Raw genomic sequence first — 72,089 nt, 5'->3', positions numbered from 1 at the left:
GACTATAAGGACTTGGCCGGCGCCGTTATTGATCAAAAATATGCATGAGCTGCTAAAATTGCACTTTGAGAATAAGTGGAATGTCCCAGCCCCTTATTCAGTTGGATCTCAGTGCAATTGGTACCAGTTCAGATCAATCACGGAGGAGCAACCATTGACATGTATAGTCAGAATTGGGTTTTTAAATTAAGAAAAATGTGTTGATTTTTTTATTTCAAACGAAAGAGCAACTTTTTCTAAACCACTATGATTTTTTTCAAATTTTTAGTACTTTATTTTGGATTCTAAAATCGATTTCGAAGAGATTTTTCGAAATCACCTTTTGACAGCTGGGCAACTGCTTGACAGCTCCGTCCAGTACAAAATGCGATGAGGGGTGATTCGACAAATCGCTCCCATACAAACTTCAAATTGATTTTTAAATTGGTTCCCGGGCACCAAAACTCATGAAAATTTGGATTTCGGCTCAGTTTTGCATGCAGATTTAGAATATGGAATTATCTCAACATCGCTAAAGAAGCCAATTGATCATGGATCGTTAAGTAAGTATAGTTTTAAGTTTTTCACAGTTTATCGCTTCGTTTTTGTCCTTTTACATTTCACCGCACTTTTTATCTTGTGACTAATAGGAGCTTTTAGACGTAAACCAAAAATAATATTTGCGTTGGCCTAAATCACTTCTATTGCATACAATAGAACTTCAAATCTTTTATTCGATCATTGCAATCGTCAATGCATTGAGGAGGTTCTACTCGATAGATTTTAATTCATCCATCTCACCAAATAAGAACAAAGCACACACCGAACCGTTACGCAAGCATGTTTGATTTGCTCTGCAAACATTTGCCAATCATGAGCAAATTTTACAGTAATCAGATTTCCCTTCACGTCCTTATCGTGTTGTTGGAAACGAATGTTCATGATGGGGGTTAGTGGACGGGAGGGGCCATGCGCCAGATTGCCAAACTGCATCATCGCCGGGGTACGAGTGGATCCTCTCCTCGATTCACAGGATGCTGGCGGTGCTTTGAAGTGCAATCACATTCCCATTTGGGGAGTCCCCTTCGCTGTTGTCTCCGGAATTGCTCCGGGCAGGACCACGACGTCCTCGTCCTCGCCGACGACGATGACGTTGACTAGCGTTATGTTTGTACACCAGTTAGCATGTCCTGGCAGTTAAATCGCGAAGCAGTTTCCCATTATTCTGCCACACTCAAAATCACAGACCGGTGTTACCAGAAGAGGAAATCTCGGAGGAGGGCGATGGTTACTCATGATGGTGGATGGAGTGTGTTTACAAAACCGCACAGCCACGTCCTCGGATCAGCGACACTGCGAACGTGCTTGTCCCGGTTGGTTGGTGTACTTCGCAGTGGAGTGGTTGTTATTTGTTTGAATATGATAAACGCGGTCTATTGGGGTCTCACCGCCGCGTGGCGTGATGGTGTTTCAGCGCGAGCAAGTTCTGCCAGAAGAATGAATAAATGGACCATTTGGCTTCGTCAAATAATGGTTTGTTTACGTAGGAGCAGATCAGCTTTTGCTGGATGAACACTGATTCTCGGTAAATGTTTGATGACTGTTGATGAGGTTAAATAGAGCGTGCATACTTGATAGAGGTACCTACTAGGGATTTATGGGACACAATAAAAAGACATTTTATGGGAAATCACCTCTAACACAATGAAAGTTAAGGTACACCGGGGCAAGCTGAAACGGGTGGGGCAAGATGAAACACGAAGTTTTGAAAAAGATTTCAATACAATCTGGAAATTTATCCTTCGCTAAAAGATTAATTTATCCTTCGCTAAAAGATTGTTTGAATCAAAAACTATGTGTTATGGCGATCGAACTGTTTATCATCATTGAAAAACATCATGTTAATCCGCTGTTTCATCTTGCCCCATCCGTTTCAACTTGCCCCGGTGTACCTTATACTAACAGATTGTCAATACAAAAGCAAAATAAACGCAGTTATTTCAGTTTTCAGTAGGTACTAATTTCACACAAAAGGGGTGATCTGCCCCATTCACAAGAAAGGCGACCATTTGGAATATGAGCACTTCGGAGCGATCACCATTTTGAATACTGCCTACAAAGTTCTATCCCAGACATCTTCCGTCGTCTGTCACCGAAAACGAATGAGTTCGTGGAAACTTATCAAGACGGCTTCCTCAACGGCCGGTCGACAATGGACCACATCTTCATCGTACCGTAATCCGGGGTCAAATTGATCACTATAAAACAACTTTTGCGGATAACATTCGTGACAATTTAAATATTGCTAAAAGAATTTATGTCAAATCAGTACCCAGTGGATCTCCATGAAACCATGTGACAGAATTTTGTTCGACAAATTTAAAATCTGAGTTAAATTACTTCAAAAATCAAAAATTTGAAGAAGCCACTTTGGGGCGAAATTGATCAGTATGTAATTAAGCATCGGTTAAAAGAAAAATTTCCTTATCCACTTAACTTTGCTCTTCTAAACCCGAATATCGTGTCAAAATTCTTACAACTAGTGAATTTGACACTTGAAATGTAAAATTAAATATTGAAATTTTCCCCTTAACGCCTAAAGGTAAGCAAATTCCTTTGAAATAAGTGATTTCTGCTACAATAAATGACTTTTTCGTAAATTTTTTTTTTTTTTAAACTTATTCATATTCAGAATAGCTTCATAACTTTCCAACCTCCACAAAAATGTAAAAACAAAAAAAAATACGCGAAGTCCTAGTGACAATCGATTGTTTAGAAGCAATGGTTTCAGCTAAGTGAGAAATACATTGCAAATACCTAAAAAAAAAATAGGAAAACTAACTTTTTTCTAAACAAATAAAAGTCTAAACTCATCTCTAGACACCTATGAACTAAATGAGGTAAGATGTTTAAGATCATAGCGACCCTTAGAAGCTCCTGATATGCAATTACAATGTAGTACCCAAATGATCAATTTCACCCCGCTGATCAATTTGACCCCGGTTTACGGTACGGCAAATCCCTCAGAAATGCCGTGAATACCACGTCCCAACGCATCACCTGCTCATCGACTTCAAAGCGGCATACGACAGTATCGACCACACATTGTAATGAGATATCATTGACGAAAACGGCTTTCCCGGGAAGTTGATTAGAAAGATTAAAGCAGTGGTGCTCATCCTGCGGCCCGCGGGCCGCATGCGGACCTCCAGGACTTGAGATGCGGCCCGCGGAGTACTTTTTGGCGTACAGAAATTTTTGAACGATTTTTTGGAATAATTCGTTTAGATTCTTTAGAAATCGAACAAAAAAGTTTAGATGATCAATTTTCTGTAGCTGAAATATCTCCAACAACTTCAGAAGAAATTCCTGAAGCAACAAAATATATTCTGAAAACTACAAACAAGATTCCAGGATCAATTGCAGCAATGCCTGAGGAAAATCTGAACATTAATCTTGAAGCAACTTTAAAAGTTAATTTTTAAGAAACTGTCAGAAATAATTGTAAAGAATCTCAAGCAGAAAAAATCCGGAGCATCTTTAGGATAAATTTCGATAGCAGCATAGGAGCATTCCTGGAGGCACTTTGGGAAATATTCATGAAACATTCTGGTTTATGTTGAAGTTCATAGAAAACTTCAAGATGTTTTTAAAAGACTTTAATAAAAATCTTTTAGCTGCAACTCCAGAAGAGACTTATGGAACTACTTCACTACAATCTTCGAGAAACTCCAGGAAAATTTCTAGAGAAGCTTCAGGAAAAATCCGGAAGCTATTCTAGAAGAAATACTTGGAAAAGGTTCATGAAAAAACTAGGAGTGGGTAATGTCTGAGACATAACCGCAATGTTGACGTAGGACAAAGGCTGGAACGAGATTCCGACTTTTATATTTCCATAATACAATGTTTGTTGTTATGATAATACAAATGGTGGACTGATGTGTTGAGTAAAGTTGTTGTATGATCGCTTTCGCTGAACGCATTCACAACCCAGCACACATTTTTGCTGTATAAGAGTAAAACAAATCACTCTTAAGCTAACTTTAGCTCAAGAAGCTGTTATTCAGCTGGTTCGGTTACTTGGAAAGATGTTAACTAGTTCAAGAGTTATATCGTTTCGAAGAGAAATGATTAAATTACTGTTCTACGAGAGAATTTTCATCGAGCGGATAAAATTATTAGATAATTGAACGGCGTTAGATAGATCTTTTCAACGAAAGTTTAACGTGAAACTCTTTCGACAATACTTTGTTTTCATCCAGGAAGAACATATTAGTAGCCACTTCACTATTGCTAAACTATCAAGCTTTCAGTGTGTCGCTTTTAATTATCCGAATCATAAGTCTTGAGGAATCATTTTCGCTGATCCTGGAAAAGACCGTGTATAAAACGGAAGATTTTGGCAAGATAATTGCATGAATTCATCACGCAATGCGATTTTACCCATACTGAATGCGGCCGTTTGCTGTCATGGATGAGACTCCTGGTGCTGCCACCACGATAGCCGAGAGTCATCGCTGAGTTTGTGTGCAGCTCCTTAGCTGAGAGGTGACATCTCCACTCTCCTTGACTGATCCATGGAAAATGACGAAAGATAACTGAGGAAACAGCTTTTATGCCCCTAGATTAGCAGATGAAGCTCCTCCCATTCGGCGGGCTTCCCAGTTTATTCCGTTTGCATGACCCGCCCACATTGTGTCAGACGCTTCAAACGACTGCAACCGTTCTTCGAGACAATTTCTAATCGAACGGATAAACTAATTGAAGTATTGAATAGTTAAGATCATTTTAGTTCGATAAATATTAGAATGAAACATTGTTTCAGGTACAATTGTCCGAATAAGATAACGCGTTGCTAAATTTCGGGTAGAAAGATTAGTGACCGATTTTGGTGTTACTGAGCCACCAAGCATTCAACCATTCACTTTTCGAATGCACTACACTTTTACCGATCGTTGAAATATATCCGAAAATTATCCGATTAATAACTCTTAAGGAATAATTTTCTCTGGTTCTGAAAAGGTCCGTTCAAATAACGGTTGATATTAGAAAGACAATTGAAAATTATCCGCACTGAATGCGGGAAGCCATCGAAAACTGCCGCCGCCGCCTGCTGCCGTGAATGAGATTCCTGGTTCTATCAGATAGATAGCCGAGAGCCGTCGTTGGGTTGGTGCACAGCTACCCAGCTGCGGAGGTAACTTCCATTGCCGGGCCCACCGCAGCCGTGATCAGTGGATGAGATTCCTGGTGCTATCACTCATCGAAGTTGACGTGCTGCTGCGCAGCCTTCGACGTGATATCCACCTCCACCCTCCCTGACTGATCCAATGAAAATGACGAAAGAAATCAGAAGGAACAGCTTTTATGCCCCAAGATTAGCAGATGAAGCTCCTCCTATTCGACTGGCTCTCCAGTTTATTTCGATTGCATGACCCGCCCCTCATGCTTCGGACGCTTCAAACGATTTTCAATCAAGAAATGAGAGAAATTTTCATTTTGTATTTGTATTTGTTTATTGTTACATTCAACGGATCTTAGTGATCTAATTGAACAATATACTTAATTCTAAATATTTAAATCTGGAAACAGTTCTTTTGACAATTCAAACATTCAACATTTAACAAATAAAGTAACCAAAATATAAAAAGATTTAGATCATTTTAATTCGAAAAATGCTAGAATTAAACAAGGGATCGTCCTTAAATTACGGCACACAAAAATTAGTCATTTTCAACCAATTTTCAACCCCTTCTCATCCCTATGTCACACTTTTTGTATTTGACCTCTGAAATTTTTGTATGGGTCGTCACGCTTTGCTGACTCCCCCCCCCCCCTTTAAACGTGACGTAATTTCTGGACGCTACCCAATGTTTCACGAAAAATGGTTCTGATAGGACAATGCGTTGCTAAATTCTGGGAGGAACGATTAGTGGCCGGAATTCAATTTTTCATTTTTCGATTGAACCACACTTTTCTCGATCCATGGAATGAAATTATCTGATTTACAACTCTTGAGGAATTATTTCCGGTGGTCCTGAAAAGGACCGTTGGATAATTGACGATTTTAGGAACGAAATGGCATGAAAATATCATGTCACGCAATGCGTGTTGGTTTTCTCCTTGCTAAATACAGGATGCAACCGAAAACTGGTACGCCGCTTTCTGTCATTCATGAGATTCCTGGTGCTATCCGCACGATAGCCGAGAGTTGCGGCTGGGTTGATGTGCCACTGCTCAGCTGTGGAGGTGACATCCACCCTGCCTGACTGATTCAACGAAAATGACGAAAGAAATTTCATTTAAATCAATTTTATTTTCATTTCTCTTAACAATCACTGTTCTTTTTACATTTTAATTGATTCGCTTACGCTTACAGCTTTAGTCTTCTTCTTTTTCTTAGTTTGTTTTCCCTTGATTTATGGTTTCATTTTACATTTTGAATGCTTTTGCATTACCGTTTCTTGTTTGATTACTTAACCTAAAACTAACTACCTCTTAACCTAGTGTGGAAACAATCCACGAATTATTTCATGTTCTGAAATTTGCGACTTTTCTATAAATTTTCCTTTAATTTCTACAAGTTTTTCTTCTATTGTTTTGATTTCTGCTATTTCGTGAATCGTAGTTACTCTCGTATATCTCGACAAATTGTATATCATTCTTAAGAATTTGTTTTGAATTATTTGTAACTTTTTCTTGTGTATTCTAGCACAACTGTCCCAGATTGGAGAGCCATATAATATTACCGGTAATACTATTTGTTTGTACACCGCAGATTTGTTAACAAGTGATAATCTCGAGTTTCTACTTATCATTGGATACAATTTTTTCAGGAGTATTTGACATTTTGTTCTTGTTTTGTCAATTTGTGTTCTAAAGATTAGTTTTCTGTCAAAAGTGAGTCCTAAGTAAACTACTTCTTCTGACCAGTCAACTGAGTTTTCTGCTATCTGTATTTTACAATTTTGTGGTGGATTTAGTCTTTCTGAGTTATTGTATGGAAACAAAATGGATTGTGTTTTACTGTTATTGATTTTGATTTTCCAGACTTGCATGTAACTTGTAATTGTGTTTAGGTAATTCTGTAGCTTCCTGACAGTTCCCTTAGTGTTTCTACCTTTGGCCATGATAGAGGTATCATCAGCGTAGAGAGATAAGTGACATCCCTCAGGAGCCTGAGGAATGTCGGATGTATAGATGTTGTATAATACTGGTCCAAGCAGGCTTCCTTGCGGAACACCTGCTGGAATATCGAATGTTTGGGAGGCTGTGCTACTCAAAACCACTCTGAAGCTCCTATTTGATAGGTAGTTTTGAATTAGTTTAATTAGGTATATTGGAAAATTATACCTGTACAGTTTATAGAGAAGGCCTTCGTGCCAGACATTGTCGAAGGCCTTCTCTATATCTAACAGTACCATTACAGTCGATTTGGCTACTGATTTGTTTGTTTTTATGAACTTGGTAACACGGTGAAGCTGGTGTGAGGTAGAATGGTTCTTTTTGAAGCCGAATTGTTCTTCTGGGATTATTCTATTATTACTTAAATGTTCCAACAGACGGTCAAGTATCAGTTTCTCAAAAATCTTACTCATAGAGGATAGTAAGCTAATCGGTCTATAACTAGATGGCGACATTGGATCTTTTCCCGGTTTTTGTATGGGAACTACCTTAGCACACTTCCAGTTTGATGGAAAATACTGTATATCCATACATTTGTTAAGGATGTTTGTCAGGTGGGTTAGGGTTCGATTACTCAAGTGTTTTAAGGCGATGTTAAAAATGGAATCAAATCCTGGCGCTTTCATATTTTTGGAGTTTTTAAGAGCTGTTTTAACTTCTTCCAGGGTAATCTTTTTGTTGTTAGGGACATAACAAGGTGTGTTGTTGATTGTTGTCATGGTTTCCTGGACCACAGGTTCCATAGGGCTAGCAAGAGTACTACCTAAGTTGTGTGAAGCTACAAAGTGCTGTGCAATGGCATTTGACTTTTCACTTGGAGAGATTAGCAGATCATCGTTAATTTTTAACGGAGGAACTTGCTGGGGCTTTGATTTAAGGATTTTCGCCAGTTTCCAGAAGGGAGAGGATCGAGAGTCTAGCTTGTACAAATCACATTGAAACTTTTTGTTTTTCAAATTACTAATTCTGTCATGGATCAGTTTTGTCAATTTCGCTGCAAGATTTCTATCCCTAAGATTTCCAGCCCTTTGGAATCTTCGTCTGATGGTGTTTCTCTTGGTGATCAATATTTTGGTTACTGGGTCGATTTGTATAAGGATACTTACGGATGTTGATGGAACACGTCGGACACATTCTTCCTCGGCCGCCCTGATGGCCGATTGGATACTCTCCAGTTCCCTGTCGATGTCCTCGGCGGTTGCCAACGGACCGCTGGTGTCGATGCGATGGTCCACCCTTCGTTGAAACTCGATCCAGTTTACTTGATGGTAGTCTTTACGATGCCCTCTCGGTCGGCTTGATGGTGTCTTGTGGATCTTGAGCTCGACAGGGTAGTGATCGGAACTCAACTCACCTATCGTCTCCGGGATGTTGATGTAGCGTTCAGCATTCGTCAGGAAAATGTCTAGGGTTGATGGAATCCCGGCTGGCGAAATGTACGTTGGGTCCATAGGGGCGTTGACAGTGTAGTATCCTAGCTGCGAGTCTTCAAAAAGCAGCTCTCCGTTTCTGTTCCGTCGGTGATTCCTCCACGCCTCGTGACGAGCGTTAAGGTCGCCGGCGATAATAAACTTCTTCCTGGTTCGCGTCAGTTTCGCTAGATCGTCCTTGAACTTTCTGCTTAGCCCGTTGCTGCTGAAGCATTGCTTGGGACAGTAGGCAGCAATCAGCAGTATCCCGCCGCTGTCCGTCGCAACTTCTACTCCAAGTGCTTCGATGATCGTGGTTTTGTAGTGAGGTTGGATGGTACACTTGATGTTGTTCCTTACCGCTATCAGCACGCCGCCCCCGCTAGAGTGCGTGCGGTCCAGTCTGGTGATAACGTATCCCGGCAGATGGAAATTCGTGCCAGGTTTCAGGTGTGTTTCCGTTGCCACTAGAATGTCAATGTTCTGACGAATTAACAAATCTAGTAGTTCGATACTTTTCCGCGCAATTGCACGGGCGTTCCAAAGTAACAGCTTGAGGTCATCAGTAGCCATAGGTGAGAACCAGGTTACCAATTACCCGGACCTGCTCCAGCCGGGTGTTGCACTGTTGGAGTTTGTCGCACATCTCATTTAGGATATGCTGGAGATCAGCAGCCGTGTACAAGCGGGGGGACCCCTCAGCTGAGTAATGCTCGCGAGAGGTTTGATCACAGGGCTGCGACGGGCGCCGGAATCCCGGAGGGCATTCAGGCGAGGTTGTTCGTTGGGCTTGAGGACGATGATCTTGTTGGCGATTCGGTGGCAGAAACCTTCGTTGGGCCGCCTGACTATGCGTTGGTGGTGGGAGCCATCGGTTTTGGTGTGCCGTCGCGTCGGGTTGGATGCGATTTCCTGGACAGAGGTCTGGGAAATCTTCTGGATCGAAAAGTGGTTCTCGATCACGCTTTCTTCCGGGTTGGTTGGTGGTGGAGGCTTGCTTACGGATTTGTTTGTACTCATCGCGTTTTGGGCAGTTGCGATCCGACGAGCGATGGGCGCCGCCGCAATTGACGCATTTGTACGCCACAGCGCCTTCGACAGGGCAGGAATCCGTGGGATGACCTTGCGCACAAATGTTGCACCTCGACTTCAGCCGGCAGTTCCGTGTGCCATGCCCGTAATTCAGGCACCGCATGCATTGGGTGACGTCCTTGTTTGCACCACGATATCCCTTCCAGTAGACGATCAGATCCTGGATCATGGTTGCAGCGTTCAGTGCACCTAGCGTCACCGATCCTTTCGGGAAGTGCACTAGGTACAGGCAGTCACGGAATTCCGTGTCCCTGTTGTGGCGCGTCATCGGGTAGACCGCCAGCGGCTTGAGTTTGTATCGAAACACCAGTTCCGATTTGATGTCTTCCACATCCATGACGGGGAGGCCGTGGATAACAGCCTTGAATGGTTTCTCCGACGGCATGTCGAAGGTGAAGAATTCGACCTTGCTCCGGTCGAGATGCTTCTTGGCTGTTTCGTAGTCCTGCTTGGTTGAGAGAACTACCTTGATCCCGATGCGGCACATTTTGTACGCCGCCTTGACATTGACAGCAGCCATCGCTTGCTTCAGTTGGTCCAGATTGAGGGATTTCACCATCAGTGGCGGCAGTTTGCACGCTTTCGTTTGCTGCTCCTGCGGCGGTGCTGGCGGAAGATCCTGGTCGTCGCCAAAACCATCCAGGTCGCTGTCATTGATTGCTGTACCGCCCGTGCTGAAGCGGTTTTTGGACACGATTGTGCGGAGCGAAATTTCGTCTTCCTGCCGCTTGTGGTTGTTGTCAGTGAAAGCACTGGGAGCGCTGTTGTTTTCCCGCTGGATACCGGCGGATTTTGGGGTTCCGTTTTTCTGCTTCTTGGAAGCGAGTGGCGAGGTGTTAGGCTTTGAGCCATTACTCGAACGGCGTCGTCCTCGCTTACCCATACTGGGTTTCACGCGATCACAGTTCTTACTTGTTCACAAACTAGAAACACGTCTAATCACGTCGGAACTAAAACGCGGAATGACGAAAGAAATCAGAGGGAACAGGTTTTATGCCCCTAGATTTGCAGATGAAGCTCCTCCCATTCGGCTGGCTTTCCAGATTATTTCGTTTGCGTGACCCGCCCGCTTGCACCAGACGCTTGAAACGGTCAATCAACCGAGAAATGAGAAAATTTTCATTTAACGAATAAAGTTACCAAAATAATGGAAGATTTAGATTATTTTAATTCGAAAAATGATTAAATTAAACAATGTTTCACGAAAAATGGTCTGGATAGGATAAAACGTATAAATTCCTGGTGGAATCATTAGTGGCCGGCATCATTATTGTTGCGGGGCCACAAAGAATACAATTTTTCACTTTTCGGTTGCACCACACTTCTACCGAGCGATGGAATGAAATAATTATCTGATTCACAACTCTTGAGGAATAATTAGCTAGGGTCCTGAAAAGAACCGTTTGAATATTGAACGATTTCAGACAGAAAATTGACATGAATTAATCATGCCACGCAATGCGTGTTAGATTTTCCCGTGTTGAATGCTGAACGCCGTCGAAAATTGGCCCGCCGCTTGCTGCCGTGGATGAGATTAGTGATCGCCTTCCCTGTTGCTGAACCACCACCAAGAATTCAATCTTTCACTATTTGTTTTCACTACACTTTCTCGGTCTATGGAGGAAATTTATCCAATTAACTCTCTAAGAAGCATTTTCGATGGTCCTGCAAAGAACCGTTTGAATTATGGACGGTTTTAGGAAGAAATTGAAATCAATTCATCATGCCACGCAATGCGTGTTGGATTTCTCCGTGCTGTTTGCTGGAAGCCGTCGAAAATTGGCCCGCCGCTTGCTGCCGTGGGTGCGATTCCGGATTTTGCTGCTGCCTCTGCCACCACCGTCGATCAATCCGATGTTCAAACACTTCCTTGGTCTGCCGCGTTAGACGGTTAGAAGGTGAAAGTGCAACAGCACCCTTGCCGAAAACCACCGCCACCACCGAGCCGACACGGCCGTCAAAGAAGAATGAGCGAAAACGCAAACGAAAAAAGTGGGCAGCTCTCGTTCGATGCGTTCACCTCGAGACGACAAAGACAAATGAGGGAAGATGCGAAGAAGCAGTAGCTTTTATATTCGACGGGAGCATCCAAAATGTGCTCGATCGTGATTGGCTGGAATAAACATGGGTTCACTTTTCCCAATGTTTCAATAGTTTGTTATTGAAAATCAGCAAATGTTAATATTGGACATAATTGGTGTAAAGATTTCCAATCGATTAGAGCCAAAATTTTGAAAATTCAACTAGAAATGACGGAGTTATTAACGCTCAAAATCTCCACTTCAAACGTAACGCGGCCGATTTCTGAAAATTTAGAATGACACCCGGTATAGAAAAGAGAGACGTAGTCCTACGTCAAAACCGTTACCGAAACCGAAAATGAAAGATTACGAACTGATTCAACGGCAACGACTTTTATCGCGAAACAACGGACAAGAGTGGAGCGATACAGACAGAAGCGGAAGCAGCAGACCCGTCTCTTCCGGGAGAAAAAGCGCCGCCTGGAAGAAGCGGAGTGCGAGGAAATTGAAATGCTGTACCGTTCACAGGAAACACGTAAGTTCTACCAGAAGCTCAACGCATCCCGCAAAGGCTACGTGCCGCAAGCCGAAATCTGCAGGGATAAGGACGGGAGCCTCTTGACGGACAAACGTGAGGTGATCGAAAGGTGGAAGCACGGAGGACCAAGGCAGCAGAGGAAATGGCTATGTTGGTGCAACAGAGGACGGTTACGAGCCAACTCCCACGCTGAGGGAAGTTATGCCATCCACCAGCTCAAAAACAACAAAGCGGCTGGTCAGGACGGTATCGCAGCAGAACTCATCAAGATGGGCCCGGAAAAGTTGGCCACTTGTCTGCACCAGTTAGTAGTTAAGATCTGAGAAACCGAACAGCTACCGGAGGAGTAGAAGGAAGGGATAATCTGTTCCATCCATAAGAAAGGCGACAAGTTAATGTGTGAGAACTTTCGAGCGATCACCATTTTGAATACCGCCTACAAAGTGCTATCCCAGATCATCTTCCGTCGTCTCTCACCTAAAGTAAATGAGTTCGTGGCCGGTTTCATCGACGGCCGGTCGACAACGGACCAGATCATCACCGTATGGCAAATCCTCCAGAAATGCCGTGAATACCAGGTTCCAACGCATCACCTGTTCATCGACTTCAAAGCGGCATACGACAGTATCGACCGCACAGAGCTATGGAAAGTTATGAACGAGAACAGCTTTCCAGGGAAGCTGACTAGACTATTATAAGAGCAACGATGGACGGGGTGCAGAACAGCGTAAGGATTTCGGGTGAGCTATCCAGTTCATTCGAATCTCGACGGGGTCTACGATAAGGTGATTGACTTTCCTGTCTACTATTCAACATCGCCCTGGAAGGTGTTATGCGACGAGCCGGGCTCAACAGCCGGGGTACGATCTTCACGAAATCCAGCCAATTTGTCTGTTTTGCGGATGACATGGATGTTACTGCTAGAACATTTGGAACGGTGGCAGAACTGTACACCCGCCTGAAACGTGAAGCAGCAAAGGTCGGACTGGTAGTGAATGTGGCTAAGACAAAGTACATGCTGGTAGGTGGGACTGAGCGAGACAGGACAAGCCTTGGCAGCAATGTTACGATAGACGGGGATATTTTCGAGGTGGTAGAAGAATTCGTCTACCTCGGTTCCATGCTAACGGCTGACAATAACGTGAGCCGTGAAATACGAAGGCGCATCATCAGTGGAAGTCGTGCTTACTATGGGCTCCAGAAGAAACTGGGGTCAAGAAAGATTCACCCCCGCACCAAATGTACCATGTACAAGACGTTAATAAGATCGGTGGTTCTCTACGGACACGAGACATGGACGATGCTCGAGGAGGACCTGCAAGCACTCGGAGTTTTTGGGAGACGGGTGCTAAGGACGATCTTCGGCGGCGTGCAGGAGAACGGTGTGTGGCGGAGAAGGATGAACCACGAGCTCGCTGCACTTTACGGCGAACCCAGCATCCAGAAAGTGGCCAAAGCCGGAAGGATACGGTGGGCAGGGCATGTTGCAAGAATGCCGGACAACAATCCTGCAAAGTTGGTGTTTGCTAACCATCCGGGTTGGTACAAGAAGGCGTGGAGCGCAGAGAGCACGATGGGCGGACCAGGTGGAGCGTGATCTGGCGAGTGTTGGGCGTGGCCGATGTTAGAGAGCTGCAGCTGCAAATCGAGTATTATGGCGGCAAATTGTTGATTCAGTATTATCATGAATTTGATGTTAACTAAATAAATGAAAATGAACGGATAAGAAATTGGTCTTGGAATGCATTAAACCTAGCCCAACAGGGTAAACTGGCACAACTAGCCAATGAAGCTTGCATGCCATATGAAGCTTGAGATCCTAGGACTGAGCGGAGTCCGTTGGCCGGACTTTGGAGAACACAGATTGGAAACGGATCAAATTCTGCTATACTCTGGCCTACGAGGTGACCACGCTCCTCGCCAACGTGGACTTGGTTTCCTGCTCAGCGCACACGCCCACGCTGCGCTCATGAAGTGGAAACCTTTTAACAAGAGGTTGATTGTAGCCAGATTCAGAACACGGGTTCGAAACCTTACCATGATCCAATGTTACGCGCCAACCGATGCTGCCGAATTGCAAGTTAAAGAGAATTTCTACAGTCAACTGAATGCTGTCGTGGACAAGATTCCGCAAGGCGACTTCAACGCGAAGGTTAGTTCCGACAATTCGGACTATGAGCACGTCGTTGAACGCCATGGTCTCGGAGAAATGAGCGAAAACGGAGAGCTGTTTGCCGAGTTTTGTGGCAACAATTGGGGGATCGCTCTTTCCTCATCCACCATGGCACCAGTGCACAAAATTACATGGGTTTACCGTGATGGCTTCATCGGAAAATCGACCACATCTGCATCAGCCGAAAATGGAGACGGAGCCTTCTTGATGTGCGGAACAAACGTAGCGCCGACATTGCATCCAACCATCATTTCTCAATCGTCGAGATCCGACTGCGCATTGCTAGGATCCATCGACAGGAGGAGAAAATCGGGCGCCGGTTCAACACACGGCGACTGGAAGACGCTACAGTGAAAAGGTTCTTCGTCGAGGAGCTAGAGAACCGTGCTGCGAATATTCCAAAAGGTGTAAGCGTAGAAGATCAATGGAGTGCCATCAAGAACGCCTTCATCGCCACCGGCGAGAATAATTTGGATGAGCTACGCACCCGAAGCAAGCAGTGGATCACAGATGATACCTGGAGGAAGATAGAGAAGCGAAGGAGCGCCAAAGTCGCGATAAAGCGAGCGAAAACGCGAGGAGCCAAAGCCGTAGCCCGCCAGCGCTGTTTTGATACACATGCAAGAATAATAATATTAAAGTTTGAAAAAATACTACATGTATTTTATGTAGATGTTACCCTGCCAAAATACAAATCGCGAAAACAAAATGCACTCACGATCATGGCAGGAAGAATAATGATTCTTTCAGAAGTAGACATTTTAGTTTCCGCAAGAGATCAAACAAACCTCGTAAAAAAAGAGAACTACATTCGACAACGAACAACACATATAATAACCCAGTGGCCCAGAGGAGAATTTTCCGGTTGACGAAAAATTTCCCCGACTGGAGCGGGAATCGCACCCACTCTCCGAGGCTTACGAGAGACCTAAACGACAGACGCCGCTCACCGCTCGGCCACGAAGCCCACATTCAAGTAATGGTAGTAAAGTATGGTTTGAGTGGATCAGGTGACTTCACAGAATACAAACAAAAATATTCGACACCTGGAAGCTCTGATTCCAACATCTTCCTGTCGTCTCTCGTTTCCGTGTGCCTGATGAAGAAGGCAAGAATGAATATGAAGGCCAGACATTCTTCATTGAGTATAAAATAAATTTGACTATGGTGGACGGTAAAGTGGTTAATTCAATCACCCAAACAAAATCGACCCAAAGATGCTAATTTCGGATTTGCGGAGTAGGAGTACGTTCTCACATTTCAATCGTTTGAAAGATCTACCGATAAATAAAGAGTTTTTTTAAGTTCAGTGTCGGGTCATTGCGCTGCCTTATAAGGTCATTTGAATGTATTGTCCACACAGCTTATTGCCTCGAATTCCAAAAATGACAGAAAACGAGACACGATGAACTGTGCGAGGAATAAAAAACGATTCCTAAACTATTTGACAAACATGGCCTTTATTTTGGCAAACCGAGATGAGACTTTGTAAATTCCAATGATGGTAAAACATCCAGAAGCTTTTTTATGTACAAGTAGGATGCGGAAATAACTGGAGTGGAGTGGATATTAAATTGATATATTCACTGCGAATTGTTCTTGAAATATCCTGCCTACAATTGATTGATCCGGAAGAGCATAAAAATTATGCACATGAAACTGCCGCACTCTATGTCAAGTTATATTCATGGTATAACATGCCAACTACAATGCATAAATTGTTAAGCCATGGTCATCAAATAATAGCCACATCTTTACTTCCGCTTGGAACTATGTGCGAAGAAGCACAGGAAGCCTTGAACAAAGATGGATTCGCCAATACCATTCACGGAAAACATCGCGAACTGCAACTATGCAAGATGTTTCAACGGTCTGCTGGTGGCATCGGATCGGATCCCACAATTTCTTCTTATCGAAATGCAGAGAAAGGAAACGGATTGTCTTACCCGAAACGGTTGAAGCACTGCAGCTACAGCCGTTAGATCAAGAAGAAGACGAAAGCTCAGAGTCTACGCTCAGTGATAGAAATAGTTCGAGTAAATATTGTGTATTGTTCAATTCAGGTTTTTCGTAATCCGGGGTAACATTGGTCATATTTTTCGATCTTTCTTTGATAGTTACTTTGCACAAGCAAATGTCAGAAGATTTATATTTTTAAATCAAGTACAGCCTGCCACCTACTTTACGCCCACCGCGTTTTCCAGGCTGTCTTCTAACCAATTTAGTTCATTTTTTGTATGTGATGAGTCTATAGTAAGCACTTACAGCACTGAAAATAAATCAGCTGAATTGGACAAGTTATGTAGGTACTTTTTGAATTATTTTAGGATTTAAATCTTCTAAACAAATCATTAAAAACGCCTTAAGATAGGCAACATTGATTTAAAGAAAAATAACACTTTCACGAAACATGCGCTTACGAAATTCGATTCTGGGATGTTATATTGGGTTATTAGGGGGATTAGGGGCATAATGGACACCCTAAGCAAATGAGTAGGTTAGGCCTGGATAACTGAGAAAAACTTAACATAGGGTCTGGGACCATTTGGGCACTTGCTGCTATAACACATTAAATTTTGAACCGATTGACTTGATTTTTGAGACACGATCAGATAGGGGGATTAGGGGCATAATGGATACCCGGGGCGAACTGGACACCCCTGTTTTTGCCGAAACCGTTGACTTTAATGGTAAATTTTTAATGCATAAGTGTAAAGGAACAAGTCATTGTTCTATTTTGCAAAAGTTCCATTTATATTCCTCCAAAATAACCAAAATATCATTGAAATTGAAATATGTTTTTCATATGGTGAAATTCTTATAATTTTGAAGGAGCAGCAAATAAGGTATTACGAGTGTTTAAGTGAGTCCACCATAAAAACAAGTAAATTCTTACCTTATCTACATATATACGCAGATTTAGCAATGAATGAAATATTTTATTTTTGATCAGAATTTACTCAAAACAGCAATTTTAATGTTGTAGTCGATTCGGGGCGAAATGAACACTGGCAATTACGAATGGATGTACGTGCATTGCATACTGTTAGGCGTTTAAGAGAGTTTGAAAAAAAAAATCAATCTGATTATTTTAGTCTAAAGTTTATTTAAATAACTTTGATATTATGTAAACTAGTCTAAGATGAAGTATTATACCTATGGTATTGATCTCCGTAGGCAAATTACTTAACTGGTCGATGTTATCAAATATACAGCATAAAATATGCAGGGGTGTCCATTATGCCCCGATGGGTGTCCATTTCGCCCCGTACCTTTCCTGCCAGGCCTTAAAAACACACGGTTTTAAATTCATTATTTCTCCACAATAAAGACATTTTACATTCTGTAAATGATTGAAATACGTAGGAAACAAGTTAAAGTTGTAAGCCAACTGATAATATGTAAAGTTTTTCTCTGTTATATAGGCCTAACGTACTGATTTGCTTAGGGTGTCCATTATGCCCCTAATCCCCCTAATAAGTACCTTATTTGCTGCCGCTTCGAAATTATAAGAATTTCTCCACATGAAAAACATATTTCAATTTCAATGATATTTTGGTTATTTTGGACTACTACTGTAACAGGAAACAGAGTTTTACATCACTTCTAGATCAAACCAAATCTAATCGGATCCAAGTTGGTTCCGTCGAATGTTGGGTGTCCTCTACATACGTGCTCTTCCCAGCTCATGCAAAAGTCGGTTCCATTTCAGTTGCGTTCCCTTCGATTCCCATTCGGCACCCAATAGATGACCTACCAAATGGTAGGACACTTCAGCCGAACCGTGCAACGAGTATTCGGTGAATTCAATTGTGAAAGGTGTGGGACACAATCGAAGCGCCATCCGACTGGATGCGTGTTCTGTCTGATTCGATTTCGGTATCGGTTTCGAATTACATGCTTGGCAAAAATATCGCATCCAATCGTACCGACCGAACCCGACGGCCCACCTGCCAAAAATACTGAGCTCTAGTGAAGTCATTCACCGCAAGATGAAAGGGAACGTATTTCCTTCTTCCGCTGAATGGTGCCTCCTACGCAGAGAGTACACAGCGGGTAGCCAATTTGATTTAGATTAGGTTTCCTTTGTACACCGAGAAGCATGCCACAGGCCCTGGGTTTGTTCATTGATGGGGAAAAGTGTAATGCCACGCGATGATGTACTCACTGACTGCTGATTAATTCCGTGGACGTGGAATGAGTATTGATTGATTGCTTACATTGAATATTTGAATATTCTTATAGTCTCCATAGTTGTTATCGAACTATTACATAGTTATAGCCTTGAACTTACACGATTCGTTGAAGTTGTTTACAGTAAAATAACGCATTTCCTACGAGTAAACCGAAAGATTACACTGCTCGATAGAATTTTACAAAAGTTCTTGTTACGGGATGTAAAAACAAGAACAAGGGTTTGGGACCCTACAAGTGTCATAGTGAAAGATTTTTTGAGAAATATTGGAATAGGACTTTAAAGTTTATGACCGAAGTTTGTATGGAGAACTTGGGATGATCAATAAGTACGTGCCGTCCATATATTTAGGCGTTTTCGGTATATAGGTTTGCTTCATTAGTTTCTATCGCCTAAATATATGTATGGCACATTCTAACGCGCATACACTGAGAAAAAAATCTACTCAGTATTCTTGTATTCTTCCTCAGTTTCCGTTAGAAGTGGGACAACTCATTGGTAATGGATTGTCCCACTTTTAGCAAAAACTGAGTAAACAAACAAAGGATTTTTTTCGATTCTGAGTAAGACTAATAAAGTCACTGAGGAAATTTTTTTGCTCGGTGTATCGTTTGTATGTTTTCCATACAAACTTCAGTCATAAACTGTGTTGGAGTCATCTTTTTCGTACTGGAGTCATCTTTGACCCTGTAGGGAGCTGCCGCCTGCCGTCATTACTATGCTCAGATCGCTCGTAAGGTTTGTCGGTGCCGTCGTTGAAACTAGTTCCCCTTCGAAATGAATGTTGTAACGCAAATTGGTCACGTCGATTAACCCCTTCCAAAACGTTATTTCTCCCGGAAATAACGAACAGTGGACCATCTTACTCATATCCAGCGGCCTCTGCCGCACGGTCATACTTTCATTGTCTATGAGCGTCAAGCGGTCGTTCTGGCGATCATTAAATATAACGATCCGACCCATAACATAACATAGAACGCATCGGGATGTATGTAATCTACGTGGTGGATTCGAATGTTTTCGATCAATGTCACTTCTTCCGTTGCTCGTTTCGTCGTCTGCAGCGGTTACCATGCGGCGGCAAATCCTTCTGGCTCTTTAAAGTAGACGATCGCCAAAAGCGTGGCAGCGTCTGTGGTCAGAAACATGCATGTCCCGGATCCTTCCGATGGTGCATCATCATCTCCCTCGAATGTGGAAATCGTTATCGTTAAACGATCGCTGCGAACCCGATCGTCCTTGGATCAGTTAATCTGTTGAACCAGTTGACTGTCACCGAATGCGTGGATAACGTCGTTAAGAGTTCTGCGGGTCATCCTGATCCGGCTGCGATGGTCGAGAGATTCTAAGGTGGCGCGAAGGGGAGGATAGCGCTTCGTTTCGATCCGATATGGATCCATGAGGGTTGGAAACTGATCTTTGTTCCTTTGCCGTTACATCGCCGCCTCGGGACCTTGTCGGATATGTGATTGCGCGCTTCGGTGGCCGGGAGGTCGTCGGTTTCGATGACGAATTCGTCGTCTTGCGTACCCCCTTCTTGGCACACTCGTGTATTTTCAGTTCTCGTAAAAGCTCCACGGTGAGTACTGCTTTAAAATGTTTTGAAAAACTGTAGACCATCCAGGTTTCAACAAATTTGACAGATTCATTAATTTCACTGCTCGTGCAGATTTCGACACATTCTCGTAGTATGTTTCCTGCCGGGTCGAGGCCGAGCACCGAAAGCAGCTCCATCAATCGATCAACTGTCACCATTGCCGAACCACGAGTCACGGAGACTGCTTTGCCTTGAAAGTGCTTAAATGTGTGCCTGCAATTTCAGTTAACGATCGAATTTTCTTAGAAAAAAAAAACGGGTTCCTCCAATATGTTTTGATTGGTTGATTTTTTTTTTCGGAATACTCTGTCCTGGACACTTGTTGTACTTATAATATCCCACATTTTTGTCTATCGGAATAACTAATGTCGTTTTCGTTTTTACGGTGCAGCTACACCGGTGCAGCACTTTTGCACCGAAAACGTTCGTTTTTGATTTTCGTGCTACACCGGTGCAGCACTTTTTCTGCACCGCTCATGATAGTGCAGCACTCAGAAAATCGGGAGTGTAGCAGGTGTACACCGCATCCACCAATCAGCGTTTGCAAAGTTGTCAATATTTTGGTTTTTATACACGCATACCAATGCAACTACACCAAAAACGTTTGTTTTTTCAACGAAAAGTGTAGCACGAAACGGTGTAGCACCGCCGCAAAAACGAAAACGACATAAATAACTATTGTGTAACACGCCAGCCTGCGAGTTTGTCGGGATTAAAGTAAGGTGGCTTATGCGCCACTCCTTTCGGAGACTACCTACCAGTTTATGGATTGCCCGGCCGTTGAGACCCCCAGGGAATGGGTCTAATTACTCCCGATCAAAGATACAAACGAGTCGGCTGACGTCAGACTTCGGAAGACAATTCAAGGGAAAAGGAAAAGGATTTAATTTGGCTGAGACGAGGAAACTAGACGGTAATAATATAGTAAGTTCGCTAAGTTTTCATCACTGGCTGACTTAACCAACCCTCGAACCATCCAGTAGAAAATTAGGGAGTAGTCTTGGTTGTTTCGGGGAACCGCCCCAGTAAAATAAAAGAATGAACAAGAAATTAATTACGAACGAAAAAACATGCTAAACCTTCATGTCACTTTATTGACGACTATCTCCTATTGGATCAGGATAGATCTATCCACGTGCTACGCCTAAAAGTATCCCCACCTCAAAACATCAGTACGGCATGGACGCTAAACATTCATTTTTACATTTATTCTCTCTCCATTTCTCTCACTCTCCAATAGCCTACACGGAAAGATCGATGTACACAGAGCTAACTTTCACGCAGCGATCGAAAAGACAAAAGATTTCATGCAAACATGTGTGAAATTTCACGCAAATTTGTGTAACACCGGATCTGCACATTTTTTGTGCTGATCCAGTCGTACGCAAATCAGGCCAAACATTTCAATAGGTCCTATCTGCATTTGAGAGGCTCTCTTTGTTCACTTTCTCTTTCAATTATTGCAATGTAATGGTACACTTTTCAACTACTTTTGCAGTACAAATCAAAAGACGATTGTTTTGACCATCGTTCAATGCAAGGAGACAATCATAATACAAATAAACATCTGAGATATTAATGAAAGAGAGGGAAACCAAAGAGAGCCGCTCTTCTGCAGATAGGACCTTTAGACATGTTCGGCCTGAAATATGAGTGAAAAATCCTTTGTCTTTTTGCAAGTTACTCATTCGCAGTGTACTTTCGTTTTAGGGTGTAGGCCTACTCTGCTTTCCCTTCTATCTACTTTCTTCCTAACCTGTCGTCGTGTCGTCAGAGTACTCTACGTGCAAGTGCTGTTCATCCGGGCGGTGTGCGTGTGTGTGCGTGCTCAAGAAGTGGCCACCGGCGCGAAAGCAAGTACTACGGTGGGCCACGTGATTCGAAAATTACGCTATCTATTTTAGTAGCTTCGATAGCGGGAAAAACGAGCCATGCGCATGGACTTAACTACTATCATGCATGATTTTGTTACTCACGGTTTGACTTCTACGTACGCTTGGAGGCCTGCTTCCGATGATCTACCCACGGCGGTCACTCATCGAGCATGAACTCGCCGCTGGGGATCGCGCGTCGAGGGGTGTAGAGTTGGACGCTGCTGCAGTAAACCTCCGGTCTGTGTGTTGGACGACGGGGGCGGCCGACGCTGCGCCGCTGATGAACCTTTCGACGGTTGGCGCAATTTGAGATGAACGGGGTGCCTGCTACCTATGCCTAGGGCGCGATTGACGGACGCTGGCCCTCTTCCGGTTTCCGCACCTCCGGGAAAAACCTCGTAGCTGACGGTGGGGTCAGAAGCGATCTTAGCTTGGGGGTGTGACGTGTCGGTACTGCAGACGGCCACAGACCTAGTTGGGGAGCACGTGGTGTCATACGACGACCAAATTAACACACATAAAATACACGCAATTGCACACACGGTTTACCTGCACAAATCAAATTCAACGCACAATCTCCTTCTTTGCAACAATTTCGCACAAACTTAACAGCACTACTAGCAAAAGGGAAAGACTTAATTAGATACAATGAAGACAAAGCATGTTCACAAGAAAGACCTTCAATTACACGTCACGGCGCGACACTTAAAAACGATCACTCCTGCCTCTTCCACTAGCCAGAACGAAGTGGTAGATCAAAGTCCTAGATGCCTCAGATAAGTCGCGAAATGCAATTACCACCATCAGATCTGAAATATTTCCCGAGAGAATACCGCAGATTTTCGTTTCCACGCTCGCGAAATATTCAAGGTCAGGGGGAGGAGGGTGGTATGCATCGATAGTCTTTCGTCATACGACTCGTCTACATCTCCGACCCAAGAGAGAGTCGACCCATTCGGCTAAGTTCAACATCCTTTGAATGCAACTTTAGGGGGGTCAATGCACAGCGCCGAGCATGCAATTTCGCAAAAAGTGTTAGCACTATGCCTTTTTGGACTGCAGGTCACATGTGCGTGTTGGCTGTAGTGGGAACTCATTTAACTTGTCCATCTTAAGAGGTGCTACTCGTGAACTCGGAAGAATGTTCATGCGGAAAGGTCAATAATGTCTTTTAGACTGGTTCAATATTTAGTCTATATCTATGGGAATAATTTTATTGAAGATTATGAAAAACATTCAGAGAACAAAAACTACATATGTATACCCGTTACAATTGCAAGAGTGGAATAAGATATGTGTAACTCGTTTTGAATTAATATAAATTTGAAAATCAGCGTGTCTGAGATTAACAAGTTCATCGATGTCAGCATCTACTGCTGCCATCAAGCATACATTTAAACGCTTGATGCAGATCGATAAAACATCCATTCCACACTCGGCTCATCAACATCTTCTCGATGTTCGTCCTCGACGACAGCACAGAGGTTCGAATCGTTTGCATATTCCGAATCCCAATCGCAATTATGCAAAGTAATTGTTTCGGATCATAAGGCGTCCGGCGTCCGACGATTGCTTTCCGTCCGTAGTTGTTGCTGACGTCTATTCGCCGGAAGAACGCACAACCAGAACAGCGCCAGCGTCACTTCTCAATCGTTCAAGTGTCGGTTGTTATTGCCGTAGCTTGTGCGCGTCTATGGGAACTGTAGCTGTAGCTAAACATTGCTTTCCTAAAAGCCCACTCTAGTCGAGAAGTCTTGTTTTGCGTATAAATTAATTCACAATAAAATCTGCGTTAGAAAGCTGGAAACTGCTGTCAATGTTATTGCACAATGGTCCGTTATGCTTCGCTTCGCAATCGGAAGCCTACGCGTTCAATATACCTACCAGAGCTGATGTATGTACGATGTCGCAACGCCATACGAATCTACGAAGAGACGCAGCAATTTCCATCCTCAGTTGCTGCCACTGTTACCTCTCGTGGGAACAGTCAGTGGAAGGACGACGTGCTGCACTGGATGGATGGATAGGAGCTGCTTCTCGCTCGCACGAATTCACGCCGAAGGCATTCACCAAACACGACAACAACGATGTCGAATGCACCATTATTTTCCATTTATTTCTCAATTACCGGTCCCGGAATGCTGCTGATTGTTGTCGAAGGGATTAGTCTGAATTCATAAATACCGCTCAGCAGCCATTGCCAGTGAGTGGAATTCTTGGTGCTGATGGCTGTTTGGGATCATGACGGTAGACCAGCGGAACTAGTGCGAAAAGGAAATACCTACTAAAACGGTTGAATAAAATATTTACGAATAAAATAATTCCTGCATGGTTGCTTATGCTGTATGAGAACTATTGTGAAACATTCATGAAGTGTGGGTTTCATTGGTTTCGCTGACCTGTCCATAAATTACGTGGACTTTATGCGTGGAGGGGGATAGGGAAGTGTGATTTTTGGCGACCTAATATGAGTCTACGTAGTTTATGGACAGCGTCTAAGGGTCAAAACCGCAATACAGTAAGGGGATTCACTTAAGTAACAGCGTAAATAGCTGCTTAATGAACGACCGGCATATTCACTACAATCTGTGGGATCTGATAATGGTAGAATCGACATGCCTATTCCATTTCGATTATGTGAACAATAAGATCGCTAAAGTTCGGGTACCTACTCCGAAACCCGATTATAGGGCTAGAAACACTCGTTAGTTTTGCATTCAAAACCTTTGTGGCCGTTTGAGCGACACTTGCAAAAAACAATCCTAATCCAAGAGCTGGTCGACAAGTTACCAGCGACGGTGAAATTTAGCTGGGCGCTCTACCAAGCAAGCTTATTTACTATTTGGTGAAAACATTCGCGAAATGATGCGATTTGCTTTCGACAACAAATTCGTTTTCACCCTTCCTCGCTTCATCAAACAAACCTCCGGTACGAATAGCACACGAACAGACTCGACGCTGATCAGCATTGTTGGCTGTTCCTTTTCGCCGTAGAGCTGTTGCATTCCAGCCAAGCCTTTCTTTTCATCGCTTTCGATGCTTTTCGATGAGCTCATTGCGAAGCATCGTACACACTAAGAATAAATCGCAGAATTCTGTGAATTTATTCACCGAATCTTAACTGTAAAATATGTTTTTACAGATTTTTCTGAGAAATGCAATGTTTTCTTATCCAACTGTCAAAATTTCACAGAAGATTCGGTAAAGCAAACAAATTATCAATTTCTGTGAAATTTTTACATTACGGTTCGGTAAACATCAAAATGTTCACCGCGCACTGCGATTTTTACCGAATTTCTGTAAAACCATTGTCTGTCTGTCTGTCGTTGTCTGAACAAAAGTGACTGGTTTCGATTTTTATACGTGATACTGGCAAATAACACGATGATGGAAAAAGTTTTGGATGATTTCCAACAGTAGGACGAAGAGCTGTAAACAGTTTCCGTAAGTACTAAGTGCATCTTAAAAATATGTTTTTTCCGCAGTCAATTATTTACAGTTTCTTCCCGATTTAAGGTGAATATAGAACGAAGCCACACCTCGAATTTGCAAAAGCACAAATATAAAGAACCAAATGACGGATCGCTCTGAAAACTTGATCGATTGGTCACCACCAGCAGGTGACCAATCGATCAACTTTTCAGCGCTATATGATACTTGGTTCTTCAGATTTGTGCTTTTGAAAATTCAAGGTGTGGCTTCGTTCTATATTCACCTTAAATGCATGGAACTCAGCTCGAATAAGTCACAACGTTGCAACGGCAGATCATTTAAAAACAACGACATCCCATTGATGTGCGAATCATTATTAAAATGAAATACTTGAGTCTGATTCTGGTTTAATAAAAATGTGAAAATACGATCAATATTTGTGAACCATAAGTAATCTATCTGAAAATCCACCGAATATTTGTTTTAACAACCACCGAAAGTTCTGTGAAATCTGCAAAACCAAACAATTATTTCACAGAAATTTCGTAAAAAAAATTCACCGAAATTTTCGGTGAATTTCACAGATCAGCATTTTCAATCTTCACAATTCGTTCGGTGAAACAAAAAATCACCGAACAGTTTACCGAAAATTCTGCTGCTAAGATTTCGGTGAAATTTCACAGAATTCTGCGATTTATTCTTAGTGTGTAGGCGGGTAACTTTATTGGTATGGGTGTCGGTACATGCGAATGTTGCTTTTGTGTGCGTTTCGGTGTTGTTCGGCTGTTCAAGCGTGCATTTATCAATATAAAGATAAGTGACATTTCAACTTACGAACACTAACGCGAGTTTTTCCTCACACAAAAATGCACGCTAATTCAAAGGCTATTCAGATTGCGTATGCAAATATTACCCAATCAAAATTGGGTAAAACAAGTAAATAATGATAATACTAACATCCGGGGTAGGAGTGCAAATGTTTTCCTCGCAGTTTCACAACTACATCTACAAAAAAGGCACGTATACATTTGAGCGTGATTACCACTATTGTCTGTTGACATATTGAGGGATAAGACTCTAAACACACTGAGAGATGATCATTGTCAGATATATACCACACACACTGCATTTTAGAATCAATTTGTCCTCATCAATACAAAAATCAACTGATTCTGAATACGTGCATTATGTCAATAGAGATAAGTGACATTTCTACTCACGAACACTAGCGTGAATTTTTCCATACACAAAAATGCACGCTAATTCAAAGGCTATTCAGATTGCATATGCAAATACTACCCAATTGATTTGGGTAAAACGGCTAAATAATGATAAAACTAACAACCGGGGTAAGAGTGCATATATTTTCCCCCAAGTTTCACAACTACATCTACAAAAGAGACACGCACACATTTGAACGTGAATACCACTATACACCTCAAATTGATAATTTAACACAGGAGCCGTCACTGAACAACAACGCTTATTAGAATAATAAAGCTAACACAAAAATCAAACACTTGGTTCGCTTTGGCTGATCGAAAAATGGTGTTTTCACAAAAACCATCCTTGAGAAGAATGTTGATTCAGACTTAACGACTGAGTTTCAACTAGGCAAAATGGCCTAGAAATACCGTGATTTCGTGTGAACGCGCTTGATCATCACTCAAATGACTCAAGTTCGAATCTCATTTATGTCTAGTCTAGTCTAGTCTAGTCTCTAGTCTACACATACACAGCCATTCATTGAAAGAATCCTGGAAAATGATAGAATCGACTACTTCTACCATTTTTCTTGTCATAATCAATGCTTGCAGCACATCGGCGGTGCAGTGCAAGAATTGAAGCGGCCAGGCCTGCTGTGCAGTTTCTTGGTGTGGATATTAATGGCACAATAATGCTATAGAACGGGGACATCTCGTACCAACCGCTCAGCATAGTATGTTAGTATGAATGTGAAGTAAATACGTTGGGAGTGACTTTGCTAAGAAGGTTAATGTCACTCCGTCGATGCTCTTCTTCCTGGGATGGGACAAAGGAATTTAACCCTCATATCCTGGCTCCAAAGCCTAGGCTTAAGCGCCATTAATCGCTCTCTGAAACGAGAGAAAAGTAGAGTGATCCCTTCCCCGAATTAAAACAGAAAATATGTATATAATTTATTAAATATCTTAAAGAAAAGCATATCGTGATAGTGATATGTACAACTAAAAAAAATCAAATCAGAACGAACTCACCGAATTCATCACTTCTTGTACGCCAATACTTAACAGAAACCAATTCCATTTCCGTCTGTTCAGCAACTAGTTTTGTTCAGATGAAACTAAGAAACTGTTGAAGTCAATCGCTAACAACGTCACCTTCAAACCTGCCAGTTTTCGGAACGTTTCGGTGCACACCATTTTCCTTATATCAAGTTCGAATCTCATTTATGTTGTTTAAAACAGTAGAATAACTAGCCACAGAATGTCAATGTCGCGAGCGTTCGTGTGACCAACATCTAGTTTGCCACGCCCTTACAGCGTCAGCACCGGTCCTACAAGTGTCAAACCAATTTTCATAGCCAAAACAAAACATCCACAACAACATGTGTATTTAAAAATAATGGATAAATACATCTGAGGTATGAAATAAAATTAAATAATTTATTGGCTTCAGCGCCATTAGTGATCTAATTTCTCATACATCTACTTTTAAAACTTTGTTGTACTTGGTGCACTTTGGCAGAACAGTTTCATGGTTTTCTTTGACCAGCATACATTTGAAGTACACAAATTGCTCCACTTTCGCAACTCAGGACAAACAAGGATTTCACTTGACATAATCACTCTTGCTTTGTGCCTGCACGCACATATACAGCTTATAAAAAAAAGGATGGGTGGGAATGGCTGAGCTAGGAGGGTTTCCGCTTTTTAAAGTTAAAACTATTTTGAGACCTCCTGCTCTTCATCTCTGGCCTGCAGGTGGCATGTGTGAGGAAAAGTTTCAAATAATCTTTCCTGTTGTTCGGTTGTGAGTGGTTGAACTTCAAGCTTGATTATCTCGGAATAAACTATATGACGCTTAGTTCGATTTAGCAGAAACCCGGCCATATCCGAGTCTACTAGAATTGATCTTCACGAATTCGTTTTGCACTTCGTTGACAGTAAGGGTGTGACAGTGGCATTCCGTTCTTTAGAAGACAATTTGTTTCCAAGAAAGTTTAAAATGCACGCAACTGATCGAGTTACTTCAACTCTTGCGAAGCTGAAATAGAATAGGATCATTTGAAGCACTTGGGACCTTATTTCAAATCAGTGGTATGACCGTTTATCATTATGTTTCTTCCACCATTCAAGTGCTCGCACGAATAATTAAACGGTTTATATATTGGCCCTCTAAAGACGAGCTGAAGAAAAATGCGCCATTATGCTTTCGTGAGCATTTTCCGAACGTTTCGGTTGTTACGGATGCTACTAAGATTCCGATATGCTCGTTGAAATGTTTGAACTGACGTATCGCGTGCTACTTTAATAATAAATCCAGACTGTGAAGTTTTTAAAAGGTGTATCTCCCGCTGGTTTGATAACATTTATCAGTAGAGGATATTTTGGAAAATCATCCGATAAAATGATTTTCAATAAAGAGAGAAGCTCATTGACCGAATGATTCCACATTTTGATGAGATAATGACTGATAAACTGCCGTGTGCAGCATAGTTGTCCCATGTTAATAGGGATTCCCATAGAACATGGGACAACTATGCTGCACACGGCAGTAAAGGAGTGTCGATCGAAAACTGCATATCCCCCCATTCATACAGGAGAACGTTCATCTGCGGCAGAAGCGAGTAGGAATTAGGCGGCAGTTTTAGTTTTAGTCGTTTTAGCTTTAGGTTGTCGCGCTTAGATAGTCGTTTTACTTCATTTTAGTAGGTACTCGATCAGACGTAATCGATAAATTATCGTTATCGTCGATAACGATGATTGCGTTCAACGTTATCGCTCACTGCGATGACGATACATTATCGCAAGATTTATCGGCCCTCGATAAATCAACGCAAGTTAACTGCAGTTAACTTACGGGAGTTTCAATCATAGCAATCTTGGGTGAAAACCTTTGACAGCAACATACAGAGCTCCAATGATTCGAAAGTTACAGTTGTGTTTTCCATCGCAGATAATGAACCTTCGGGAATTATCATTGGGAATACCTATAGGGATTCTACATAAGGAGTATTTTGACAGAGATTCTATCGGGGAATTCGAAAAAAAAAATGATTCAATCGGGAATTCTTTTCCATTGCATTGGGAGTTTTGTCGGTGCCAGACATTCTATCGAATAGTTTTCCAGGATTTCTATTATCACTATTTTATTGGGAGCTCCGCCAGGTATAACTATGGAAATCTCTCCAAGAATTCCTTTAATATTTCGCCAGGAATTCCATCGTGTAATTTATTAGGTAAATAAGGGCTTTCATCAGGAAACTCCACCAGAGAATTCCTCGGTATTCCAACGAGATTTTGTCATAGAAGTCTGGAATTTCTTCCAAGATTCTATCGGGAAGACCTACAGAGATGTTGTCGACTGAATAACAAGGTGCAAATATAGTTTTTTTTCGGGATGTATCGTTGATACATAGCTAATTTTTATGATTAACAATATCCCACACTTTGGTCATACACACGCCGCAGGAAAATTTCAGACTTTTTCTTTATGTTTGTTTTACTCAGCATTCAACAGTTAACTCGATAATTTTCGATAAATTATCGAAGTTACGATAACGATAACGATAATTCAACGCATTATTTATCGTTAACCTTCACATACCCGCACCTTGACATCTCATTTTCAAAATGCTGACATTTCGTCAATTTTCAGCCGATTTTTTTGAAGTCGCCCTCAATCGATCATAATTTGGTGCTAGTTTATTCTACTCAAGTGGCCATGCAACATCCGGAACCATTCCGGAGATATTCCGGATTGTACTGGGGTCAGGGGGGTGCCAAAATGGCAAAAAGTGATTATTTCGTGGGTTATTGTATTTGAATCATCAATTTTCAGCGTAATATTTGTTGCGAGCAATGAAACACAACTGCAATAACCAGATTTTCATAAGTTGACCGATCCGGACCACCGTGACAGGTTCCGCGGGGGCCTCATTGGGGACACTTTTGGTTTTCAACCAAAACATGTCATGCGACGTATCAAACTTCATGATTTCGAGAGAATGAGACAGAAAAGTTACACTGAAGTATGTACCAACTGATATGGCTGCTCCGGAACACCTGAAACAGGTTCCGCGGGGGCCTCATTGGGGACACTTATGTTTTTCAGCCAAAACAAGTCGTACGACGTATCAAACTTCCTGATTTCGAGAGAATGAGACAAAAAAAAGTAGACTTAAGTATGTATCAACTCATATGGCCGCTCCGGAACACCTGGAACAGGTTCCGCGGGGGCCTCATTGGGGACACTACTGTTTTTCCAACCAAAACAAGTCGTGCGACGTATCAATCTTCATGATTTCGGGAGAATGAGACAGAAAAGGTAGACTGAAGTATGTATCAACTCATATGGCCGCTCCGGAACACCTGGAACAGGTTCCGCGGGGGCCTCATTGGGGACACTTATGTTTTTCAGCCAAAACAAGTCGTACGACGTATCAAACTTCCTGATTTCGAGAGAATGAGACAAAAAAAAAAGAGTAGACTTAACTATGTATCAACTCATATGGCCGCTCCGGAACACCTGGAACAGGTTCCGCGGGGGCCTCATTGGGGACACTTCTGCTTTTCAACCAAAACAAGTCTTGCGACGTATCAAACTTCCTGATTTCGAGAGAATGAGACAGAAAAAGTAGACTGAAGTATGTATCAACTCATATGGCCGCTCCGGAACACCTGGAACAGGTTCCGCGGGGGCCTCATTGGGGACACTTATGTTTTTCAGCCAAAACAAGTCGTACGACGTATCAAACTTCCTGATTTCGAGAGAATGAGACAAAAAAAAGTAGACTTAAGTATGTATCAACTCATATGGCCGCTCCGGAACACCTGGAACAGGTTCCGCGGGGGCCTCATTGGGGACACTTCTGCTTTTCAACCAAAACAAGTCTTGCGACGTATCAAACTTCCTGATTTCGAGAGAATGAGACAGAAAAAGTAGACTGAAGTATGTATCAACTCATATGGCCGCTCCGGAACACCTGGAACAGGTTCCGCGGGGGCCTCATTGGAGACACTTATGTTTTTCAGCCAAAACAAGTCGTACGACGTATCAAACTTCCTGATTTCGAGAGAATGAGACAAAAAAAAGTAGACTTAAGTATGTATCAACTCATATGGCCGCTCCGGAACACCTGGAACAGGTTCCGCGGGGGCCTCATTGGGGACACTTCTGCTTTTCAACCAAAACAAGTCTTGCGACGTATCAAACTTCCTGATTTCGAGAGAATGAGACAGAAAAAGTAGACTGAAGTATGTATCAACTCATATGGCCGCTCCGGAACACCTGGAACAGGTTCCGCGGGGGCCTCATTGGGGACACTTTTGGTTTTCAACCAAAACATGTCATGCGACGTATCAAACTTCATGATTTCGAGAGAATGAGACAGAAAAGTTACACTGAAGTATGTACCAACTGATATGGCTGCTCCGGAACACCTGAAACAGGTTCCGCGGGGGCCTCATTGGGGACACTTATGTTTTTCAGCCAAAACAAGTCGTACGACGTATCAAACTTCCTGATTTCGAGAGAATGAGACAAAAAAAAGTAGACTTAAGTATGTATCAACTCATATGGCCGCTCCGGAACACCTGGAACAGGTTCCGCGGGGGCCTCATTGAGGACACTACTGTTTTTCCAACCAAAACAAGTCGTGCGACGTATCAATCTTCATGATTTCGGGAGAATGAGACAGAAAAGGTAGACTGAAGTATGTATCAACTGATATGGCCGCTCCGGAACACCTGGAACAGGTTCCGCGGGGGCCTCATTGGGGACACTTATGTTTTTCAGCCAAAACAAGTCGTACGACGTATCAAACTTCCTGATTTCGAGAGAATGAGACAAGAAAAAAGTAGACTTAAGTATGTATCAACTCATATGGCCGTTCCGGAACACCTGGAACAGGTTCCGCGGGGGCCTCATTGGGGACACTTCTGCTTTTCAACCAAAACAAGTCTTGCGACGTATCAAACTTCCTGATTTCGAGAGAATGAGACAGAAAAAGTAGACTGAAGTATGTATCAACTCATATGGCCGCTCCGGAACACCTGGAACAGGTTCCGCGGGGGCCTCATTGGGGACACTTTTGGTTTTCAACCAAAACATGTCATGCGACGTATCAAACTTCATGATTTCGAGAGAATGAAACAGAAAAGTTACACTGAAGTATGTACCAACTGATATGGCTGCTCCGGAACACCTGAAACAGGTTCCGCGGGGGCCTCATTGGGGACACTTATGTTTTTCAGCCAAAACAAGTCGTACGACGTATCAAACTTCCTGATTTCGAGAGAATGAGACAAAAAAAAGTAGACTTAAGTATGTATCAACTCATATGGCCGCTCCGGAACACCTGGAACAGGTTCCGCGGGGGCCTCATTGGGGACACTACTGTTTTTCCAACCAAAACAAGTCGTGCGACGTATCAATCTTCATGATTTCGGGAGAATGAGACAGAAAAGGTAGACTGAAGTATGTATCAACTCATATGGCCGCTCCGGAACACCTGGAACAGGTTCCGCGGGGGCCTCATTGGGGACACTTATGTTTTTCAGCCAAAACAAGTCGTACGACGTATCAAACTTCCTGATTTCGAGAGAATGAGACAAAAAAAAAGTAGACTTAAGTATGTATCAACTCATATGGCCGCTCCGGAACACCTGGAACAGGTTCCGCGGGGGCCTCATTGGGGACACTTCTGCTTTTCAACCAAAACAAGTCTTGCGACGTATCAAACTTCCTGATTTCGAGAGAATGAGACAGAAAAAGTAGACTGAAGTATGTATCAACTCATATGGCCGCTCCGGAACACCTGGAACAGGTTCCGCGGGGGCCGCATTGGGGACACTTATGTTTTTCAGCCAAAACAAGTCGTACGACGTATCAAACTTCCTGATTTCGAGAGAATGAGACAGAAAAAGTAGACTGAAGTATGTATCAACTCATATGGCCGCTCCGGAACACCTGGAACAGGTTCCGCGGGGGCCTCATTGGGGACACTACTGTTTTTCCAACCAAAACAAGTCGTGCGACGTATCAATCTTCATGATTTCGGGAGAATGAGACAGAAAAGGTAGACTGAAGTATGTATCAACTGATATGGCCGCTCCGGAACACCTGGAACAGGTTCCGCGGGGGCCTCATTGGGGACACTTATGTTTTTCAGCCAAAACAAGTCGTACGACGTATCAAACTTCATTATTTCGGGAGAATGAGACAGAAAAAGTAGACTGAAGTATGTATCAACTGATATGGCTACTCCGGAACAACTGAAGCAGGTTCCGCGGGGCCTCATTAGGGACACTTCTGGTTTTCAACCATACCATGTCGTGCGACGTATCAAACCTCATGATTTCAAATGATTAAGCCAGAAATGATAGACTAAAGCCTGTATCACCTAATATGACCTCCCGGAACATCTTGCACAGGTTTTCCGGGGCCTCATGGGAGACACTTCTTGTTTTCAATGAAAACATGTCGTGCGCCGTACCAAACTTCATGATTTAGAATGAATGAGCCAAAAATGATAGACTTAAGTCTGTGTCAACTAATATGGCCACCTCGGCATATCTAGCACAGGTTCCGCGGTGGCGTCATTGATGACACTTCTGGTTTACAATCAAAACCTGCCGTGCAACATATCAAACTTCATGATTTCGAATGAATAAGCCAGAAAAGATAAAACTTAGTAAACTCGACTCGGTATCGACTTGAAAAGGGCGCTCTAGAAAACTTCCCATAGGTTCCTTTTAAATTTAGATTAAGCAATCCACAAAACGTACACAAGCTGTATACAGTCGAACCCCCATGAGTCGATGTTCCATGAGTCGATAATTTCCACTACTCGATGAAATATACAGTCACTTCGATTTCTCATACATATTTGCCCCCAGTAGTCGATATTTCCATTACTCGATGCCTCCTTTGCTCGATGGTCCATCCAGGTAACTATGCCTTTGTTTGGTTTCTATGACTCGATGGCATTTTCAAATACTCGGTTCATCAGTCGTGAAGATCTTGTGCGAGAAAATGGACGGCGAAATCGTTCCGAAGATGGAAGAGAAAAAAACTGAGAAACGAAAGATCAATGTGCTGACCATTGCACAAAGAATTAACATCATCGACGAATTTGAAGCTGGTGGATCGAAGGTATCGGACATCGCTAGGAGATTCCGCGTCCCACAGAGCACTGTGTCGACGATTTTGAAAAACCGTGAGAAATGGCGTCAGAAGAAGCTGCAGAACGGAAACCTTCAAGGTAAAAGGGCAAAAGCACCCGTCGATGGGCGGCTGGAACGGGCAGTTATTATTTTCGTCAGCCAGGCTAGGCAAAGCAACATCCCACTATCGGGACAGATTATTCGGCAAAAGGCGTGTCAGCTAGCGGAAAAGCTAGGCGTCACGGATTTCAAAGGCAGTAGCGGGTGGCTGTTTAAATTCCTCAAACGGCACAAAATATCGTTTAAAAAGCTCTGCGGGGAGAGTGCTGCGGTAGACACGAGCATGGCAAAGAACTGGATGACCAACGTTTTGCCAGAAATAATCCGTGAATATGAAGCGAAGGACATCTACAACGCCGACGAAACCGGGTTGTTTTACAAATGTTTGCCAGACAAAACATACGCGTTTCAGTCTGAAACTTGCCATGGAGGAAAATACTCCAAGCAAAGGCTTACCGTCCTATGTGCAGCAAATATGGATGGAACAGACAAGCTACCTTTGTTAGTCATCGGGAAAAGTCGCAGGCCAAGATGCTTCAAAAATGTGAAGTCCCTGCCGGTGGAATATGAAGCAAACGCAAAAGCCTGGATGACATCGGTTCTGTTCGAGAAATGGATTTTAGAAGTAGACCGTAGGATGACCGCTGAAAATCGGAGTATTTTGATGTTTGTGGACAATTGTACGGCGCATCCCAAAGCGATTCAGGATAAACTACACTCGATCAAGCTTGCGTTTTTTCCTCCAAACGCGACGTCCGTGTTGCAGCCATTGGACCTAGGCATTATTAAATCCTTGAAACATTAGATATGAGCTGTTCAATCAACGAATCCATTCAATGAATATGGATCAGGTAGTATAAGTTTGCACAAGAATGATTTTTTAAGGGTTAATCATTAACTTCTTACAGGACCCGCAGGATATCACCGTGTTGGATGCCATCAACCTTATGTCTAAGGTATGGGCCGTCAAAGTGAAAGCAGAAACTATCCAGCATTGCTTCCGAAAAGCTGGATTTATTTTAGAAGACGAAGATGACCTTCCGTTGGCAGAAATTGCTAGGAGAGAAGCCTTAAGAGATCAACAGGAAATGGTGCTGGCGGAAGATGAATTATTCCCAGTAGATCCAGTGGTTTCGTTACCGATGAATACCGCGATGTTGACAGTAATGTTATATGCAGTGAAGCAATGACCGATTCGGATATACTGGAATATGTCACTGGAGGACATAGTGAGGATGTTGAGCCTGAAGATATTTTGTCAAACACACTCGACGACGAGCAACCATCCGATGCTTTACATGAAGTTACACCAAGAACCGTGGATAAGACCTTGCGAACGATGAAATCAATATTACATTCAACAGACAATGTTTCCATCGAACTGTTTGAACATTTTTTCAAGATTGAACAGTTTCTTTCTAGTCATTACAATATCCAATAACGATAATAATATTTAGTCAGTTGATGTTATTTTATGTTTCCAGTGAGTGATAAATTTGTTTTGATTTTTTTTATTAAATGTGCTCTACTATAAGAACTGTGTTTCGTCGCTATAAATCATGTGAATAAAATAATGAAAACTTCCATAAATTGAATGCAGATAATTTCTTAACCTTATTTATGCTTTATGTGTTACGCTTTCTTTTCTCAAAATTTGATCATATAAGAAGCAGTGGCAACGGCAAGCGTACCATGGAAATATAAGTGGAAATTCACTGGTTGGACCACGGCTGCGATTCAATTATCTACTTTTGTAATTCTAGTACGTTTTATAGCTGGGCCAGAATCCAGCGAATCCTTATTCTTGTTAACAGACGTTTCTACTTCTGAACTTTTTTGATTCGTTCAAATCCGTACCCGTATTTTGCTGGCGTAAACGGGAATGCAAACGATATAAGTTCGAAAATGAATTCGATCGTAAACAAGAATGAGGATGAATACTTGTGATATTTGTCGTAATAATTATGTTTTGAATATTTAATCACAAACATATCGCAAGTCTTCATAATAACAACTAGTCCATTGTAAAATTTCATCAAATAAATATTTTTTTTGTATTTCGAGAAATTGTTCCATGAGTCGATATTTCCATGAGTCGATGGTCCCTTCAATATCGACTCATGGAGGTTTGACTGTATTTTCTGAAAAATCGGCATATGTTTGAAAAAAATAAAAGGTTAGATGTTTATTTCCAAAAATGCTTTTTTCTTATAATATGAGTTGATATATACTTCAGTCTACTTTTTCTGTCTCATTCTCTCGAAATCTGGAAGTTTGATACGTCGCACGACTTGTTTTGGTTGAAAAACAGAGGTGTCCCCAATGAGGCCCCCACGGAACCTGTTTCAGGTGTTCCGGAGCGGCCATATGAGTTGACACATACTTCAATCTACTTTTTCTGTCTCATTCTCTCGAAATCTGGAAGTTTGATACGTCGCACGACTTGTTTTGGTTGAAAAACAGAAGAGTCCCCAATGAGGCCCCCGCGGAACCTGTTCCAGGTGTTCCGGAGCGGCCATATCAGTTGATACATACTTCAGTCTACCTTTTCTGTCTCATTCTCCCGAAATCATGAAGTTTGATACGTCGCACGACTTGTTTTGGTTGAAAAACAGTAGTGTCCCCAATGAGGCCCCCGCGGAACCTGTTCCAGGTGTTCCGGAGCGGCCATATGAGTTGATACATATTTCAGTCTACTTTTTCTGTCTCATTCTCTCGAAATCTGGAAGTTTGATACGTCGCACGACTTGTTTTGGTTGAAAAACAGAAGTGTCCCCAATGAGGCCCCCGCGGAACCTGTTCCAGGTGTTCCGGAGCGGCCATATCAGTTGATACATACTTCAGTCTACTTTTTCTGTCTCATTCTCTCGAAATCTGGAAGTTTGATACGTCGCACGACTTGTTTTGGTTGAAAAACAGAAGTGTCCCCAATGAGGCCTCCGCGGAACCTGTTTCAGGTGTTCCGGAGCGGCCATATCAGTTGATACATACTTCAGTGTAACTTTTCTGTCTCATTCTCTCGAAATCATGAAGTTTGATACGTCGCATGACATGTTTTGGTTGAAAACCAAAAGTGTCCCCAATGAGGCCCCCGCGGAACCTGTCACGGTGGTCCGGATCGGTCAACTTATGAAAATCTGGTTATTGCAGTTGTGTTTCATTGCTCGCAACAAAAATTACGCTGAAAATTGATGATTCAAATACAATAACCCACGAAATAATCACTTTTTGCCATTTTGGCACCCCCCTGACCCCAGTACAATCCGGAATATCTCCGGAATGGTTCCGGATGTTGCATGGCCACTTGAGTATAATAAACTAGCACCAAATTATGATCGATTGAGGGCGACTTCAAAAAAATCGGCTGGAAATTGACGAAATGCCAGCATTTTGAAAATGAGATGTCAAGGTGCGGGTATGTGAAGGTTAACGACGAATTATCGAATCGTTGTCAACGAAGTCAAAGTTGGCGTTAACTTATCGGCGCTAATTTATCGATTAACAACCTTGAGACGTACCTATTCTTAACACTAGGTGTCTCTAAACGTCACAACGATAAAACGATTTAAACTTGTTTGACATACACTGTAAACCAAAATTAAACAGAATAAAAATTATTAAAAATAATTATTCAAACAGAATTAACCCTCCTTTTGCATTAGTATCGTTTTTGCCCCAAAACGTTCACTGCGCCAGCGAGCTGTTTTCAATGTGATGAATAGGAAGGTTAAAATTGTTTTAATGATCACAACACACGTTACAAAGACATTAGTTTTACGTTTAACAGACAAAGTGCAGAAAAAAGTTACAATTACATCATCACTTCGAGGGCTATAATTCCTCGTCTGGAATCGATTGGTGGATTGGTGAATTTGCTGAATGGGTCGATAATCATTCGTTGAAGGTCAGAAAAAGTTTCCTCATATGCGGTTGATCTACTGTCTGCTCGTGGATCAAATCAGATACACGTCGGTATCGTCAATTCGTCGGAGATTACGAGATATTAACCCTTTCCTGTGCTGATGAATGGCTACTGATTTCAACAATAGTCAACGTAGCAAATGAAACTGCGAGCTGGGGTAAAGGCCATGTGTGTCACTGTAGTAATGGAGTCTTCTTATAATGTTAACTTTAATAAAAATATACATGTGAGAATTTTGAATTAAACACCCCTAGGATTAATAGAGATGAGATCGTTTGTACGCTCTGTATGTGGTGTCGGGTCAGTTGTTATTGCGCTCTGTAACCGATCGGTAATGGTTGTGAACAATAAAGGTATGAATTCGAGAATAGCGTTTTGATATCGTAATCAGAAGATCCTGTGGGCTAAATGGTTCCCGGAGACTGACATACATTTAGATCGGAATAACATGAAATTGATTCTTTTCATAAAATGAGCACGAAAAAGTATGTTGTGTTACCATTTTGGCAACACGCTTTATAAGTCTAGAGTCTGGCAAAAATACTTTTTTCTCTTTTCCGTTCATCGATACCGCCAGTAAAATAAAAACAAAACAACGGCAGCACCAATACCATCAGACGCCGCGCCGACGGCAGTCAAGCAGACGCTTGATGGTTTTCGCTTCCCCACGAAAATATGTATAGGGTGTCCCAGAAAGTATGGGCACAACTTTGCCGCTCTGCCATTTGGGAATGGATGCATAAACAAACTTTATTTTCACACATATCCTGCCTTAATATGTCAACATCAAATGCCAATCATTAAAATTTGCATTTCACACTTCGTTTGAATGCGGCAGAACATTTCCTGAAAGACCTTTTAAAGCTTCTGCACAAATTGCTATATTTTTCAATAACATCGCTTAATAAATTGTTTTCTACGCATGAAATTAAGCTCGATAAAAATTTCAAAAAATATATACGTGTATTTCAACATGCGTATCTATATATCTATCTATATATATAAAAATGCAGTGGCATACGTGGGACCGCGCATAACTTGCGAACGGATGGTCCAATTTGGGTCGTCTAAGTTTTGTTCTGTTAGTTTTTACCCAAGGATGGTTTATGAGCCATAAAACATGGAAAAATTGAGAGTTTTTGAAAATCGGGTTTTCATACATTTTGAACGGGGACTTGGGCGCTTGGCTAGGGACTTGAAACGTCAAAAAACGCAGTAGGCAAGACAAAGTTTGCCGGGTACAGCTAGTATATTATACAACCCTAAGTTCGAATTGAAAACATATACTTTTGAACCTGAAAAATGAATTGAAACACCAAAATTGATATTTTTGAAAACCCGTTTTTCTAATAGTTGAAAACAAGCTTCTGAATATGTATCAAAACATGCAGAAAATTACATTTTAATTTCACTATAAGTTCAATAAATGCTCCAGCTTTATAAAGTGTTGATTGAACTGTTTTTATTCTCGACAAAACATGTTTTAAAACTCGAATGTCTGTGGGCATGTCTAATCCAGAAATAGAAAAGGCGAATTTTTCAGTTTTCTCAAAATTATGATTTATCCGTACGCACAGTCAAAACATATTTTTATAAAAAATTTCAATCAACCATCTGAGGAAACATGTTTTTGAATGTATCATGTGAAAAGAATTCGAAAAAAATGTTTCGAATTCGGATATTTGGCAAAACCGTAAAAAAGTAGTTTGTGCAGAAGTTTTAAAAGATGTTTTTCCATTTTAATCATTCTGCATATAGAAACCATTTTTAATGTATAAACTCTTCACAGTTATCAATCAAAATGCTCTGAATAAAAATACAAAAATATAAAAATTGTTGTTTGTTAAGAAAATGATTGTATTTTCGCTATACAAAGTTGTGCCCATACTTTCTGGGACACCCTATATGAGCAGTCATGCTGAGGCGGGTGTTTGCGAAAAATGTCAAATATTTTCAACTGCTAATAACTCACTTGTTTTAATAAATAATTTAAATCGATTTGCACAAATGGCTAGAGCACACTCCTAGCTTTGTGATGCATGTAAATAAATTTGTCTAGAAGCGGTTTGAAACGCAGAAAAATGCGAAAATGGAAGAGACAGGAATTTTTGTCGTCGTTGCGCTCGAGTACTGGCGCTCTCGCACTTGGAAACCGTTTCGAGGAAGAAGGCTGCAGGAAAAAAAATGTTATGACATTTATTTTTCGAACAGTTTGAGTTTGGCTGGGCCTGTAATGTTCGTGTGGAAAAATGTTAAATGTGCAGCCGGTAACCGTTTTTTTTTCAGTACATTTCTCATCCCTGGTCTAGACATTTTCTCTCAACAAGAGAGACGAGAGAAAACCGAGAAAACAGTTTGCGTTCAGGAAGCGTTTGAAAAGTCTTATTGCTCTCTCACTCTTACTCTCACAGAAAATGCGAATTGGAATAGGCAATATGAATAGTCAAAGGCTCTTGGCGAGAGGAGACGATGTACTCTTGGTAGTCTTTTGGAGATAGCAGACAGCGATGGACGAGCGATGTCTCAAGCGTTCGTGGATTCGATGGAGGAAGTTTCGGCCGGCGCGTACGTATGTTTGGCCGGTCACGATGGTGGAACTACGGCGGAAGATAGCGGCAATTCTGCTGGCGCTTTAGTTAGGCCTGCCGGTTACGACAGTCATAGTGTGGATCATCAGTACTGTAGGAATTCTCCGACATCAGCACTATAGAAATCTTGACTGAGTGGACAATGCATATGTTAAGTTGCATGAAAAATGATTAGCAGCGCTTGGCAGAGATTGCTGATGCGTTAGCCCAGCAGAGCCACCCTTGAAATAGTGGCAACCTGTGGTCCCTTCGACACTGTATAGTACAAAAAAGCGGTTTAGAACTATGGTTTGTCAATGTGTTTCACAAAGAGAAAACTCAAACTATCAATGGCTCTCTCCGCTTCATTCCTGTCGGGTTCATTCGACGGACGAGGAGTAATTTATTTACATTTTGAGGCTCAGTCGAGCATTTTCACCAGGGCTGCCCTATCCCAGAAAAACGCTCCAACCTTTGGTGTAGTCGTAGTTTATGAATCCAGATTCCTCGGTTATAAATTTATCCGACGTCCTTCCTGTGTGCGGCCTTGCTGCGTTTTATATTAAACCAAATGGAGCAATTCCTCTTAGTTCTGTGAATGTGCTATGGTTCTTCTATGTGCTGTAAATCTATTTAAGGCGTTCTTTATAGCGTTGAAGTAAACAAATATCCCAAGTAACCATGCTGTTGAAGCTGAACGCATTGAATATTTAAAGCGCATATATTGGCATGCATTGCCCTACATCAACCATTAAAGTTGAATAAACGTGGCAAGTGGCGCCACTATTGCTGACTTACGACTTACTGGTATAATCGTAATTCAACAATAGTGGCGCCACTTCCCACTTTAATTCAACTTTAAGGATAAACGTCTTGAAATCCCGCTTCAACAGTGTATCAGAACTTCAGTCTGGCGAGCCTGACACGAATCATTGATAACTGAAATTTTGATTGGTAGATGATCACTACCATGGGGATCCTGAATTACATTCCATGTGCAATCCAATGATAGTGAATTCGAACATATTGAGAGGTCTAACATGCTTGTAGGATCTGGAGGTTTAATTCGCATTGCTTCCCCGAAGTTCAAAATTGTCAAGTTGGAATAGTCGCAGAGGTCATATATCAGGGTTGCGCGATTGTCGTCCTTCGGACACCCCCAGGCTGTTCCGTATGCATTAAAATCTCCTAGGATCAACCAAGGCGCAGACATAGCACAGCATATTTCCGCAAGATCTCTTCGAGATACTCTAGCGCTGGGCGGTATGTACACACTGGCTACACTGAAACTTTTACCTTTTATAGTAACGTGACATGCAACTATTTCACTGTCGTTCATCGAGGGGAAATTAGTTCTATAAAATGAATGGAGCTTTTTAATCCCCAAGATCACCCCTCTATATCCATCCCCTCGATCACAACGAATAATATTAAAATCGTGGAAAGAGATATCTTTATCGGAAGTAAGCCATGTTTCACTAAGCGCAAATATGTCACAACGTGTTCTGTGACCTAAAACTTTGAAAACATCCATGTTTTTAATTAAGCTTCTACAATTCCACTGTAGGACTTCTATCATATCTCCGACCTCACTGGACAAATTAGTAATTGAAAGATATGAAAGATTCAAGAATCGGCCAGTATGAAGCCAGTTGCTTCAGAAGAGGTTTCACAAAAGGAAGTGCCATGTTTATCAAACTTCTTATAGCGGGTGAGATATTCAAAGTTTCGAAGATGATATCCACTATCCCAGAAAGAGTCAATTTTCCGGAAAGGTCGACTGGATTCTGTCGGCGTTCCTGTTGACTAGTTTGTTGGATTTCTGGGCGAAAAACTGGGGCAACTGGGGTTTTAGGTGCTCCCGGAAGTGACGGAAAATCTCCAGCCGAAAATTTGAAACCTGGAGGCGATACCTTTTTTGGTGTTCCCGCCCCTTCTTGATTTTACCAGAGGGGTTTGAAGAGCTGGTTGAGCAACAGGGATGGTTTGAGAAGCTCGCTGTTGCATGTGCCGTTTTATTATTATTATTATTATTAATTTGTTTCCATCTGACTGTTGTCTACATAAAAGTTTCTTAATCTAGATCAAATTAGAGTTCGTTACCCGCGTCTTAAACTGGTTGGAGTATTCGCCGAAATCATGGAGATCTTCAACTGACGAGAATATACGGACCATCGCGGTGAATGGCTGGTTGTAACCAAAGGCGGTTCGGTGAAATCTACGCTGAAGCAGGGAACCATCACGCAGCATTCTTGGAGCCACACGAATATTCAAAGCGGAAAGAAGTCTAGAGCAGTCTACTTCTCCGTTCAGTAGTTTTGCGTGTCTAACCCTAGCAACCTGCAGCGATCAGCATAGGCAGGCAAATTATGCGGGTCTCTTCAGGGCAAATTTCGTAACGCAAATCTAATGAACTTGTGCTGCACACCTTCGAACCTCAAGCTCCAAGTTAGTTGGTGAGGGGTCCAAACAACTGCAGCACTTTCCAGGATAGGTCGTACAAGTGAGCACTAGAGTGCTTTGAGACAATACGGATAGGTGCAATCTCGGGAAATTTTCGAAATAAATCCCAATTGTCGGTTCGCTTTGGCAATCACATTCGAACGATGCAGATTGAATGTGAGTTTATGATCCAGAAGGACGCCCAGGTCACTGAAACTTTCCGTTCTTTTCAAAACAACGCCATTGACGGAGTAGTCATGTACAATCGGTCGAGCAGTATGGTGGAAGGACATGACCATGCATTTGGGAACACTCACAGTTAGACGGTTTCGATGGCACCAGTTTACAAATATATCCAGCAGCGATTGTAACCGAATGCAGTCTTTGGCAGTGCGCACGATAAAATATAGCTTCAAATCATCGGCATAGGCGAGTTTATGAAGCTTGACGACGAGCAAGATTCAAATTTGACTTAGAGCGTTTTTCCAGTTAAATAGGAATGAAACCACGATGATAATCGGTTCGACGTGCCTAGCTTGGTCAGTTTCGCCAACAGGATGGTATGATCGATCGAATCAAACGCTGCTTTGAGATCGGTGTAAATGACATCTACTTGAGTTCCGTTTTCAAGCTGTTCAAAGCACGTCGTACAGAAGCAACTGCTCGCTTCCTTTTCGTCCCTGTCTTAGTTATAGTATACTTTAAGGTTGAAGGATTCGTCATTGATATAATCGTCATCATTAAAAACTCAAAAGCAACCCGTAACGTGGGTAGATCACCTTGGAATGGTGCGTTACGGTGTAAGATCTACCATTTCAAATTTTGATCTTGCTATTTTCCAGCCTGGTTTATTTAAATGCAGGAACATTCCAGGATCAAGATTTGGTGTACTTTTTTACACTATTTATTTATTTATTTATTTATTTTATTCTATTTATTTTTCATTGCTAATATACTGTTTGTTTCAGAGGGATGGAGGTAAATTTAAACTATATATAAATAACAATTTACAAAAATATAACAGTGGAGAACGTATCACAATTTAATACTTTTTTCTATTTCAGATTTACAAGCAGGTAATCAGCGATCAAAACGGCGAAGTATCTCTTTCTTTAGAAAGGTCACCGTACGATACAGTGACAAGTAGACCACGTTTTCCGCGTCGATTTATTCGTGTCGAGTTCCATAATTTCGATATCTTTTTCGAACATTTACGATAATGTATTTCTGTTCATCACACCTTCAACTTATATTACGCGTTGCGAACATTCGCGGATAATAAATATGTACAACGGTTTTATTATCCCCAATCTTATTAACACGGGAACGCGAAAAAAAGTAATACAAGAACATAGATAAAACTCAAAAGCAACGATTCTAGTTGTTTAGTTGTCCAGTTTACTCGTAAAGCTACGGCGCGGGTTTTGGTTTTTCAGCATTGGCAGTAACACTAAACGGAGTTGCATACAGTTTATTTTCTGACTGAGAAACGATAAGCTTAAAACGTGCGTTATTACGAGTGGATCCGACATAAGCGTGGTTTAAAAAATATTCATACCCGGTATACAATTAAATTTAATACACAAACATACAATAAAATTATTGTATTCTTCCGACAGCCGGCTGGCGGAAGACTAAACCATATCAAGGGTTGCATAGCTCACATCATTTACCAATGTGAATCCAGATCTATGTAACTTTCTATCCCTTCCCTTCCTTTATAACAAACTTCCTTCCTGTGACAACCGTGGGGATGCGGAGGTACACACGGTCTCTAGTAGCAACGGATGTCACACCAACATTCCTTCCCTTCCCCGATGACCGTAAGGACGTGGCCGGCGCCGGTACTGACAATATAAAGTTTTGAACCTTCAAAATTGCACATTGAGGATGGAAAGCTACACCCAGGCCCCATCCATTTGGTTCCCTGTGCAATGTTGACTGTTCTGGTCAGTAACGGAGTAGCAACTACAAATTGTACGGTCATCTCATGCTCATGCTCATGCTCATCATTAAAAACTCAAAAGCAGTTTTCTCGTTCAAAACTGAAAGTTTCGCATTGAAACTGTATTCATTGTAGTCCATTCTTCACCCACAATACAGTGAATACATTTTAGAAAGTTGGGCTAATGAAATAGCAGCCGGGGTGATCTTTTTCAGCATTTCTGCATAAGATCGCCTTGACCGCTGTTTTTAGGAGTTTATGGAATTACTTGGGATGTTATTGACTTCGACATGCGTTACCTTCACCTACTGTTGGCCACATACATATGAAGATTCTATCCAACTGTTTCTCGATCACACCAACTGCTTAAACCCACTATTGACATCGTAGAGAATCGCTTGCTGTCCAGTTTGCGGGAAAATGGTGAAAGCTCAATTTGCAACGGCCGTGAAGATCCTGCTAGACAACCATCCACACAACATCTGACCGACATGCCTGTAATATTTGAATTCGCTAGTTTTTGATTACACAAATAGCGACAGAAGCGGAAAAAAATGAAATTTTCATTGACAAGGATCTCATTGACATGAGTAAATATCAAACTAAGTGAGTTAGTTAGAGCACAGATACTATCAAATATTATGTCATTATCGCAAACGTGGACAATTGGGTAGATTAGGGTTTTCCTCCATGGGTATGAGCTCTGACCTGGTACCTAATAGTTATAATACAGGAAAACCAGCTGATACAACTTTACTCTCCATTGAGTACTATCGCTTGAATGTATGGTTCCCGTGCTAGCAAATATCCTTAAAATTCAATTCGGAACAGGTGCCAAGCTACCATTCAACAATCACACTGAATGCATGTCCTAGTGCTATTGTCACTGAACAACATCAAACAGAAATTCGATTTCAACCACCTCGTATTCATTGCTTTGGATAGAAGTACCCCTACCAACCGGGCGGCGGCGGAGTATGGTTGGCCTGTATTCGGAAACCAACTCGAACACTCCACAGCTCATGACCATTGTATGAGAGGTTCGATGTTTGCTTTTGCGATTAACCCTAACCTCGAACCTAGAGTGTATTAGAAGCTGCCTGTTTGAGTAGGTACCTCATCTAGATGACGTGTAGCTGCGAGTGCGATGTGTGTATTTGTCGAAAGAATTTTCAATTCTGGTGAACGAACACTTTTCGGGCAACAGAGTGCACTGCTGTTAGTCCGAGAGCATGTCATGCTCCCAGAAGTTTTCAGGGTTTAGAAATGCCAAAAACACACGTAAGACAACAAGTGGCGACGTATTTTCCCGCTTGAGGTAAGGCCACACACCGGCACTGGTAGTCCACTATAGCAGGTCTGTCCGAACTTCGAAGTACAGTCATATTTCACGTCTCCGTTCATAGGACGACGGCAAGATAAATTATGTCTTTTGCTGGGAAAACGTTCCATCTAGAAGTGGTGGAGGAAAACAGTGAGGGTGAATGCATCAGCTGCACTCGTATTTCTCACTATCTCCGACTTCAAATCACACACTTAAACTCGGCACGACCTTCTGAACTGCCGTTGCTGCTGCTGGTTCAGTCCGAAAATAGCAGGGGTCCACTGAACGTCGAGGTGGATAACGAACAGGACTTCGCACACCGGTGGTGGCACATTTGTTTAGGTCGGGTACCAGTTTCGTCCTCTACCCAACGCCACCGCTTTTCCAGCCACGTGTTCGTCGGCCAAATAATCGCATTCGCATTTTTAGTGGAGGTCATTCATATGCAAGCAGCGTACCAACGAGATGTATGTGTGCTCAGAGCAAGCAACATCTTTTTCAAGTGCATTATGTGTGGCCCGTTAGTTCGAAAACACAGAACATGGGGAATGCAATGGCAAGTGTACTACTGTTAAACTTTTTGCTGGAACGACTTGGAATGGGCTGTATCTGAAAGGGCTACGGTTACGAGACAGGTACAAGTTCATTTGGGGAAGTGCGTTCGATTGCAAATTCAAAAAGGTTAACTCGATAGTCTATTCTGTAAGATTTGAACAATGAAGACTCTTGCTTTCGATTTTCAAGCAAATGTGTATTCACTTGAATTACTCATCAATTTGCAGATTTTTCTACAAGGGAACATTTCAGCACTGGTACCTCCAGCCTTATTGATGGGTATGTTGATACTTCGCTACCATAAGCGGCAACTTGTGACATAGTTGAGAGGGGTAAAGCTCTAAAAAATGGACAAACTGTTTTCAGCTCAATGCATTAGTTCTCACGTGAATATGCCTAAATTAGATGAATTGTGTCGATATTCTCCGGATTTCATTGATTTCTAAAGGCCTTGCCCCTCCCAGCTGCGTCACAAGTTGACGCGTATTTCGCTATACATCAGAGTTTCATGCTTCATGAAAGTTTTGTTACGCGTATTAGATAAAAGAAGTTCCTCCAGGGATTCCTCCAAGAATTTCTCCAAGGGTTCTTCCTGGAATTCCTTCAGGGATTACTCCAGAGATTCTTCCAGGAATTCTTCCAGAGATTCCTCCAGGAACCTTTCAAGAATTTCTTCAGGGATTCTTCCAGGAACTCCTTCAGGGATTCCTCCAGGAATTCTTCCACAGATTTCTCCCAGAATTCCAGCAGGATTTTTTTTCAAGAATTCCTCCAGAATTTTTTTTTTCAAGAATACCTCCGAATTCCTTCAGGGATTCCCCCAGGATTTTTTTCCGGAACTACTCCAGGATTTTTTTTAGTACCTTCAGGAACCTGACCGAAAAGCTGGCTTTGCCCTTGCCTGACGGAATTCTAGAAGCAATTCCTTTAGTATGTCCCAATATAACTCCTCAAGAAACTCTTGAAGGAACTCCCTGGGGAACTATTGTAGAAATTTTCGATGGAACTTCTGGAGGAATTCCCCGGAAAGAACTCCAGATGGAATTACTAGAGCAAATCCTGAGGGAGCACCTGGAGGAATTCCCGCGTAGCTGGAAGGAACTCCTAAAGGAATCCCCGAAAGAATATCTGGAGGAATTTCTAGAAGAACCTCAACAGGAATTTCCTTAGGACTTCTGCATGAATTATCGAAGAAGCTCCCGAAAGAACACATGTAAGAGTATCCGAAGGAAAAGCTGGAAGAATTTTCGAAGCATTTTTTTTTGGAGTTTTCGATGGAACTCCTAGAGAACTTATTGAAGGAACTCCCGGAACAATTCCTGTACGAATCATCGAAAATACCTGGAGGTATTCTTGAAGGAACTCTAGAGAGGTTCCCTTAATTGATAATCGAAGGACTCCTGGAAGAATTCCCGATGGAACTCCTGTGGAAACTCTCGGTGGAAATCCTAAAGTAATCTCCCAAATCAATTTGAGAAAAGGAATTCCCGATGAAATGCCTGGAAGAATTCCTGAAGGAGCTTCCGAGGAAAATCATGGAGGAATTTCCGTAACATCTCCTGAAGGAATTCACGATAGAACTCCTAGAAGAATTCCCAAAAGATCTTCGGGAGAGATTTCCGAAGAATCTCCGGCAAAAAATCCAAAAACATCAACTAGAGAAAGTTCTGAGGGAGCTCCTAAAGGAAGTCCCGAAGGAACATGAGAAATTTCTGAATGAAATCCTGGAGGAATTCTCGATGGAACTCCTGGAGGAATGCCCAAAAAAATCCCAAAGAAACTCTTGAAGGATCTCCAGAAGGAACTCCTTGAAGAAATTCCAAATAAACTCCTGGAGAATTCCCAAAAAACTGTTTAGAGAAGAGCTTGATGAATCTCCGTAATAAATTTTCAAAATAACCCCTGGTAAAATACTCGAAGGAACACCTTATGAAATGCTAAAGAACTCCTTTAGGAAATGCCGATGAAATTCCTCAAGGAATTTCCGATGGAACTCTACGAGGAAATCCTGAAGCAATACTTTGAGAAATTCCCGAAGGAATACCTGGAGGAATACTCGATGAAACTCCTGCTGGAGCACCTGCAAGAATTTTCGAAGGAACCCGTAGAGAAATTAGCGAAGAAACTCATGGAGGAATTCCCGATGGAACTGCTAGAGGAATTTTCGAAAGCACACGAATCAGTTCTCGAACTACTTTATTCAGGAAACACGATGATGCTCCTGCAGGAATTCCCGAATAAATGTCTGTAGGAATTTCTATAGGAGCTCCTGGAGGAATTACTAATAGAACTCCTGAAAAAACCTCTTGAAGGAATCCCCGATAAACCACATATAGGAGTACCTGAAGGAACAGCTTAAAAAATTTCAAAAGAACAATAGGCACTAGAAATCCCCTGGAGGTGTTCTTAAAGGAACTCTCGGAGGAATTCCTGAAGGAATCACTTGAATAATTTCCAACGGAATTGCTGCTGGTATTTCCGAATGAACATCTGGTATAATTCTCGAAAGATTTCCTCCAAAAAAACCCATTGAAACTCCTAAAGGGATTTTCGAAGGATGTCCTGGAGGAATTTCCAAAGGAACTCATAAAGAAATTCCTGAAGAGATACTTGGCGAAATTGTCTTGGAAGAGCCCTGATGAATACCCGAAAGAATTTCTGAAAGTATTCCTGAAATAACTCCTGGAGGAATTCCCGTAAAAACTCCTGGAGAAATTTCCGATGAAATCCTTTAAGTAATTCCTGAAGCATCTCCTGGCTGAATGAACGATAAAACTCCAGAATCTATGTTAGAAGAACTTTAAAAGATATTTCTGGTACCGGAATCTCGAAGAAATCCCAAAAAAAAACTTAGAAGATTCCCAAGAAAAAAAATGCCAGGTATCAGAAACCCAGAAGTGATTTCGGCTGAAGGAATCTTGAAAAAAAAAAAATACGGGAAGATTCCCCGAAAGGAATTCCTCTTTGACGAACCTTTAAAACAATTCTTGCTAGAGAAATGCCAAAAGGATTTTTCTGCAGGAGATTACGACAGCAATCCCTGCTAGAAATGTTGCTGAAAGAGTTCCTGTTCAGAGGAAAGTCCTGGTGGAATATCTATTTAGACGAAGTTCCTGCCGGAGGTATGCTAAAAGAAAATCCTGTAGGAGAAATAAGAGGGAATTATCAATTGAATCCCACAAAAAAATGTCTGGGCACATTCCAGAAGAATGTCCTTCTGGAGGATTTCCACAAAAGAACCCCTTCTAGATAAGTATTCCCGCTGGATATACAGTCAAGAGGAGTTTTGTGGCGTATGAAAACCGATCTGAAACTGAAAATGCTGGGTCAGGGTTTGAAAAACTTCCGTGCACTACCAAGAGCTTGTTTACAATGTCCCAGAGCACTCTAAAATGTATCCGATGCCATTAAAAGTTCACAAAATGCGCTGCATTTAAATTATTTCATGAAATTATAAAGTTGTTCTTCAAAAGTAAACATTGCTCTCCCACACTGGCTTTGATGCTGGGCGCTGCGTTGCAGTATGTCAACTTTGAAAATTTTCAAAGTTTAGAACGACTTCAGCGTTTTTAGTACAATGACGTACGTCACGCAACGCATCATTGTGATTTGCTGCACTGAAAGCCATTGCTTCAAACCGAGCTGTCAGTTAATGGCTAGTTTCCACTTCGTGCGTACTGTGCAAAAAGATAGGACAGATAATGGTCAAGTAATGATTCCGCTTCAAAATTACTTAAGCAGTTCGCAGATGGCAAGTAAGGAAAAAAGTGTAACACTCGTAACGCCTCCCGTGCGAATCAAATGGAGCTGTCACTTTTCCTTGCGGAAAAATAGTCCGCGCTATTATTCCGTAAGGAAAGGTAACGTTTCTCTCCATACTGGATCAGTTGTCAAAATTACTTGCGGAAAAAGGTGGAATTTTACTTGAGCGCTCTACTTGGCAACAAGAAACTAAGCTTAAAGCTAAAGTCGAAGTCGAAGTCGACGCAGCATTGTTTCTCCCGGTGGAAAACATTCTGGGAGGCAAAGTGACATCTGTTTGTTGACGGTTTTTCCTAGTTACGGACGACTTTACAATCTATTGTGCATTACAAATTAGTTCTTGAATTCGATCTCTCCCTATCTCGATGGTCACTGTAATATCGAGATGTAGAGATTCAAATGTTATTTCCACATCAGACTATACTCCGTAGGATATTTTTAAACCTTTCCTTTGCCGAGGTTTTTTTCTCAACGGTTGCTACCAGTGGTACTTTCAACATGTCGGCCGGTGTTTCCGGACGAGGTTGGAGGCAACTTATGATGGGTAATGATTTGCCCAATTATATTTAGCCACAGAGAACAGACGTCTATCTTCGCTTTCTGCCTTGTGTAAAACTTTATAACGGTCATATCAGAGTATGTGGTTATGCTCCCGTTGCGCGGCGGTAGCGTCCCATCACTTACATTGTTGTGTTGTCATATTTGTTTCCAGTGCTCGCCGCTTTTGTCCTTTTGGCGCTCGTGTCGCTTTGTGGGCTAGTGTATTTTAACGATGAACACTGCCATCGTGGGGTCAAATCGACTTTATATGTGGGGCAGTCTCCGTTGGTGGCGTTGAGGTACACTCAAATCCTTTACACACGATTTTGACGTATTTTTGTTCGAGCTTAAACGTCTGTTCTCTGTGATTTAGTTGTTGCTCCATGATAAGTAAATTGAGCAACTTATTCGAACTTTTTTCTTCCAAATGTGTTCGAAGCTCTTTCACAGAATCACGGGCATTCGCTACGAGTTGATTGGTGTTATTATCGTAAGATACACAGATAAAAATAATGAGATTTACACGTCATGTAAATTTCATTTTAGTCATGTAAACTTATTGTTATGATGGTTTACATGATGTATCATGTAAATTTGTGTTATATGTCATGTAAACTCTCAGAGTCATGCTGAATTACATGACATATAATGGAAGTTTACATGACATTTCATGAACTTTACATGATATGTCATGTAAACTTCTGTGATATCTCACGTTCCAATTATGTGCATCATATGCCACAGAATTTTACACTCCTTTTTCGATCTGTGTAGCACATGCTGAATGTCAGCATCCGGATTGATATCAAAAGAGCTCGTGTAAAGTTGTTCGATGTCGAAAGGTTCTATTGGATCATCTCTGAAGGCTATCTCATTATCGTGTGCATCGCCATCTGTGAAACATCTTAGCGAATCCTCGTCCACGCCAAATAGCTCGGCTACTGAATAATTGTACATTGGGCTTGATGGACCAGCTATTGCCCCATCTGTAAAAAAAATAACTCAGTTAATGAATTTCCAAATAACAAATCAAGGGATGTGAATTTTCAAATGCACCGTATTTTATACTCGATTAAGCATAGTTTAGTCTGTGCTCCAAATCATATAATAGGTATGCATTTTATATTTTTGACAATATTCTGTTTGTGTTAGTTACTAGAATAAAACTAAGTTTTATTCAAATTTAGATTTAAAAGAAGCTTTTGATTTGTGGTGTATGTACTTTACTGCCACACACATAAAATATTGATTGTGGTATTTACACTCCCGTGCAAAAGTTTGGGGTCACCCCCTCGAAAACATGGAAATGTTTATCGGTCATATCTCAGTCATCTTTCATTTAATCCACTCGTTCTTATACTCTTTCGAAAGATAAAGAGTTAGATTTGATTCGTAGGTACTTTTCACAAATTTCATATGAAATTTTTAGTATGAAAAGTTTACCTAAACTTACATGTTTTTCCTAAATCTGTACGAAATATTGTTTTCCGTGTAGTTCAAAATTGGGTCGACCAAATTTCAAAATTAAAGTTGCATTAGAACCCTATCCTCTTTGAGAGCCATTCATTAGATTTTAGCGGAAAAATTCATAACATAATTTAAATGATCGAGTTAGGTTTACAAGTCACCGTGCAAAAGTTTGGGGTCACCTTCCAAATGAAGTCTGTGTCGGATTTTTATTCACACTAATAACACTGTAAGTGTTATAACCACAAACATACCATTACCCTAAAATCCATAAGATTCAGCAATGTTACATATTTTATTTTAATAAATATGCCATATTAAAAAATTATCCCTTTGCTTTGCACCAAAACCCAGAATCTCGAATGTAATAGTACATTCCGAGAAATGTCATTCGTTGTTATGGATTTTGGGGTAATGGTATATTTGTGGTTTTAACACTTACTGTTATATAGGGTAGAGTTCACGAATTAGTCATTTTTATCTCACTTCTATCCTCTTTCGCACTTTATATAACGAACTTAGCTGATTTAATATGGATTTTATATACCGTTTCTACCTTAAATTAGTCTAGAACTTAGTTTATGAGCATTTCATAACCATTTTTGTGTCTTGCCATTCAAATATCAAAGAAGGAATTGGAGTTGCACCAAAAACAATGACGATTTGAATAAAAATCCGACTCAGACTTCACCTCCCACCTTCCAACCCCAAACTTTTGCACGGTGACTTGTAAACCTAACTCGATCATTTAAATTATGTTATGAATTTTTCCGCTAAAATCTAATGAATGGCTCTCAAAGAGGATAGAAATAGGGTTCTAATGCAACTTTAATTTTGAAATTTGGTCGACCCAATTTTGAACTACACGGAAAACAATATTTCGTACAGATTTAGGAAAAACATGTAAGTTTAGGTAAACTTTTCATACAAAAAATTTCATATGAAATTTGTAAAAAGTACCTACGAATCAAATCTAACTCTTTATCTTTCGAAAGAGTCTAAGAACGAGTGGATTAAATGAAAGATGACTGAGATATGACCGAAAAACATTTCCATGTTTTGAGGGGGTGACCCCAAACTTTTGCACGGGAGTGTACCTCTTTCAGGATGAAAAAATGGAATCTGGGATGACGATTCCTAAAAATCATCGAGATCTTGGGAGGGCGATGTCTGAGTTTCTTCGACAGCTTCCGGCATCCGTTGGACACGAGATGCTTCTACGTTCTGAGATACTTCTGATCTCGCAAGCAAATGATCAGTGTTCAGGTTACTGAAGTTGAATGATTGCATTCCAGTGGACCTCCAGCCATTGATTATTGTGTTCTCGTTTGTAACACTGTCATTCGTTTGCTTGAGCAGTTTCACAAATTCAATCTCGTTGATTGTTTTATCTGGGTTGTCGTCCTTCCATTTCTGATATTTTTGAGTATATTTTGCTTTCACGGGAGCAAAACCGGCTACATCAAGAACGAGTACCTACATGGGTTGAGTTCGGATAGAGCACAACCAGCACAACTTCGTTTTCGAAACACCATCGGTATAACTTCACAGAATGATGACCTGAGTATCCGTCTACCACCAATACAACCAATACAATATTGATATTGACAAATTAACAGATTTTTAATAGATACATACTCGAAAATAAGCATCTGCGAAGCGGTATGGCGACAAGAAATGACTAATCTATTTTTTCTATTTAATATGAAAAATAATTAGGGGAAGTTGACATAGAACCTAAACAACAAACTTTACAGGGAGATTAGGGGCATAATGGACACCCTAAGCAAATGAGTATGTTAGGCCTGTATAACAGAGATAAACTTAACATTTTATCAGTTGGCTTACAATTTTAACTTGTTTCCTACGTATTTCAATCATTTCCAGCAGGTAGAATGTCATTATTGTGAAGAAATTGTGAATTGTAAACCGTGTGTTTTTTGAAGCTGGCAGAAAAGGTACGGGGCGAAATGGACACCCATCGGGGCATAATGGACACCCCTGCATATTTTACTCTCTAAAATAAAAACTCTCATTTTTGAGTAGCGCCCATGCCGCACAGGGACTGTGTTGGAAACACATATTTTTTTAAATTGCTCGTACGCTCACATTTTTGCAAAATATCAATATTTTTCGGTATTTGAAGGTGGTTTATAAACCCAGTGAGGTTACCATGTTGAAATTATTGCAAAATACATGCTCATGTGAGCGTACGAGCAATTTAAAAAAAATGTGTGTTTCCAACACAGTCATGTGCGGCATGGATGTTTACTAAAAATGTGCAGGCCGAACACATTTTTGAGTGTAGCCGTTTTTGCGTGTATGCTGTAACTTTGATAATATCGTCCAGTTAAGTAATTTGCCTACAAAGATTAATACCACAAATATAATACTCCATCTTAGACAAGTTTACATAACATCAAAGTTAATTAAATAAATTTTAGGCAAAAATAAGCGGATTGATATTTTCCAAACTCTCAAAAACGCCTAACAGTATGCAACGCGCGTACATCCATTCATAATTGCCAGTGTTCAATTTGCCCCGAATCGGCTACAACATTGAAATTGTTATTTTGATTAAGTTCTGATTAAAAATATAATACTTCATCCATTGCTAAATTTGCGTATACATGTAGATAAGCTAACAATTCACTTGTTTTTATGGTGGACACACTCAAACACCCGTAATACCTTAATTGCTGTTGCTTCGAAATTATAAGAAATCCACCATATGAAAAACATATTTCAATTTCAATGATATTTTGATTATTTTGAAGGAATATAAATGGTACTTTTGAATAGTACAATGACTTGTTCCTGTACACTTATGCATTAAAAGTTTTACATAAAAGTCGACGGTTCCGGCAAAAAAAAAACAGGGGTGTCCATTTCGCCTCGGGTGTCCATTATGCCCCTAATCTCCCTATGTGATAGTTATTCTCTTCTTAAAATAAAATATTGCAAATTCGATTAGGTTTTGGCAATTTTCGAAAGTGATCCAACCATTCATCGCTATTAAGTGATTGTAGTTAGGCTTATTTTTCTATGAAATATTAATTACATACCCGAAGTCTTTCATGGGTTGTTCATAACGATTGGTGTCCATTGCTCGGAATTAGTTAACAGCATCAATAACTGATCGGTGAAAGCAGTCAGAGCCAGATCTTTTGAAATTTGGCATCCGTCGTCAGCTAGCACAATTTGAAAAATGGGCATTTTAAGCGTTATCTTTATGTTTTTTGTCGTAATGGAACTGAAAACTGAGATTCTCGCCTTTCGATATACTATTCAAAATCGGCAGCCAATATTCTTATCTGAGATTTAGAAACAACAGGGGATGTAATGTTATCAGTGATTTTTTTAAAATTAGTAACAACCTTAGAATCTTACGATCGTTGTAATGAAAATTGTATGGAATAATTTGAATCAAACTGCCGGAATTTGCTGTCACTGTTTGCTGATTTCGTTAAACCCTCAAAGATATCGTGAGCTATACACGGAGCTGACCCACAACCAAAAATATCAAAATGTCTTAGCTCATACAAAATGACGTTTCACACCGCGATTAGTAATTTTTTGAGCATCTTGTCTTATGGCCTCCAAGCCACAGCTGTTAGTTTCAGGGGTTCTTTTCTCAGCTATGCACGAAGGATCTTTTGAGAAGAAATTATTTATGATCAATGTAACTGTTTTCGGGTGGCTTCTCAGTCTAACAAGTAATCAAGACAAGTACTACTTGTTAAATTCCGACGTTTCGGGTTTCGGCAATTAGACTAGGCCTTTCTCAGGGGATATAAGCAGAAGACCGAGTTCAATGGCCGAAACTTTGGAATTGAACAGGTAGTATTTGTTTTGATTGATTGTTAGACTGAATAGCCACTCGAAAACAATTGATTCTACAGTCGATCCTAATTCCAAAGATCAATGTAACAATTGTGGCAGAAGTGAGAGCTTCTAGAAAAGTTTTCTGTCAAGCCTGTGATTTGATACGCTCCCAAATTATCATTCATAGTCGTGAAGACTGAACCAAAAACGCTTATAGCCCTACCATCCATGTTTATCTCTTCAAGGGTCTTGTTACGCATGGATAAGTTTATAACGCTTCTGTTTACCACAACAATATAAATTCAATCTTTACATTATCCATAGCACGAGCACAAAGGCGACCGGACAGAAGACGGTTAAGGCCCACACTGCCACAACTTCTCGTAAATGTCCGTGTGGTACATATAGCTTGGGGTGTCCAAATCGTCCTGTTACAGTCTTGAGATCTTCTACCAACAATTGGTATAAACTGTCCGTACCAAGGGGCCTGCAACTCTAAACTTTTCATAGTATTCACCAATAGTACCGCGATAGTATTTCTAGTATTTGCAAAACTTTCATCAAAGCAACACGGTTGCTATGGATAAACAGATTGCAGTTTGTCATGTGTCAACAGGTGCCATGCAGCTGTGCAAAAGAAATGTGTGTTTTACATGTTTTTCATCGTTTTTCACGGTTTTGAAAATAAATAATTTCAAAGGTAAGTCCATTATGTTTAATATGTAACAATTCACTCAATCATGTGTCGTTATTACAGCTGTGTCAGCGCAATTTCCGGTCTTTCAACAAATTCGTACCTTCACAAATCTGGAGGTTTCAAGCATGCAACGATGATTTGGATTCTGTGCAGTATTGTTCCTCATTACGACAAAGTGGAAATTAGATTGTTAAATAGGTTGAATAAATAATTACTACTCGCCCATAGCTTTGAGGAACTATTTATTGTGATGCTTATGGAAATAATCGGGCATGGGCGTTTATTTGTTTGCTAATGCATGAGAACCATGAACCCTTCTCAATCACCTAGCAGAACTTAAATTCCACTACTTGTTATGTCCACTTTGTTGATTGAAATTACAGCAAAGCATAAACCTTCCTTTGCATCACGTTGGCAGCAGCTCGCTGACGTTGTGTACAGTTTGGGTAAAAAATGACCCTAATACCAAAGGAGGGTTAATGGGGTGTTTCTAACAAATTGTGTGGACTAGTTAAAATATCATCGCCGACGTTTTGGTCCGGCTATTGGACTCTCTTTACGTCTGGATACATAAATCGAGCCCTGCAGATAGGACAAAACGTCGTAGAGCATCGAGCCCGTCCAAAACGTCGGCGTATTATGCAACTTCATTGCAGTATAATTTCGGCGTGAATTGCTATGAAGGACGTTGTTAGTTTTAATACGAATATTTACCCCAATTTTTAGCAACCATTTGTAACAAAAGAACGAAATCTCATCACTCCTTGTTCAGTCCGTGGTAAATCAGCGATGAACAATTCACTTGTCATAAACTTCAAAACCAAAACATGGTACCTGAAAACCAGAGCTCTTGGATCGATTTTTCTACAGTATCGGCTTAGTATTTCGCTAGTATTTCTTAGTATTTTGCGACACTATGAAGAGTTTAGAGTTGCAGGCCCCTTGGTCCGTACCAAAATATGCAAAGTCCTTATTTTTGCACAATAATACCAGGCAAACATTGTCCGTCTGTCCTCTCAAATGCGGGTCTAGATTTCCAATGACCATGTAGGTATATACAATACCGTTTGTATCATGAAGTGACATTCCCTATGACATTGAAAATGCCTGCTGCAGCATCCTGATAAATAAAAAGATTTAATGTTTTTTCACTGAAGAATTCACTGGTTTTGAATTTCAGTTAATCTGTATATCATCTCAGATATCCGGAAATCGAGTTTTTTTTTACTTCGAAAAACTGCATCAAATACATTCCTGTCACCAAGAAGGCTTGTTTGTGTATCCAAAATTGGTACATAATGATTTTTTTTTTTTTAATTTCTTTGTATTTGTGAATTTTAACTTATTGCTAATTCTTCACAGGTACATAATGAGAAAAGCACTCATTGTGATTACTGTCTTTTTGCAATTCAACTTTTCCTAGTGCCGCAAAGGCAAAATGATCACTAAAATACACTTTCACTGTTAATTCCTCACTCACAAACATTTTTTCGCATCATTTTCACTTGTTTGATTAGCTGAAAATAGTTGAAACTGTTTTTTAATCGAGGGAGCATGCATTTAGTACGTCACGCATATTTCGATCCTCCTCCCCCTATTCTTTTTTAAAACCATGGGGAGGGGGGAAATCTGCTCAACAGACACCAGAACAGGAACGTCCGAATAGTGTGGGGTTTCAGACCGTCTCCTCTTCTCGACCCAGTAAACACATTCCCATGGTCGCAAAACCCTATGTCTCTCTAGAACCAAAAGAAACCATTGCTTCAGAGATGGGCTAGTGCACATCTCGCCCTCAAGGTTAGCTGCGTAGCCTGCATCAACAAACATCGATGACGCGCTTTGAAGAGTCCACCACGATAGCATGCTGGCGTTTAGCCAATTTCCTGAGTGGTCTTCACCACTCCCTTTGCCCTCGGAAGGCGGTCAAACCCACGCCCGCGTCACCTTCATTGTTTTGCAAGCATAAAGAACTGATGACTAGGTGCAACCTAGGGCAAGGGTATCACTACCATTCAGGCCCTATCAGCTGCACCGAAAAGGTTGCTGACAGTAGGGTCTCCACCTTCCCCGGCCCTTACTGGGGACCCCTTTCCAACCGCGGGATCGCGACCAACCTAGTAGACCGACGCTACGACAGCACCGCTACCAGGATGTTCTCTCCGCGACCACTTAATCGCTGTACTGCTGTTCTTCGCATACTTGTCCTATGTTATATGGGATTCCAATATAACATGGGACAATCGGGCTTAGAACGGCAGTGTGAGGGACGATTTCGACGGCAAGGAACCGATACGACCTACGAAGACGACTCCGAAGTCCGAACCTCGGGACCATCTCTTGTACCGCAGTTGAACTAGCCACTCTCCGAGTCCACGAGCAACTTCCTCTGTAGCTCCAAGACGATGTGGATGATGCCTTTCGAGAGAACCCGCATGCCCGAAACGGTGTAAAAACTGTCGGAACTGCTTCCGACCATAACCTCAAAGAATCTATGTCAGGTGAAATGTTACTTCCCCATGGCGCCTGTTAATCCAACTATCTTACCTTACCGGTCAGGCTAAGGCCGGGGTGGCCTCTGCAGTACATAGTTGCCGCCTCCATTCCACTCGGTCCATGGCTGTTTGCCTCCAGTTCCGCACTCTGCGTAGGGTCCGCAGATCGTCCTCCACTTGGTCGACCCACCTAGCTCGCTGCGCTCCACGTCTTCTTGTACCGGTCGGATGACTCTCGAGAACCATTTTAGTCGGGTTGCTATCCGACATCCTGATGACGTGACCCGCCCACCGTAGCCTCCCGATTTTCGCGGTATGGACGATGGTTGGTTCTCCCAGCAGCTGATGCAGCTCGTGGTTCATTCGCCTTCTCCAAGTCCCGTCTTCCATCTGCACTCCGCCGTAGATGGTACGCAACACCTTCCGTTCGAAAACTCCAAGGGCGCGTTGGTCCTCTGCACGTAGGGTCCATGTTTCGTGCCCATATAGGACGACCGGTCTAATCAACGTTTTGTAGATGGTTAACTTCGTGTTACGGCGAACTTTATTCGATCGTAGAGTTCTGCGGAGTCCAAAGTAGGCACGATTTCCTGCCACAATACGCCTCTGAATTTCTCTGCTGGTGTCGTTGTCGTCGGTCACCAGTGAGCCCAAGTACACGAATTCTTCAACCGCCTCGATTTCATCACCGTCGATATGAATTCGGGGTGGCGGGCGCGGTGATTCCTCCCTGGAGCCCTTTGCCATCATGTACTTTGTCTTCGACACATTAATGACTAATCCGATTCGCCTGGCTTCACTCTTTAGTCGGATGTACGTTTCCGCCATCGTCTCAAATTTACGAGCAATAATATCAATATCATCGGCGAAACCAAGCAGCTGAACGGACCTCGTGAAAATCGTCCCTCTCGTGTTTATCCCCGCTCTTCTTATTACACCCTCCAAAGCAATGTTGAACAGCAAGCACGAAAGACCATCACCTTGCCGTAACCCTCTGCGAGATTCGAAGGGACTCGAGAGTGTCCCTGATACTCGAACTACGCACATCACTCGATCCATCGTCGCCTTGATCAACCGTATCAGTTTATCCGGGAATCCGTATTCGTGCATAATCTGCCATAGCTGTTCTCGATCGATTGTATCATACGCCGATTTGAAATCGATGAACAAGTGATGTGTGGGCACGTTGTATTCGCGGCATTTCTGCAACACCTGGCGGATGGCGAACATCTGGTCCGTTGTAGCGCGTTCCCCCATAAATCCAGCCTGATATTGCCCCACGAACTCTCTTGCAATCGGTGATAGACGGCGGCATAAAATTTGAGAGAGTATCTTGTAGGCAGCGCTCAGTAGTGTGATCGCGCGGTAGTTCCCGCAATCCAACTTGTCGCCCTTTTTGTAGATGGGACACACGATACCTTCCATCCATTCCTCCGGTAATACTTCCTCCTCCCAAATCTTGGTAATGACCCAGTGTAGTGCTCTCACCAGTGCTTCTCCACCGTATTTTAGAAGCTCGCTTGGTAGTTGATCTGCTCCAGCGGCTTTGTTGTTTATCAACCGGCCAACCTCCTCCATAATCTCTTGAAGGCCAGGGGCCGGAAGTCTTTCGTCCTGTGCACATACTCCTAGATCTGTTACCACGCCACCTTCAGTGCTTGCAACGTCGCCATTGAGGTGCTCATCGTAATGCTGCCGCCACCTCTCGACCACCTCACGCTCGCTCGTGAGAATATTCCCGTGATTATCTCGGCACATGTCGGCTTGTGGCACAAAGCCTCTGCGCGAGCGGTTCAGCTTCTCGTAGAACTTTCGTGTGTCCTTAGCGCGGTACAGCTCTTCCATCGCTTCGCGATCTCGTTCTTCCTGCTGGCGCTTCTTCATCCGGAAGACTGAGTTCTGCCTGTTCCGCGCCTGTTTGTAACGTGCCTCATTCGCTCCAACTATCTACCCCCGGAATCTACCTATGGGTGCACCTTCCTTTGGTGGAACTGTTCCACACGCGCTGCTATTTGACAATGGAGGCCATCCTGCTACTCCTGCGTATGCCTCTTGTACCGCGCATTTCGAAGCACTCTGTCCTCCCTAATAAGAATGCCGCTAGGCAACATACCTGTGATGACGCAGAGCGCGTCGTGTGACACGGTACGGTACGCGCTCGCAACCTGCAGGTACATCAGCCTGTAAGTACTTTCCAGCTTACCACGGTAGCTTTCGGTACTTATAGCGCAGTGCCCCACGCCGGACTGCCATACCTTAGTATGGACGTAGCGACACTAGCCATCGGCTTGCGCTTACTGGCATACACCGTAGAGCTATTGTAAATCATCCGGGACAGTGCCTGTTGTCAGCGCGCAATTCCACTGCACTGGCAACGCTTATCCATATACTACCACACGAATAAACAGCACTACCTTCGATAGTAGGTAGACACATCGAACTGTCAGGGAGATGCGGGAAGATGATAAGGCATAATTGATGAAATGTTATTGCTATTGCGGCCTAAACGAACACACTATTTTTGCTAAAATTTGTTTCTCTAAAAACTACATGAAATGTTAGTGAATTCTTAATCTAGTGTTAGTCAAAGTTAAAACCTTAATACCTATCATTCGTTAGTACGGTAAGAGTGAACTATTATGAATTGAACATGCAAATTTCTTACTTGGTTCTTACTTACTAAATTAGCTTAACCTACACGAGCCACTCCCGATTGATTACGGATTAAATTGATCCCTAATTACACGAATAATTAGTTGGTGAGTAACTACTGCAGATTAAATTATATGTACAATTAAATTAGGCATGCTGTGAACAAGATTGATCTGTAAAATCCATAAAACACCTTTAGGTATCCCATGCAACATTTACCGTCAGAGCATCAATTGCCGTCTGACTCCGAGCGAATAGTAAACGTGAGTAGAAGTCTTGTATACTTATGTGTAGTGTCCGGAGGGACACTTCCGAACACACCAGCCGAATCCTGCAGCCAAACGCTCGCTAACGAGGAGGAGCGATACCTTCTCGCACAAAATGCTTTACAAGACTGACGTTTCATTTCATGTTGATCGTTTGCTTTGTTTTTCCGGTGGTGCATCACCGCAACTGACGCTATATGCCCTATTAATCTTTTTCTCTCTATCTCTCTCAACCCCTACATTCTCCCCCTGTCCTACTCTATAATTGTTTTAAAAATTCAAAAAGTAAATAAAGAACAATAAAAAATGCATGACTTTCTACCAACATTATAAACCTGCATTGAACATTATTGAAGCACAACTTATAATTGTTTTCGTTAGAAAACAAAAGTAATAAAATCGATCATCATCATTGCATTTTCTTAATTTCCAACCAATTTGTTCGACACCTTGATTACATCTTTTTATATTTATTTTAAGCCTTGGCCTTGTGCCAATGTGCATTGTTATGCAAATCTTTTATAAGCTTTTTGCGACCTTTGGGTAAGTTAGCTTTCCAAAAAGCCCATTTGTTATTCAGATCCTTTTAAGGCCGCACGGGACGATGTGTAATTTTTCCTATCTTCCCTCTCTTTCCAACAATTTGCCTCGCGATTTTGAAGAAGCAAATATCAATTTCCACTGCACTGACGTAGCTGAAACTTTAGTCGATTGTGCACCGCAAGTGAGCAAATGAACGATCAAATTTCTAGCCAAAAATATGAAGTAGAAGTTGAGATTTGCTTCTTACTAGCAACAGAGCAATGGCGGACGATTCAACCACCGTCCCGTCCGGCCTTAAGTAAGCTTTTCATCATGATCATCATCCTCCATCATCATCATTATCATGCTACTTATTCTTCATTTGTCATTTCTCATACTTCACCTTACATCCTGCATCCTCCATTTTACATCATTCATCAACATCATAATCATCATCATCATCATCCTTCATTCTTCATCCTGCGTCCTTCATCCTTCAACCATTATCCTGCATACTTCATTGCCATTATCATAATCATCATCATCCTTCATCTTTCATCATCCTTTATCCTAATACTTCATCCTGCATCATAATCACGACCATTCTACATCCTTTATCCTTTATCCTTCATCTTACATCCTATATCCTTCATACTTCATCCAACATCTTTCCTTTATCTTTCATCTTTCATCCTACATCGCATATCCTTCTTCCTTCGTCCTAAATCTTTCTTCCTTCATCCTATATTCTTCATCCTTCATCTTCATCATCATTATCATGCTATATCATTCATCTTAATCATCATCATCCTTCATCCTACATCATATATCCTTCATTCTTCATCCTACATCCTTCTTCCTTCATCATACATTCTTCATCCTTCATCCTACAACATAAATTCTTTATCCTTCATCTTCCATCCTACATACTTCATCCTACGTCATCTATTCTTTACCCTCTTCATCTTCCATTCACATCACCATCATCCTGTATCCTTCATACTTCATCATCATAATCATTATCATCATCATCATGCTTAATCCTTCATCCTACATCCTATATTCTACAGGCTACACCTACATTTTTCTTCCTTCATCCTACATTCTTCATACTTCATCCTACATTATCTACTTTTTGTTCTTCATCTTTCATTCTTCATTTTTTATCCTTCATCCTTTGTCGTCCATCCTTCATTCTTTATCCTTCATCCTTTATCCTTCATCCTTCACCATTATCATAATCATATTCATTATCATCATTATCATCATCATTCATCCTACATCCTACATTCTTCATCACTCATCTCAGCACATTTCATCCTACATCCTTTATACTTCATCCTTCATGTTTCATCTTTCATCATCCTTCATCCTACATACTTCATCCTTTATCGTCTTCGCCATTATTCTACATCCTTTATCCTTTATCCTTCATCTTACATCCTATATCCTTCATACTTCATCCAACATCTTTCCTTTATCTTTCATCTTTCATCCTACATCCTATATCTTTCTTTCTTCATCCTTCATCTTACTTCCTTCATCTTACATACTTCTTCCTTCATCATACATTCTTCATCATCATCATCGCCATCATTCTACATCCTGTATCCTTCATCTCACATCCTGTATCCTTCATACTTCATCTTACAACTTTCCTCTATCTTTCATCCTACATCATATATCCTTCCTTCTTCATCCTACATCTATCTTCCTTCATCATACATTCATCATCCTTCATCCTACAACATTAATTCTTTATCCTTCATCCTACATAATCCATTCTTTATACTCTTTATCTTCCATTCACATCATCATCACCAGCATCCTGTATCCTTCATACTTCATCAACATAATCATCATAATCATTATCATCATCATTTTCCTTAATCCTACATCCTACATTCTTCATCTTATATACTTCTGTCTTCATCCTACATCTTTCTTCCTTCATCCTACATTCTTCATCCTTGATCATCATCATCATCGCCATCATTCTACATCCATTATCCTTTATCCTTCATCTCACATCCTGTATCCTTCATACTTCATCCAACAACTTTCCTCTATCTTTCATCCTACATCATATATCCTTAATTCTTCATCCTACATCTATTTTCCTTCATCATATATTCATCATCCTTCATCCTACAACATTAATTCTTTATCCTTCATCCTACATCATCCATTGTTTATACTCTTCATCTTCCATTCACATCATCATCACCAGCATCCTGTATCCTTCATACTTCATCATCATAATCATCATAATCATAATCATCATCATCATTTTCTTTAATCCTACATCCTACATTCTTCATCTTATATACTTCAGTCTTCATCCTACATCTTTCTTCCTTCATCCTACATTCTTCATCCTTGACCATCATCATCATCGCCATCATTCTACATACTTCATCCAACAACTTTCCTCTATCTTTCATCCTACAGCATATATCCTTCATTCTTCATCCTACATCTATCTTCCTTCATCCTACATTTTTCATCCTTCATCATCATCATCACCATCATTCTTAATCCTTTATCCTTCATCTTACATCCCATATCCTTCATACTTCATCATCATAATCGTCATAATCATTATCATCATCATCCTTCATACCTCATCCAACATCTTTTCTTTATTTTTCATCTTTCATCTTTCATCCTACATCCTATATTCTTCTTTCTTCATCCTACACTTTCCTTCCTTCATCCTTCATCACCATCATCATCATCATCATCATCATCATCATCATCATCATCATCATCATCATCATCATCGCCATCATTCTTCTTCTTCTTCTTCTTCTTGGCGTAACGTCCTCACTGGGACAAAGCCTGCTTCTCAGCTTAGTGTGTTCTATGAGCACTTCCACAGTTATTAACTGAGAGCTTCCTCTGCCAATGACCATTTTGCATGTGTATATCGTGTGGCAGGCACGAAGATACTCTATGCCCAAGGAAGTCAAGGAAATTTCCTTTACGAAAAGATCGTGGACCGACCGGGAATCGAACCCGCCACCCTCCGCATGGTCATGCTGAATACCCGTGCGTTTACCGCCTCGGCTATATGGGCCATCGCCATCATTCTACATCCTTTATCCTTTATCTTACATCCTATATTCTTCATACTTCATCCAACATATTTCCTTTATATTTCATCTTTCATCCTACATCCTATACCCTTCTTTCTTCATCCTTCATCTTTTTTTCCTCATCCTACATACTTCTTCCTTCATCATACATTCTTCATCCTTCATCCTACAACATTAATTCTCTATCCTTCTTCTTTCATCCTTCATACTTCATCCTACATCATTCATTCTTTATCCTCTTCATCTTCCATTCACATAATCATCATAATCTTTATCATCATCATCATCATCATCATCATCATTATCATCATCCTTAATCCTTCATCCTACATCCCATATCCTACATCCTACATCTTATATCCTTCAGTCTTCATCCTAAATCTTTTTTCCTTCATCCCACATTCTTCATCCTGATGATGATGATCATCGCCATCATTCTACATCCTTTATCCTTCATCTACCATCCTGTATCCTTCATACTTTTTCCAACAACTTTCCTCTATCTTTCATCCTACATCATATTTCCTTCTTTCTTCATCCTACATATTTCTTCCTTCATCCTACATTTTTCATTCTCATCATCATCACCATCATTCTTCATCCTTCATCATTTATCCTTCATCTTCCTTTCTACATCTTCCACCCTACATTATCATCATAAACATCCTTCAACCTAAATTCACTTGACTGTCGAAGCTTACCCTCTCGGGGGAATTAGCTTTACTGTTGCAGCTTATCCTCTCGGGGGAATTCGCTGTTAGCTTACCCTCTCGGGGGAATTCGCTTTACTGTTGCAGCTTACCCTCTCGGGGGAATTCGCTGTAAGCTTACCCTCTCGGGGGAATTCGCTTTACTGTTGCAGCTTACCCTCTCGGGGGAATTCGCTGTTAGCTTACCCTCTCGGGGGAATTCGCTGTTAGCTTACCCTCTCGGGGGAATTCGCTTTACTGTTGCAGCTTACCCTCTCGGGGGAATTCGCTGTAAGCTTACCCTCTCGGGGGAATTCGCTGTTAGCTTACCCTCTCGGGGGAATTCGCTTTACTGTTGCAGCTTACCCTCTCGGGGGAATTCGCTGTAAGCTTACCCTCTCGGGGGAATTCGCTTTTCTGTTGCCAATTATTTCATTTTTGCCGCTCCTCTTCGGTAATTACAACTAATAAAGCCTTGAATCAAGGCTGGGATACACATATACACAAGTTCACAATAAACATCAATGAAGGGCCTTTTCTAAGTGTTCTTTATACATAGAATGTACCAACCCCACTCCATCCTGTTACAACGAGCCATTCGGTCTTACACCTACAAACCACCGAAAACTAACACAATGCTCCAAATGAAAACGAAGCTGCAAATCCTGTCATCTCCATCCACTATCCACATGTAAATTATAATAGTGGGCCAAGTAATTGCCAACATCTCCTATCCAGAGAACATCCAGCGACCACTCGGTGACCGACCGCTACCAAAGTCACGCCATGAAACCAATGCCTGAATTCGGTATGAAAAAAAAGAAAACCGTTCACCAGCCTATCAAGCAGCAAATGACAAATAAACAATCATAGCAGGACGGAACCGCAACCCGTCACTGTCTCATCGACCAGATCAGCTCCGTCAATCAACAAACAAAAAAAAAAAAACAAAAATCACCCGTACTGCACCAGCCCCACACGCCGCCGGCACATACCTGCAGCTACGGAAGCCAAACAAAGAATGAAGTCCATAACACAGACGGACACCCTGTCCCGCTTTCAGTCGCCGCCACTTCTCCATCTCGAGGCCACAAAACCACAACACGGGAGCTTACCTACCGGCTGTGCCATTGTAGTGTCCGGAGGGACACTTCCGAACACACCAGCCGAATCCTGCAGCCAAACGCTCGCTAACGAGGAGGAGCGATACCTTCTCGCACAAAATGCTTTACGTTTCATTTCATGTTGATCGTTTGCTTTGTTTTTCCAGTGGTGCATCACCGCAACTGACGCTATATGCCCTATTAATCTTTTTCTCTCTATCTCTCTCAACCCCTACATTATGTAAACATGGAAAAATTCAGTTAAATCGTATATTATATTTACCCAGGAATTTTATAATCCACCTTGGATTCGAATAAACGGATTATAAAAACGGAATCTGCTCTTTGTTGTATGGTGAGTCAACAAATTATAAAATTCGTTTAGTCAACCATGTCAAGCCGTAATACACACAAATCGGGTGCGAATAGTGGTTCCAGAAGCGATCGGTCGAATAATGGGAATGGTGAAATTCCAGCCGGAACAGAAAGTGTACCCGTGGTTACATTAACAATGGCAGGCCTGGGACAGAATCTCCCAGGATCGTCCTGTAGATCCTGTGCGGAACCTGACAACGATGCTATGGTGCAATGCGACCTTTGCCACGAATGGCATCATTCCTCATGCGTGGGAGTGACTGATGATGTTGAGAAAGTGAGCTGGTGGTGTCCTAAATGCGCGACTGCAACCGGGGTCCAGCAAACATTTTCAACAGACGACCAACAACTCCCATCAACGAGTGGTGCCATCTTCAGCCAGGGCAAGCAACGTAAACCTAGCGGAGAGAAGGGGGTTTCCTCGGAGATTAGGCAGCCAACGAACACGTTACGAATGACCACGAGAAGCGCTTCACGAAAGGGGATTTCCACACCCGTTTTACCACCAGTTGTAGGCGAGACAGCAGTTACAGCTGCGGTAGCGTCTACGGAGCTGCCGTACGAAGGGGATGCAAATCGGCCGAGGGAAACGCCGGCCGGCACCATCAGATCTAGCTCTTCTCAAAGATCACTGAGATTGCAGCTTCAGCGACTTGATGAAGAAAATGCACTCCAGCGGGAATACATCCAAAAGAAGTACAGCATCCTTGAACAAATGAGCAGCCGCTCGGGATCATCGTATGGCGGAGGTTCCAGTAGGATCGAGAGTTGGGTGAAAAAGACGAACACCTTGCTGGAGGAAGGACAGCTTCAAACAAAATTCTCCAATTCGGTGAGGGCCCCAGAAATTACCGAAGAACCGAGTATTCCGGGTTCATCCGTACAATCACCAAACTCGCCTCACTACAGTACGAGACCAGGTCCTAGGTGCACTCCCAGCCACGGTAGTCGCCTTCTCAGCAATGATAGCAGATCGTCGACCAGCCTACCGCATGAGGTCAGAGTTCCCGTCATCCGTCCGTCGTACTTGTCGATTCCTCAAGGAACGTCAGTTTATCCGCCCGCAGAACGCAACATCTTGACGTCACCGGTAGCCGTTCCGCGTCAATACCCGAGCCAGTATCAAGCACCGAGCAGCCAACAACTCGTTGCTCGACAAGCAATCTCAAGGGATTTGCCTCCGTTCTCTGGGCAACCAGAAGAGTGGCCGATATTTTTGTCGACCTTCACCAATACCACGGCGATGTGTGGCTTTACTGAGGATGAAAACATTATCAGGCTCCAGAAATGCATGAAGGGCAAGGCGTATGAGGCGGTAAAAAGCTTGCTCATGCATCCGTCCAATGTACAGCGTGTCATGGACACACTTCGAATGCTGTTTGGTCAGCCAGAGGCAATTGTACATTCACTGATCTCGAAAATCAACAATCTGCCGCCGATGAGGGAAGATAAGTTCGAGACTATCGTGGAGTTTGCCGTAAACGTTCGGAACTTCTGCGCGACGGTCGACGCATGCGGGTTGGAAGAGTATCTATACAACATCTCACTGTTACACCAACTTGTCGCCAAGCTCCCACCATCTATCAAGTTGGACTGGGCACGGTACCGTCAAACTCTCCCAGCGGTGAATCTAGCAGCGTTTGGAAACTGGGTCTACTCGCTAGCTGAAGCTGCGAGCACCATCGCAACTTCTCCACCAGGTTTAGACGTGAAGCAAATCCGCAACGATTCTCGTGGAGGCAAGAAAGAAAATGCTTTCTTGAATGCGCATTCCGAATCATCGGGGGTCAACCATCCGTCGACACCAACGAAATTCGTCGCCATGGCAGGCCGGGTGCATGAAAACTGCCCTATATGCAAAGGTGGGTGCAAGACAGTTGAAAAATGCAAGCGCTTTCTAGAGCTCTCCAGGGACGCAAGATGGGCAGCAGTTAGGGAAAGTGGACTTTGTCGCAGATGTCTCCGCAGTCACAAAGGTGTCTGTAAAGCGAAACCATGCGGAAAGGATGGGTGTGACTTGAAGCATCATCAATTGCTTCATAATGAGAAAAGGGTTACGGCAACAGGAACAACCATTGTTTCGCAGTCGCCGGCAACACTGTCTTCTGAAGCTAGGACCGACACCCAGGCTCATGACTGTAACGTCCATCGTACAAGTTCCAGCTCCGTTCTTTTCCGTTACCTGCCGGTAATACTCTACGGGAAAACCCAGTCCGTTGAAACGTACGCGTTTTTCGATGAAGGATCGGAACTAACACTCTTAGATGAGGAGTTGGCGGAAGAGCTACAACTTGAAGGAGACACGCTACCACTATGTCTACGATGGACCGGTGGCGCGGAGCGAAACGAAAGAAGCTCTCGAATCGTGAATCTGCAAATCGCTGGTGTTCACAATCAGGACAGGAGATTTCCCCTCTCGTCCGTCAGGACCGTCAAGGAGCTGCTGCTACCACTACAAACGTTAGACGCCGCCGAGTTGAAGCAACTGTATCCTCATCTACGAGGGCTGCCGCTTCAATCATATCGTGAAGCACGACCACGTATTCTGATCGGAATGAAGCACGTTTCCGTCGGAGTTGTACTTAAATGCAAAGAAGGAAAGTTCGAGGACCCCATTGCCGTCAAGACTCGCATTGGCTGGACGGTCTGTGGTAAGCTGAGTCGCAGCGCCGAAGAGTCAGCACAGTGTATGGTTCACGTATGCACCGAAGATCAGGATTCTGACGAACAGCTACATCACGCCATGAAAGCATACTTTGCCCTCGATAGCCTTGGTGTTGCGAAGCCCATCGGAAATCTCATTCTCTCCTCCGAAGACCAACGAGCCAAACATCTGCTTGAATCAACGACCAGATTCCTCGATAATCGCTACGAAGTAGGACTACTCTGGAGGCACGACAACATTCGGCTGCCGGACAATCAA

General features: G+C 41.9%; 1 protein-coding gene across 1 annotated transcript; it reads left to right on the top strand.

Moving 5' to 3' along the window:
• The first annotated feature begins 34,497 nt into the window (after positions 1 to 34,497).
• Positions 34,498 to 35,799, top strand: LOC109417933 (tigger transposable element-derived protein 4-like). The gene has a single exon (XM_029874456.2). The coding sequence runs from the start codon at positions 34,673 to 34,675 to the stop codon at positions 35,726 to 35,728; it is 1,056 nt and encodes a 351-aa protein (XP_029730316.2). The 5' UTR covers positions 34,498 to 34,672; the 3' UTR covers positions 35,729 to 35,799.
• The last annotated feature ends 36,290 nt before the right edge of the window (positions 35,800 to 72,089 follow it).

This window comes from Aedes albopictus, chromosome 2, assembly GCF_035046485.1.
Source record: "Aedes albopictus strain Foshan chromosome 2, AalbF5, whole genome shotgun sequence".
In the NCBI taxonomy this organism is placed as follows: Eukaryota; Metazoa; Arthropoda; class Insecta; order Diptera; family Culicidae; genus Aedes; species Aedes albopictus.
The sequence above is the reverse complement of the archived record's forward strand: the minus strand, read 5'-3'. Positions and strand labels throughout refer to the sequence as shown.

What these genes read in the sequence shown, in the direction of transcription:
- LOC109417933 (XM_029874456.2), top strand. Translation starts at nt 34,673, where the DNA reads ATGACTCGATGGCATTTTCAAATACTCGGTTCATCAGTCGTGAAGATC.